The following is a 65,766-nucleotide window of genomic DNA, read 5'->3' as shown; positions in this document are numbered from 1 at the left end:
TTGCCATCGTCAGTTGATACTGGGTCAATGATTGATTTAAAATCTGAGATTGTTAACTAGAGAATATGGGGGAAAGGTAGGTACATGGAGTTAGATCATGATCAGCCAGGGCCTTATTGAATGGCAGAACAGGCACAAGGGGTTAAATGGCCAAATCCTTTTCTATGTACAACACAATATTTGAGCAATGAGACACACAATCAGGATATACTTTGAGCAAATCAGACAAGCCAAAGGAAAGTTAAAACAGTGTTCCTTAAATCAGTATGTTTGATGGTAGAGGCATGTACAGTGAATTAAAGCCTAATGTTTGGATTCTATCCAATCCAGAACTTTAAACATTCAATCCCTCCACCACCAACGCACAGTGGCAGCCATGTGTACCATCTACAGGATTCATTGCCTCCCCAAGCCTCCCCATTTAGCATCTGCCAACCTGGGACCTCCGCCACCTAGAAGGACAAGGGCAGCAGATACCTGGACACCACCATCCTGGCTTGGAAATATATCGCCATTCCTTCACTGTCACTGGGTCAAAATCCTGGAACTCTCTCCCTAGCAGCACTGTGGGTGTATCTACACAGTAAGAAGTCTCACAACACCTGGTTAAAGTCCAACAGGTTTATTTGGTAGTAAACACCAATAGCTTTCAGGGTGTGCCCCTTCGTCAGGTGAATGGGGAGTTCTGATCATAAACAGGGCATATAAAGGCTCACACAGTTTACAGAATACTGATTAGAATGCGAGTCTTTACAGCTAATCAAGTCTTAAAGGTGCAGAGAATATGAGTGGAGATAGCATTAAGCGTAGGTTAAAGAGATGTGTGTTGCCTCCAGGCAGTAAGTGAGATGTTGCAAGCCCAGGCAAGGGTTACAGATAGTGTGACATGAACCCAAGATCCCTGTTGAGGCCATCCTCATGTGTGTGGAACTTGGCTATCAGCTTCTGTTCAAGTGTACCTACACCACATGGTGCAGCGGTTCAAGAGGGCCACTCACCACCACCTTCTCAAGGCTAATTAGGCATGGACAACAAATACCAGAAATGCCCACATCCACAGAATGAATATGAAGGATGTATGCATTCTCTGATTGGACTCTACAATTGCAGGGACATACAAGCTGCGATTATCTAGAAAATAGTTTTAAATGTGGAATGAATTGAAAGGGCCCAGATGAGATTGGATCATTTTAAAATTATGAAGTCGTTCAATAGTGAAGATATGGAGAAGATGTTCCTGTTTGTGGGGAACCCTAAACTAGGGGTGATAAATATAAAATGCCCACTAATAAATCGAATCGGGAATGCAGGAGAAAAATACCTAACCAGAGAGTGATGAAAAGGTGGGACTCATTACCAGAAGGGGGAATAGTATTGATGTGTTTAAAAGGAAGATGGGGAAAATTGAAGGAGAAAGGGATAGAAGATCGTGAAGTGAAGTGGGGTTAGTGATAGCTGGTGTAGTGTGGAAATAATGGAATAGAATGGGACTAATGGTCTGGCTCTGCACTGTTAATTCTATGATTAATGGTTACAATGGTCCGTATATTGTGATACCCCGGTGAGAGCAGGAAGTTGGCAACAGATGTGCGGATGCCTGAGGTGCTGGGAGGAAAGAGACACCGACAACGTCCCAGGGTCAGAGGCTTGAGTGTCAGTGAAAGGCCTCACAGCTAATGCCATGGCAGCAGCTCTGAGCCTCCCCCCACCGGCTGCATTACAATGCTAATGAACCCAGCTGGCCTGACAGTCTGTCCTGCTGTCTCGGGAGCTCAGGGAACGGTGGGGGGAGCGGGAGAGCGTGAGGGTGGGTGGGTGGGTGTTGCCTGGGCCCCAGCTGCTGACTGTCGATCTCGCCCGGGGGGTGATTAAAGGGTCCTGATTTCTTTCACAAATCCACTGTCACCTGCTGTCAGAGGAACGTGCATTTCAGGCATTGTTATCATTGGCAGACGCCACGGTTACTTGCTTCATAGTTAACCCTTTGCATGCTGCACAGTAAGTGAGGTTTTGCAAACCCAGGCAAGTCATGGGGGTTACAGATAGTGCGACATGAACCAGAACTATTACATGGCCAGAACTCTCCATTCACCTGACAAAGGGGGTAACCCCGAAAGCTAGTGAGTATATTATCAAATAAATAGGTTGGACTAAAACCTGGTGTTGTCAGACTTTTTACTGTGTTTACGCCAGTCCAACGCCGGCATACCCACAACATCGCAACCAGTTGGAACAGCTCTGCAAATGTTGAGACATTATCCCTGGTCAAATTCATTTGAACTCTCCATTAAATTGTGTACACAACCACTATTCATAGTTCCTCCAAGTTAATAAAACATCCCGGTGTCTGCACCTTCTCCCCATGTCTACGTGGGTTTCCTCCGGGTGCTCTGGTTTCCTCCCACAGTCCAAAGATGTGCAGGTTAGGTGGATTGGCTGTGCTAAATTGCCTTTTAGTGTCCAAAGATGTGCAGGTTTGGGGGATCAGCCGTGGGGTAAATGCACAGGGTTACAGGCAACGGATGGACGGGAGGGCCTAGGTGGAATGGTCTTTGGAGAATTGATGCAAACATGATGGGCTGAATGGCCTCCTTCTTTGCTGTAGGGATTCTGTGCTCCCAAAGGCCCTTCATAGATATTAATCAGAGAATATTTGATGCTGATTGGGACATTAGGACAGATGACCAAGAGATCTAAAGGTACAGTGCTTATAGGAGGAGAGCAGACAGACATTGTGTGCTCCACACCACATTGGTTGGGTCTAGCAGTGGCTGTCTCGCTCAGCAATCCTCTGGTTGCGTCCAGGCTGTGTCCACACAGCAGAATCTGGAAGCTTCAACCTGTGATGGTGATAAGGTTCCATCCAGGAGCATCACTGGTCACTGTGTGAGGAAGCCACCCCCCAATAAGTGTTCAGTGTTGATTGAGGGAGGGGCTGGTTGTCAAGTGCTGTCCCCCTCCCTTGCTCAGCTCTCCTGAATTCACCAACTTGTACATCATTCCGTTGCCCATGTCCTAACGCACACCGAGTCCTGTTCCCTCTCACTTCTGTGCGCACTGGCTTACATTAGGAACAGGTCAGAAGGTCAAATGCGTTTGAAGGTGACACAGGTTATGATTTTGAGGCCTAATCATGCCAGATAGAGACTGATGGCAGCTGAGTGAAGGGAATATATGGAATTAGGCAGATTTTGAGGTGTGTAGTTTACTTGTTAGGTTACAACATTTGAAGATAAAGTCCCTCACCTCGACCACTAGCATGAAATGATTAGGTTCTTGCGGCATTGCATCAGAGTCCTCAGTTTACACTTGCTGCCGTTGACTGCAATAGTTACCTTCCCCCACTGCCTGCTCAGGGTCTCCCTGGAAGGACTTCTGGCCCTTTACGGATAGTGGATCTCCCCTCTCCTCCTAAAACCACAGAATTACAGTCAAGAGGCAATTTGACCTGCATTACATCATTATAGCTCATTACACTGCCTCTTTCATAAATCCATGTTAACTCTGCCAATCACATTAGGATTTTCTAAGTGCATTTTTACCACAGGCTAGATTTAACAAGTACACCCATCCCTTTTGACAGGTTTGAAGGCTCATTAAATCCAGTGGACAGCTTGCCCACTGTCTATCCACCTCTCCCTGTCCCTACAGCAAATCTACCTGTGGCGGGGGTCCATGTGGGTAACCCATTGAGACGCTTAAATGGCTATTTAATGTCCACTTAAGTACCTCATCCCACTACTGCCAAGACTTAAATGGGAGGGGGTGGGGCAGGGGTTGGGGTGAGGGAGAAAGGCCAATACCAAGCAGCCAGCCCAGCAGTTTTCTCTGAATAGACTGGTGATGGGTGGGGGAGTTCCTCCCTTGATGGGCTCCCTGGGGTCATTGAAGGGCTCATCTAAGATTTTACCCTCCCCAGTTTCACTTCCCCACACCTCCGTCATCACCTCTCCCTTGTCCCTCGCTGGAGTCTGCCAGCTTTGCATCAGCAAGACCTCCATATGTTAACCCAGGACCTGGTCCATCACATGCCTCTGACCTGAATTGTTGGAGAACTGCTGGCCTCTGATTGTTCAGAGGGTTAGGTTGATTGGCCATGCTAAGAAATTGCCCCTTATTGTCCAGGGATGCGTAGGTTGGAGGGATTAGTGGGTATAATATGTAAGGAAATGGGGTTGGGCCTGGGTGGGATTGTGCTCGGTGCAGACTCAATGGGCCGAAGGGCCTCTTTCTGCACTTTAGGGTTCTATGGTTCTATGGTTTGTAAGGTGGCGCTTCTGCAAGGACAGCGGTCCCTCCTCCAGCTTATTAATGGCAAACAAACTGTTAAATACCCAGGGAGCAGCTGTTCCCCTTGGCCTTCTACCGCTACTTGCCGTCCCCCCACAAACACTGTTCCTGCACCCTGCCAACATTTTAACTGTGGCAAAGATGGGGAATCTGCCTTAGTCCCTGATGACAGATTCTGGCATTTTCACTACAAATGGTATCAGGCTAACTGGCCTTTAGCTCCCATTGGAATTTAATGTTGGCAAGTGCGAGGTGGTCCACTTTGGTAGGAATAATGGTAGGAAGGACTATTAGCTACATGGCGAAAAACTGCAGCAGGCGACGGTGCAGAGGGACCTCGGGGTCCTTGTGCATGAGTCGCAAAAACCCAGCTTGCAGGTGCAGCAGGTGGTCAGGAAGGCGAATGGGATGCTGGCCTTCATAGCAAGGGGGATTGAATATAAAAGTACGGAGGTCTTGCTGCGGCTGTATAGGGCATTGGTGAGGCCGCAGCTGGAGTACTGTGTGCAGTTTTGGTCGCCGCACTTACGCAAGGATATTTTGGCCTTGGAGGGAGTGCAGAGGAGGTTTACTAGGCTGATACCGGAGTTGAGGGGGTTGAGCTATGAGGAGAGGCTGAATAAACTAGGCTTGTACTCGTTAGAGTTTAGAAGAATGAGGGGAGATCTCATTGAGACGTATAAGATGATGAATGGGATGGATAGGATAGAGGTGGAGAGACTCTTCCCGCTCAGAAAGGACAGTAGGACTAGAGGCCACAGCCTCAAGGTAAAGGGGGGGCGGTTTAGAACGGAGTTGAGGAGGAACTTCTTCACTCAAAGGATGGTGAATCTCTGGAATTCTCTGCCCGTTGAAGTGGTGGAGGCTGCCTCGCTAAATATATTTAAGACGCGGGTTGATGGGTTTTTGATAAGCGAGGGGATTAAGGGTTATGGGGAGAGGGCGGGAATGTGGAACTGAGCCACGACAGATCAGCCACGATCTTATTGAATGGCGGGGCAGGCTCGAAGGGCTAGATGGCCTAATCCTGCTCCTACTTCTTATGTTCTTATGTTCTATTTCCTCTCTCCTTCCTTTGTTGAATTGTAGAGTGACGTTTGTTCCCTTCCACTCCTCAGGGATGGTTCTGAAATCTAGTGAACTCTGGAAGATCAAAACCCATAGTCTCAATACCCCTAGCTACCACTTCTAAAACACTGGGGCATAAGCCATCGGGTCCAGGGGATGTGCCGATTTTTAGTTCTATTAATTTCTCCTGCTCGGTATCACAGTGGTTAGCATTGCAACCTCAGTTCCAGGGACCCAGGTTCAGTACTGGCCCTGGGTGAGTGTCTGTGGAGGTGTGCTGTAACATATAAAGGGTTGGGAACCACCGCTCTAGACAGCAAATGTAGGAGAGAAACATTCTGTAATTGGAGCAGCAGCAAACACCCACGGAAGTTAATTCGGGGCCTGAAGAGCTGAGTTTGGTGGTGTAAGGACCATGAACCAAAGGAGAAAGGTCTGGGCAGCTGACAATGTGGAGCAAGGCCCAGGGAGTGGAAATGCTAGGATGCAGATGCCAAGGAGCGTAGGTGCCAGAAACTGGGATCCAGACATCCAGAGCAGTTCCCACATGGGCCAGAGCATGATATGAGGCAGCCAGGGGTGGGGCCCACTGGCATCTGATAAAGCAAGTGACTAGTGGCTGTGTGGGGGTAGGGGGGGTGGGGGCGGTGTGTTGGAGGCAGGAGTATCATAGAAACATAAAAATCTTACAGTGCAGAAGGAGGCCATTTGGCCCATTAAGTCTGCACCAACCACAATCCCATCCAGGCCCTTATCCCTACATATTTTCCCACTAATCCCTCTAATCTACACATCTCAGGACATTAAGGGCAATTTTAGCGTGGCCAATCAACCTAACCCGCACATCTTTGGTATGTGGGGGAGTTTGGAGAGTGTGAAGTGGGTAAGGGGGGAATGTGAGTGGGAGAGGGAGTGTGTGTCAGGGGAGCGTGTCTGTAAATCTAGCTCACTCACAGTATCAGGATTCTTACTCACCCTCACCATGATGCTGTGTCATCCACTCTCTCTCTGGCTGAAGGTGAGTGTGAGCACCCTGAGACTGGGAGTGAGCCGGACACATCTTATAGTACTCAAATACTCACTTTTATTGCTCACTGTGTTTTTTGCTCAGCAACCTGTTTCTTTTCAGACTTGAGGTTTTTTTTTTAAATACATTTTTAACACTGTGCCAAACTTTATCTTTCTGAAATCTACTCATTAGCCCCTTGAGTGAAAAATGATTTGAAGTATGTGCAAAAAGGTAGTATAAGCCTGATGTAGTGGATATCTGCTGGACTAGTGGTCAACGTATTAATTACTCCAGTAGAACGAGTTCAAATCCAACCACAGGAGAGTCTATTTTAAAGGAGCAAAGGGTGATTTGAATGGAGTTATGTCAGGCATAATCTAGTTAAATGGTGAAACAGGCCTGAGGAACTAAATGGCCTCCTAAATCTATACTCCTAATCATGCTTCACAAATGCAACTTTCAGAGTAGATAAGGGAGAAAGTCAATGTTACATATTTGCATTTTCGAAAAGCGTTTGATAAGGTGGTGCACAAAATGTGGTTACACAAGGTTAAGGCTCAGGGGATTTGGGATAATATTGAGCAACAATATTGATTACTTATTGAGACTGGGAAATGTTGGTGTTTGTATGACCTGCGTGTCCTTGTACACAAATCAGAGGAAGTTACCATCCAGTAGTCAATTAGGAAATCCTTTAATATATTACAAAAGGGATTGGAAAATGAGTGATGAAGTGATGGGACCATACCTAGAGTACAGTATACAGTTTGGGCTTCCTCACCTAAGGAAGCATAAAATGACCCTTGAACGAATACAATGATAGTTCACTCTGATTCCTGTGATCATGGGATTGTCCTTTGATGAGAGATTGAGTGGGGCATTATTCCCTGGGATTTAGAATGAGATGTGATCACATTGAAACGTGTAAAATTCTTAACGGGTAGAGATAGTGGGAGAGTATTTCTTGTAGCTGGGAAATCTGATATATGGGATCTCTGTCTGAGAATAAAGGTTGGCCATTTAGGAATGGGTCGTGGATCAATTTCTTCACTGGAATGTTGTAACTATTTTTCAATCCTCCACAACAGTATCTGGGATGACAAACTGGACTGAGGTAGATCAGCCATGATCTTACTGAATAACATCATGCAATAGGCTCAAAAGACTGAATGCTGGCTTCTGCTCCTATCTATTTTTTATGTTCTTATTCTCCTGGTCCAGCAATGTCTCAACTTTAAATTCTGACGCTGGTCTTCAAATCCCTCCAATCTCTGTAACGTACAATACCATCACAGATCTTGGCACTCACGGGCAATTAGTGATGGGCAAAAGTTCCTTCAATGCTGGTCTCTGGTACAATAATTGTGAATTATTGTGAATACCATGCACAATAATTGTCAATGAGGGGTCCTGCCACCTGCAGTAGTCTAGTTAGATAAAGAGTAAAGGTCCTTTTAGAAAGAGCTATATTCACAGTGGGGTGCTGTACCAGTGAGGCCTATTCCCATTTCCCACATTATCCATGTCTTTTTTAATTCATTCATGGGATGTGAGCATCGCTGGCTAGGCAGGATTTATTGCCCATCCATGATGACATTTTGCTGTGTATCTGGAGTCACATCTAGGCCAGACCAGGTGGCGGATTTCCTTCCCTACTGAACGAGATGGGTTTTTATGACTATCAACAATGGTTTCATGGTCATCATTAGACTTTTAATTACAGATTTTTGTTAATTCAAATTTTACCATCTGCCATGGTGGGATTCAAACCCGAGTCTACAGAACATTACCTGGGTCTCTGGATTACTAGTCCAGTGGCAAATACCACTCCGCCACTGCCTCCCCTGTGGTCTATCATAGAAACCCCACAGTACAGAAAGAGGCCATTCAGCCCCATCCAGTCTGCACCGACCACAATCCCACCCAGGCCCTACCCCCATACCCCTACATATTTTACCCACTAATCCTTCTAACCTACACATCTCAGGACACTAAGGGGCAATTTAAGCATGGCCGATTAACCTAACCTACACATCTTTGGACTGTGGGAGGAAACCGGAGCAAACCAACGCAGACGTGAGGACAATGTGCAAACTCTACACAGACAGTGACCTGAGCCGGGAATCGAACCCAGGTCCCTGGAGCTGTGAAGCAGCAGTGCTAACCATTGTGCTACCGTGCCACCCATCATCAAGTTTGTCATCTTGTGCCCACTTCATCTTTCTGTCCCTTCTCTTCACTCCCCAGAAATTTCTTTCCAAGTTTATTGATAAACAGTCAGAATAAAAAGCAGAGTATAATTGTACATTATTTATTTACACACCAGACTGTGACCATGGGAATCAGAAGACGCAAAGTAACCTTGTAATTGTGCATTTATATCAAGCCTTTCACAATTTCAAGAACACCCAAAGCATTTTAACAGCCAATTAAGTATTTTTAAGTAGTCATTTTATAATGTAATTGTACACAGCAAGCTCCCACTTATTGCAAATGTGTTAACAACATTAGAACCTGTTTTCTTTTGAGGAATGAATATTGTTCAGTTCACCTCCTGCTCCTCAAGATTATGCAGTGGATGCTCCTCAGAGACTAGTGAGGAGCTCAGCCAAAAGGCAGCACTTTGACAGCGCAGCATTCCCTCAGTACTGCACTGAGAGAGTCTTTCTAAATTATGTTCGAGTTCCCAGAGTGGGACTTGAACCAATGACTCTGGCTCAGAGGAAACCTCTAACCGCTGTATCATACTCAGTGCCGATGTCACATTAAAAAGCCAGCAAGTGGGAATTAGTCAAGGCTGGATGGAGGACAGTTGCTTGAGAACAGTTAACAGAAGGATCATCCCAAAAAGAGCAATTGATTGACAGATATGTTTTGATCATGGTTACAAACCACAAATATTCACAACAGCGGTGTTCTCGAATCCGTGACCCTACACCAATCCCCTAGTCCAACATCTGAAATGTGGCTTGCAGAGTGTGTTAGAATCTGCTGATTTTCCCTCACTCCAGCCATCAAAACTCCAACAGGTTGCAGGAATTACAAGGCAGCAGGTATCACTTATCAGTGCTTAGTCCCATCAGCAAGCTCACAACAGCTTCTAACCCCATCTCCAGTCCTACCAAAAACTGATGGGATCATCACATCTGTCATGGGTTTTGGACCATATTAAAATACCTTTGAATGATTTAAATTTTCTACTTACTGCAAAAGTTCCTAATTCCATTTTTTTAAAAATTAAACAGCTCAATATATCTCCTTCTAATACTGTTTGGGAAAAGTTAAAACATTTCTTCTGATAAAAAGAATAAGAATAATAATCTTCCAGCTCCTTCAAGTCGGTTCTACCATTAGATTAGATCATCTATCTTTCCAACAGGGTTCTGTAACCAAGCGGCACAGTGTTACACCAGTTATCACTGCTGCCTCACAGGGGCCTGGATTCAATTCCAGTCTTGAGAGAATGCGTGTGGAGTTTTTAAGCTCTCCCCGTGTCTGTAGGGTTTCCCTCTGGTGTTCCAGTTTCCTCCCATAGTCCAAATTGTGCAGATTAGGTTGATTGATCATGCTAAATTGCCCCTTAGTGGTCCAAGATGTGCAGAGGGATTAGTAGGGTAAGTATCTGGTGCTATGGGGAGATGGCCTAGGTAAGATGATCTGTTGGGAGATTTGGTGCAGTCTCTATGGGCTGAATGGTCTCCTTCTGCACTCTAAGAATTCTTCATAGAATCCCTACCTTCGAGTCTGCACCAACCACAATCCACTCAGGCCCTATTCCCGTAACCTCACGTACTTACCCTGCAAGTCCCCGACACTTGGGTTAATTTAGCATGGCCAAACAACCCAACCCTCACATCTTTGGACTGTAGGAGGAAACCAGAGAACCCGGAGGAAACCCATGCAGAGATGGGGAGAATGTGCAAACTCCATACAGACAATGACCCGTGGCTGAAATTGAACTGGGGTCCCTGGTGCTATGAGATAGCAGTGCTAACCACTGTGTCACCGTGCTTTTCTATAACCCTTAATATCCTGATCTAACAAAGAGATTGATCAATTTTCAATTGAATCCCAAAACATTGCTGAGGCTGTATGAGTGTTTCAGATTTCCACCACGATGTGTATGTGAAGCAAATGCTTCATAACTGCATAGCTAATTAAAGGGGCTCTGTTTTTAACAGGTCATGACCTCACCCCACACCCTATTCTAGACTCTTCTTCCAAGAGAAAGATTTTCTTGATCCACTCTATCGACTTTAGATCAGATCTTAATTACTTTCAAATTAATTATTACCCCCTACAAGTCCATGTCCCTACCCCCTTCCCCAACACTTCCATTACTATCATTCTTCCCTGGAGACAGTTCTGGATGTCTAGCCTGGGCTTACTTTCCCCGGAGTGTCAGAAAGCATTCATCTGAGGGGCATTTTACAGCCTAGCCTGGTCCCAAAGTCCAGACGCACTGTGCACCAGGTACCATTGGCTGGTGATTAGCAGTGGGCAACCTGGTTGACTTCATGTGTCCCCTACCTGGCTCTTCACCCAAAGTCAAGGTAAACAAAGTAAATCTTGACACCTTAACTGCCACACCAAGTATAAAGCAGAGATTGAACCTGGGAACAATCTTAGTCGCGCATTGGAGACCACTGGGGTTTGGGGGTGGGGGTGAAGAGTTTTAGTTCAGACTGCAAGTGGCAAAAGAAGAAAACCATATGGTGTACAGTTACAAACCAGCCCTGATAAGGAAAGTTCTTCAAGTGGCATTCGCTGGCAGTAGAATTACTTTGGCTGTTATTTCCCCACAGAGAGGTACAAAGATAACAAAAAAAATACAATGCTGCATTACTGTCAGTGCAAAACAAAGGTACAAAGTGCAAGCGACACACATACACGCACACACCTGACTAAAGTCTAATCACAAGGACATCTTAATTTTGACAACTGTAGTTTGGAGTTTTGTGTACATAGTAAGGGTTTACTCTAGGAGATATTCTGCAATACCCTTTGAAATTTGAAGGGCTACAGGGAAGCTGATTTTTAAAGGCAAACACCACAGCAGAAAGACTTGTGGCTGAATTTTAATCGGGTGGAAGAGGAGATTTGTTGGGGGCAGAGGAGGGAGAACAATGATAAAGAAAGGTGGTTGAGACTGGGGATAAGTCAGTAGTTGAAGGTTACAGTTCTGCTCAAGTGGTTACTTGAAATGCAATAACCACAGATTAATCCACCTACATTCCCCCTGCATCACCGCCTCCCTCCAGTAATATTACTCACTCTCACACCTCTGCTTTTTAAAGGGTTGTGTTTCAATATGAACCTAGTTGATTTTTAACTGGGGTGGGTGGGTGGGTGGGTGGGTGGGTGGGGTGAAAGGTGAGGTGATCGGAGGGAGGTATACATTTGACTAAGATCAGCTGATGCCAATGCAGATGAAGACAGGCTTTCAGAATGCATAGTGACCCCGTGGTCAGAACGTGCTTCTGGTGGACACCTAGATGTCAGTCACATCAGGAAGCCCTGGGGTGGTTGCACAGTTTTCTGCTGCTCATTGTCCACTCAGCCTGTGCCTCGCAAGAATGATGTAGAGATGCCGGCGTTGGACTGGGGTAAACACAGTATGAAGTCTGACAACACCAGGTTTAAGTCCAACCAGTTTATTTGAATCCCTCAAGCTTTTGGAAACAGTGTTCCTTCATCAGGTGTGTGGAAGGTTCTGATCAGAGAAGGGCATATAAAGACACACACAGTTTACAGAATACTGATTAGAATACTGATTAGTCCTGTCTTAAAGGTGCAGACAATGTGAGTGGAGATAGCATTAGCACAGGTTAAAGAGATGTGTATTGTCTCCAGTCAAGACTAAGTGAGATTTTACAAGCCCAGGCAAGTCATGGGGGTTACAGATAGTGCGACATGAACACAAGTTCCCAGTTGAGGCCGTACTCACGTGTGCGGAACTTGGCTATCAGTCTCTGCTCTGCGACTATGCGCTGCCGTGTGTCGCGAAGGCCACTCACATTGTCTGCATCTTTAAGATTTGAATAGCAGGTTCGCTGCAAAGACTTGATTCTAATCAGTATTCTGTAAACTGTGTGTGACTTTATAGGCCCCTCTCTGATCAGAACCTTCCACACACCTGACGAAGGGACACCATTTCCGAAAGCTTGTGGGATTACTGTCAAATAAACTGGTTGGACTTTAATCTCGCAAGAACAACAGGTTAAGCCAAGGTTGAACGCATGAAAATTGTTGCTAGCTTATCAGCCATGCAGCCAGAAACATTCACTGCTGTTTGCATGAATTCAAAATGTTAATAGACTGTACAATACAGGTCATACACACAGCCCAGTGAGCTACACAATAGGGAATCAAATACTTTAATGCCTCAAGACACTCAAAAGGCACTAAAAAAGGTTGGTCTGAAATGTACATTTATTTTCAACATGTAATAATTTGGATAATAGTAATTGGGGGATATTTTGCAATGAGGAATAGTTGATGTCAGGAGTTTGAGAGAAATGGATGTTCTTCACTGAATTCACACTCTCTCTCATTAAACTGGACATTGCCATGTACTGCCTCACTCGTGAGCCTGTCAGAATGGAGACCAGTTCAAACCCAATTATAGCTTCTCTTCCGCCCCTCCAATACAATGTTGAAGGTATTTAATGGAGGAGAGTTAATGTTCTAGGAATAGCAGCCCAAGTACCTTGTCAGGTGTGAATGTTAACAGGTTGGTTAACTATGGAAGGCCTCATAGCCTAGCCCAATTCAGTGTGCAGCTCACACCCACACAGACACTCCTGTAAGATAGAGGGCCTACTCGATTTTTCATCTTGTTCAGCCCTAGCTGAGATCAGCTGACTCGGGGTTGATCAGGATCAAAGCTGGGAAGCTTACAGGTCTGGCAGCTGACCAGGCAGCTTCCTTTCTCCAGCAAGAGCGACGTAATTAAGAGAATATGAGCTGTTAACAAGATAGAAATCCTCTGCTTCAAGTTCTAGAAAAGCAGTATGATCCCCGATCTTGGGTGGGTGTAAGACCACGTTTTAGCCGTTCCCCGTTTCTGCAAATGAACAATTTGAAATAATACAAAAGGAATTCCATGATAATTCTGCAGTTGGAAAATCCAATGGATAGAGCTAGGAGGACACACTTGCTGGAGAAACACTCAGTGAGAGAAGACCCACTGCCTGGCCTGGCTGGCTGACCCATGGAAAGCAGGCACCACACAACGAAAGGCTGTTCTTTTGTTTTTCTTCTTTCTGCCCCCTCCTCCATTCTTCCTCTCTCTGGTAAACAGCTCCTGTCCAACTGTGCTGATCTAGAGGGTGAAGAGTAATATCAGCACCACAAGCAGGATGATAAGTAGAACGATGATTCCACACCACTGGCGGCGATCTGAGGGAAGGAAAGAAAATGCCATTGAAATTAAAAAAAAATTGCATTATTAATTTCCTTCACAACTCCTTTGAAAGGGAGCTGGACCGGTTTCTGACTGCACCAGAGTTCACATCATACATCAGCCAACACTATGTTTATGTTATCTCTTGAACATTTTTCATCAACTTAAAGGTGATTTTCCAGGCAATTTTTTCCTTTCTCAGACGAGGGGATTTTCTTTTTGTTCACTTCTAACAGCAGATTGCATGGCTTTGGGAGGGTAGGGGACTACCCAGTACCCCCCGGCCAATATTTATCCCTCAACCAACACCTTCAAAGAAAAAAATCTGGTCATCACATTTTTGTTTGTGGAATCTTGCTGTGCACAAAATAGCTGCCAAAAGTGACTGCAGTTCACAAAAGCGGTTAACTGGCTGGGAAGTGCTTTCGACTGTCCCGAGATAGTAAAAGGAGCTACAAAAATGCAAGCTCTTTCTTTATAATCTGCACTGGTCTCAATTTTGTGGAAGGACCATGGAATGAACTCTTGTCTACATTGGTGCAGAAGTGACTGCCCTTTAGCCTGGATGTCACAAGATGATAAAACATGTCAGCAATAAAAATAAATTAAAAAGAACAAAAAGAGGCAAATGAGGGAAACACTATACATGTTAGGCAATAATGAGAAACTGTACCACCATGTTGACTAAATCAGTGAGAGAAAACTGCTCCCCTCAAAAGGTATTGCTCCATTCAGATGTCTGCTCTTTACTGAGATTATAGCTATTATTCTGCTCATACAATTCCTATATTGGTGCATTCTTTGGTCCAATTAACTAATCAGTAGTAGAAAAGATAATGGTACACTTTCTCAAAGATGTAACAGAAAAGAAACTAGAAACTGAAAATATGATAAAGCAAGGATTCTCAACAAGAAATCTAAAGATGATTGAGGCCTCTGCTGCTAACTCATTCCCAACATCATTAAAATTGCACCTCCCTCCCCCACAAACAATTGGTTCAGCTCTGACTGATCGCTCATCAGCAGCCATCACAATAGTTATATGACCCATCTGATCTCTTACCTCACATGAGCTGAATATTCATCTCAATGAGATAGATATGAAAGCTAAACAGCTGACATTTTATAATACATTCCTCTGATTCACGGAAACATATATGACCATTCTCTTCAATAATCCACAAAGTGCAAATTGTCCAAACAGCAAAGCTATCAGCCAACAAAATACAAGTCACCAAGAAGGCTCCAATACTGAATACAAACATAAGCTCGATTGTCACAACAGAGTTTATACTGGAACTACAAATATGGGCTCGATTCTCACTATACCAATTATACTGAGAATACAAAGGACAGAATTTCACTGTCCCAACAGCCACAGGAATTTGAGCGGGCGAGGTGTGGACTACAGAAAGGTCTGTTGATGTTTGACAGGATTTTACGGTTTCAGGATGAGGGAGGCCGTAAAATCTTGCCCAAATAGTCTGGATTATCACAATAGTATTTACACTGGGAATACAATCACAGACTAGATCCTCACTCTAGTGATTATAGTGAGAATACAAACACAGTCTGAATCCTCACTATAGTGTTTATAAACAGAATACAGTCTGGATTCTCACTATAGTGTTTATGCTGAGAATAAAAACAGTCTGGATCCTCGCTGTAGTGTTTAAACTGAGAACATAAACACAGACTGGAGTCTCACTATAGTGTTTGTAAAGAGAATACAAACAGTTTGGATCCTCGCTGTAGTTTTTATATGAAAATACAAACAGCCTGGATTCTCACTATATAGCGTTTATAGTGAGAATAAAAACCAGTCTGGATTCTCACTATTCTCACTGAGAATAGAAACACAGACCGGGTCCTCACTGTAGTGTTCATACTGAGAATACAAACACAAACGAGATTCTCACTTTGGTGTTTGTATTGAGAATACAAACAGCCTGGATTCTCACTATAGTGCTTATACTGAGAATACAAACAGCATGGATTCTCACTATAATGTTTACACTGAGAATACAATCAGACTCAATTCTCACTATAGTGTTTGTACTGAGGATACATAGTCTGGGTTCTCACTGTAGTATTTATACTGAGAATACAAATACAAACTAGATTCTCACTATGGTGTTTATACTGAGAATACAAACACAGACTGGATCCTCACTATAGTGTTTATACGGAGAACAAACACAGACTGGATTCTCACTATAGTGTTAATGCTGAGAATACAAACACAGACTCGAATCTCACTATAGTGTTTATACTGAGAACACAAACACAGACTGGATTTTCACTATAGTGTTTATGTTGAGAATACAAACATGGGCTTAGTGATACTTGACACTGTTGTGTTCCTATTTTTCCCCTAATTTTATTTGCTTTCCCTCGGTTTTTTACATTCCTCTCCGGGGAACAATTCCAGTGGTACAAGTGGATCTTTGCTGTCCCAATTTTAATTCCCTCACTAATTCCCCCATGAAATGTGATCTTCTGCTGGGGTAACAGTTCCAGATTACCAGCGGTCCAATACTGCTTTGCAGAAATCACTGTTCCTCACACTATAACCTCACAGTTAGCTGACCGCAGTAGCGCCTTTTCTCATACGAAGCAAAGTTGCATTTCTCCTGCAGGAGTTTGATATGGAATAGAATCCCAGCTGGCTATTCCCAATGACCACTCAACCGTGAAATATTACCATATCACATGCTGCCTCTTAGGTCCACTGTTTTAGAAAAGGACCAGAAAATAAGAGTAACCCAGTCCTGAATCTTGATCAATCTTTTTTTCAATTTAATATAAACACAGGCTCTGCGCTGTCAGTTGGTATGTTTTGCAGTTACACCATGATTTGCTGTAAGTTTCTCAGACAGAGATAAAACTATGAGTCAACGACTAAGCTGAAAACAAACCACACACGCCCCGGTGTCACTTCCTGGAAAACTCCCCCTTCACATTTCCTGTTCCATTCCACAACTTCCTGCCGGCTGTGGCCCAGTTCTCTGAATCAAAACCAGTACCATATTAGGGGATTTCCAAGCAGCAGCCTACACATTCCTGGTGGCTGAGCAGACACTGTGAAGCAACTCCCCACTATCAGAAGTTTGAGCCAGACACGATGAACACAAAAACCACACTAATGTGAAACATTTGACAGTCAATTTTATAGACATCAATTTTTCACAACAAACAAGTTCCTTGTCTTTCCCCCAGTGAGTTTAAATACAACAGTTTGTTGGCATAACTGACAACAAACACAGCTTATTTTACTAGTTGAAGTAGTTCTAATTAGAGAGCACTACTGCTTCTTCCTCAGCACTGGATTTTATTTCTCCACTTCAATCTGCTTCCTTCCTTTCCTAATGGCAACAAGACCAGAGAGACCAGCAATCCTTTATTACCTTAGGAATTGGATAGAGAACTATAATAACACTTGTACACCTCACACAGCCCTCGGCCTGGTGCACTGTCCCAACAAACTTCAAAGAAGCTTAAGAAAACAGGGCTTCATTTTTCGATTAGGCACTAATTCGACACTGATTTCAAATACTTAGATCACAACCACTATTCCCAGATTTTTTTTTAGATAGCTGATATTTCTGCTACTGTCAATTACACTTTGTTAGACCCTTCTCTTGTTTCTTTATTTGTCCCATCGCCAGCTCCTCTTGCACAGCATCATCCTTCTGTCATTTAAATACTCCTGCCCCATCACAGACTTTCCATTCTGCTCTTTGTTCTCCTTCTCCTCCTCCACCCGGGCTCTGACTTATAAGCTGTCAAATCTCCAACTTCTGACAGGAGGTCATCCACCTGAAATGTTAACCCTGTAACTTTCTTCACAGATGTTGCCTGACCTGTTCAGATTTTTCTGTTCTTATTCTAATATTTATTTCTAGTCTATTTTAACCATTTAATCACTTTCATAGAGCTGACCTTAAAAACCCTTGCATTCTGCAACTCAGCACTAACATGTTTTTTGTTGCATGTGTGAACAGCAAGCTTAGATAGATTTCTCTGTGACTTTGTCCAAGACATTTATATTATAAATAGCTGAAACCTCAGCATTGTCCCTTGAGCAACTTCACTTTTAAAAGTCTGCTGACTTGTTTCTCCCTTTTATTTCCTTACTGTCCATTAACAAATCTTTAATCCATGCTAATTTCCACCCACACCTCTATGAGTCCTTACTTTGCATATTTATCTTTTGTGTGGCCTTTTAGAAATTCAGGTATACCACATTTACAAGTTCTCCTTTATCTACCCTATTGGTTACATCCTCAAAAAACCCTAGCAAATTTGTCAAACATGATCTTGTTTTAGCAAAACTATGCCTAATCATACTAATCCAAGTACATTGTTATGACTTACTTAATAATAGATTTTGGCATTTTTCCAATGACTAATGTCAGAATAATTGGTCTGTAGTTCTTCTTTCTTTCTTCCTTGTTTGTTAAATGGGGATGTTAAACTTGCTAACTTCCAAACTCTCCAAATTGTTAGAATCTTGGGAATTTTGGAAATCATTACTAGTGCATCCACTATCTATTTTGGAACCCTTGGATATAAGCCATTGGGTCCTGGGGATTTGTTGAATTTTAGATCCCTAAGTTTCTCCAACATTTTTTCCTCTACTAATCAAGTGGACAGCACAGTGGCAAACTAGTTAGAACTACTACCTCAGTGCTAGAGGCTTGAGTTCAAATTCAAAGTTGAGGGATTGGGTGGAGTCTGCAAGTTCTCCCCATGTCTGCATCAGTTTCTTCTGGGTGCTCCAGTTTCCTCCCACAGTCCAATGTAGGTTAGGTGGATCAGCCATGGTAAATGGTGGGGTTACGGGGATAGGCCAGGAGGTGGGCCTAGAGTAAGATGCTCTTTTGAAGAGCTAGTGCAGATTTGATGGGCTAAATTGCTTCCTTCTGCATTGTAGGGATTCTGTGGTTCTATTAATTAAGTTCTTCACGAATATTCTTCGATGTTAGTTATAGTTCAGTTGGTAGCGCTCACCCCCTAAGTTATAAGATTCCACTCCAGGACTTGTGTAAAAAAATTAAAACTGTTACTCCAGTAAGTGGCAATGATGTGCTGCACAGCTGGAGGCATCACCTTTCAGTTGATATGTTAAACTGAGTCCACAATTGCCTGCTCAGATGAATGCAAAAGGTCTCGTGGCACTGTTTCGAAGGACAGGTGAGTTATCCAAAATGTCCCAACCAACATGTGCCCTTCCATCAACATCACAAAAACAGATAATCTGGTCATAATCATATGTTTGTGGAAGGTTGCTGAGTGCACTTGAGCTGCCACAGTTCCTACATTGTAACAGGGATCACACTTTTAAATTGTACTTTGTCAACTGTAAAGCGCTTTTGAGACTTTTGTGAAAAGTGTTACATAAATGCAAGTCTTCCTTTTCATTCTTATCAGCTCCCAAGTTATCCTCTATTTCTGGTTGTAATTTGCACTGTAAAGACAGACAAAATATTTGTCCAGCATCTCTGCCGTTTTGAGGTTGCGATAGGCGAACATGTGGCTAATAGTGACCACAATTCTGTCTACTTTAGGATACGAATGGAAAAAGATGAGAGCTGTCCTAAGGGGAGGGTGCTAAATTGGGGGAAGACTAGATACAGCCGGATTAGGCAGGAGCTTAGGGATACAGACTGGGATAGGCTGTTGGAAGGCAAGACCACGTTAGGCATGTGGGAGTCTTTCAAGGGAAAACTGCAATGGGTGCAGGAAAGGCATGTGCCGGTTAGGAGAAAGGATGGGAAAGGTAGGATTAGAGAGCCGTGGATTTCTAGAGATACAGAAGACCTGGTTAGGAAGAAACGAGAGGCGTATGTCAGGTCTAAGCAACTGGGAAAGGAGAGAGCGTTGGAGGAATACAGAGAGAGTAGGAGGGATCTCAAAAGGGGAGTTAGGAGAGCAAAGAGGGGGCATGAGATGGCTTTGGCAGGTAGGGTTAAGGAGAATCCAAAGGCGTTTTACTCCTATCTTAAGAGCAAAAGGGTGGCTAGGGGTAAAATCGGTCCTCTCAGGGACAGACGTGGGGAATTGTGCTTAGGGGCAGAGGGAATGGGGGAGATCATGAATGAATACTTTGCGTCGGTATTCACGAAGGAGAGGGGCTTGATGTCTGGTACGGTTATCGAGGGAGTGGTAGACCAATTGAAAGATCTATCGATTACGAGGGAAGTGGTGTTAGGGCTTTTAGGTAGCATTAAAACCGATAAATCTCCAGGGCCCAATGGCATTTATCCGAGGCTGCTTAGGGAGGCGAGGGATGAGATTGCTGGGCCTCTGACGCGAATCTTTGTCTCTTCTTCGGACACAGGTGAGGTCCCAGAGGACTCGAGGATAGCGAACGTCGTACCGTTGTTTAAAAAGGGTAGGAGGGATAGCCCAGGTAACTACAGGCCGGTGAGTTTAACGTCAGTGGTAGGCAAGTTGATGGAGAGGATTCTTAGGGATAGGATGTATGAGCACTTAGAGCATTGTGATCTGATTAAGGATACGCAGCATGGCTTTGTAAAGGGGAAGTCTTGCCTTACAAATCTGGCAGAATTCTTTGAGGAGGTGACAAAAACGGTCGACGAAGGACGAGCCGTTGATGTCGTCTATATGGATTTCAGTAAGGCGTTTGACAAAGTCCCTCATGGTAGGTTGGTACAGAAGATTAAAGCTCATGGGATACGTGGCCAGGTATCTAGATGGGTAGAGAACTGGCTTGCAAAGAGGAGACAAAGTAGTAGTGGAGGGGTCCTTTTCTAGCTGGAGGTCTGTCACTAGTGGGGTGCCACAGGGCTCAGTGCTGGGACCTCTTCTCTTTGTAGTATATATAAATGATTTGGAAGAGGGAGTAGGTGGTGTGATCAGCAAATTTGCTGATGACACCAAGATGGCTGGATTGGCGGGCAGTGAGGAGCAGTGTCTGGCAATACAGCAGGATATTGATAGGCTGGTTGATTGGGCAGATACGTGGCAAATGGAGTTTAATCCGGATAAATGTGAGGTGATGCATTTTGGCTGGAATAACGTAGGGGGGAGTTATATGATAAAGGGTAAGCCCGTAAGGAGTATAGAATCGCAGCGAGACCTGGGGGTCCAAGTGCACAAGTCTTTGAAGGTGGCAGTGCAAGTGGAGAGTGTGGTGAAGAAAGCCTATGGTATGTTAGCCTTTATAGGAAAGGGTATAGAATATAAGAGCTGGAGTCTAATGTTGCAGTTGTATAGAACGTTGGTTAGGCTGCATTTAGAGTACTGCGTCCAGTTCTGGTCGCCTTACAACCGGAAGGACGTGGAGACTCTGGAGAGAGTGCAGAGGAGGTTTACCAGGATGTTGCCTGGTATGGAAGGACTGGGGTATGAGGAAAGGTTGAAGAAATTGGGGCTCTTTTCCCTTGAAGGACAGCGACTGAGGGGGGATCTAATTGAGGTGTATAAGATTATGAAGAGTATAGATAGAGTAAACAGAGGTAAGCTATTTCCTATGGTAGAGACACATAGGACAAGGGGCCATGGACTTAAGGTGAGGGGGGAGAGGTATAACACTGATATTAGAGGGAGGTTTTTCCACACAGAGGGTAGTGGGGGTATGGATGCTCTGCCAAGTAAGGTGGTGGAGGCAAACACGCTAGAGTCATTTAAGAATAACTTAGACAGGCACATGAGTGGGTTGGAGATGGGTGGATATAGGAGATTGTTTTAAATGAGGGTCATTAGCATTGGGGCGTCTCTGGTAAGGTAAATGGATATGGTACAATAATAATGTTTTTTTTTCTTTTTCATTCACAGGTTTTAAGTCGGTCCGCCTTGTGTCCAACGAGGGGCATACACGCGATGGGTCGTACTGGGGCTGCTCTTGGTTGTTCAAGATTGGCCTAGTGCTTCATGTCGTTAGTGTGTGCCTAAACTGGACCAGATACTGGGCAAGACGACAGCTCAGTGACTATCGCTGATTGCTGTGCAGACACATGGATTTGGGCCGGTGTCTGTGGGAGTTTGCGCATTCTCCCCGTGCTTACGTGGGTTTTCTCTGGGTGCTCCGGTTTCCTCCCACACTCCAAAGATGTGCTGTTAGGCTGATTGGCAGGAATAAATTGTCCCTAAATCAGTTTCCCTCAATCTGGATGGCCATAAAACATTAGACAGGGGTCGTGGGGGGAGAGGGGGACTGGTGGTGTTGAGATGGCGGTGCAGGCTCGTTGGGCCGAAGGGCCTGTTTCCCGGGCTGTTTTTGTTCTTTGTTTGTTCTTTTTTCTCTTTCCCTATAATTTCTCCCGTCTCTCAAGGACCAAAATTTAACTTTAGCTACTCTCCATCTTTTTTGCAATTGGTTTTTACACTCCTGGCTGGTTCATTCTCGTACTCGATTTTAATCAGCTTTTTGGTTTTCTTTTGCTGGTTCTGGAAGACTCTCAATCCTAAAACTTACCACTATTTCTTGCAATATTATAAATCTCTATTTTAAAATCTGTTACAATCCTTAACTTCCTAAAGATGGATCTTTCTTGCTGAGTTTTTGTTTTTAAAAACATATTTTTATTGAACATTTCTAAGTGTTTTCCACTATCTATCAGCATACAAAATCAACCTTAGCCAATCTCCCTTCATACCTAGGCAACTGACTCACAAATGTCACTATCAAACTTAATAGGGAATGTAATTAATTCATTTTAGCATGATCACCTTTTCCTCAGATTATTTTTTACTGTACTATAAGGTTGCAAATCAATCCTGTCTCATTGTATAATATAGTTGTGGATAGGACTTCAGACTAAAAGTAGCCATGAGTTGGGGGCAGTGAGGTGAAGGATGATTTAGAAATGTAAAGAATAAAGTTGAGGCAGTGTAATGATTGTGGTGAAAATGAGTGGAGTGGGATAGGAAGGGACAAAGTGTTTTATCTGATATATTTTGTCACTAAGCAAAGGTCCTTGCAAAAAATGCTGGTTATCAAATAAAATTAAAAGCTCTTATGACAAATGCATCATGCATTCAATTAAAAAGATAGAGGAACTATCAACACAAATAAAGATAAATAAATATATAAAATAAATAAATAACACCAGGGGTGGGCCGCAACACTGGGGCAACAGGGGTGCACACATGCAAGCTGTGGGCCTTGCGGCGAATGAAGGAAGAGGGTTGGTGACGGGATGTAGAGTGTAGTGCTGTTTTGAGGGGTGGTTGAGTGAGGTGTTGAATGGGTGGATGGGGGTTGATGTGAGGGGGTGGATGGGGGTTGATGTGAGGGGGTGGATGGGGGTTGGTAGGTTTGGGTGTCACTTTTAAGATTTAGCACCTCAAAAGTAAATGCAGGTACAGGTACCACATTGTACAGAACATCTTGATGAGAACCAAAGTCCACATTCTTGCTTCATTTTATCCTTGCCCCCATCCACCCACCTCCTACACACTCCACTTGGTCATCTCTTTCTGCCATATTCTTCAAGCGGGAAAGGCCTGACAACAACAACAACTTTCCAGCGTTGTTTCTTTAATTTCTGGGATTAGCACATTAATTAATTGCGTGCCTGCGATGGCGAAAGCTCAGTCCCCTCTAACTTACCGCTGGTCATGTGGGAGACCTTGGCCAGCTTCTTCATGACATTATCCAGCCGTGACTGGGCACTATCCAACTCATAGGAGAACTCATCAAGCATGCTGTGGGAGAACAGAAGATATACAAGCTGAAACATGAAACTGAGTGGCCGGCTCCAATTTCACCCTTCTGATGCACTGCATTATTTATAGAACTCATCCTCAGCTCCACATTGCATTTCGTTTTCCTTACTGTGCTCGGATAACATTAACACACACACAGACACACTAACACACACGGACACACACAGTATGCTTTACCCCCTCAAGCCAATATAGCCTCCCCAAGGTGTAGTAACCAGAACCTCTCGCAGTACTCCAAGTGTGGCCTAACCAGGGCCAGCTGAAGCATGACTTCTACCCCCTTGTATTCAGCATTCCATTAGTCTGTTTGATTATTTTCAGTGCCTGTTCATGATACTTTAATGATCAATGCAAGGATGCCAAGTCTCAGTAGACCTGCACTCTTTCTAGCTTTCCACATTTTTGTATCATGTTCCATCTTCTGTGTAAAAGTCCAAAATGGATGATCTCACATTTGTCTATGCTGAAATCCATTTATTTAATATTGGTACGTAACTATTTCCCCCCATCTTCCAGTTGCTGATAAATACAGTGAATAGTTGGCGTTTCAACATAACCCTTGCAGAACATTACTAGTTACACTGCAAGATCAGGACAGAGTGCGAGAGATTGGGACTATCTGAATGACTGGTATAGTGTGAGAGATTGGGAATGTGAAGTGTTGAGGAAACATCCTTGATGCAGATGTGTGTGTCCAAGAATGCAACTGATTCTAGAGAGTAGTCCATGGTGAGATGGAACTTGTTGATGTCACCAAATACTTGTTTCAGTGATTGTTTGTCGTGAGTACAAAAGAAAGAAAATGTCATTTCTGTATCTAGTGTATAGCGTCAGTTGAAGATCCTGTGCGGTGGAGAGGTCTTGTTCGAACTTGTGCATGATGATGTTGGCATATTGAGGTGCGAATTTGGTCCTCATGATGTTCCATGTGTTTGGGTGAAGAACTGGTTGTTGAATGTGAAGATGTTGTGGTCCAGGATGAAGCAGATAAGTTGTAGAATTGCGTCAGGAGATTGATAGTTGTCAGCATTGAGCACCGAGGTAGTTGCAGCAATGCCGTCATCATGGAGGATGCTGGTGTAGAGTGCCATTGTGACGAGGAGTACTCCTGGTTCAACTCTTCCGTGAGCGCTAAGTTTCTGTAGGAAGTCCATAGAGTCGCGACAGAAGCTGGGGGTTCTTTGTATGATGTGTTTCAGAATGCCCTCGATGTAGCCGGAGAGGTTCTCACACAGGGTCCCATTGCCTGATACGATGGGATGGCTGGGTGTGTTGGCCTCATGTACCTCCGGGAGGCAGTAGAGATCTCCAATGCGGGGAGTACATGGGACGAGAGCACGGAGGGTGCTCTGAAGGTCCAGATCAAAGGTCTTGATTAGTCTGTTGAGTTGTTGGGTGTCCTTTGGTCAGATCCGTGTGTTCCTCGTTATTCAGTTGTCGGTACACTTCTTTGTAGTGATCCGTTCTGTTCAGTATGACAGTGGCCCCTCCTTTGCTGGTTTGATGACAATGTTGCGGTTGGTCTGGAGAATGCAGATGGTGTTGCATTGTGCTTGGATATGGCGCTCAGCTCACTGATCGACAGTTCCGATGCATCACAGTGAAATCTCCTAAGATGACAAACAGGACACGCCGGTCAGAGTACCCTTCGTCATCCAGTACTTCCCTGAAGTGGAGAAGCTATGACATCTTCTCCGGAGCTTTCAACATGTCATTGATGAAGACGAACATCTTGCCAAGGCCATCCTACATCCCTACTATGTGTCTTCAAACAACCACTGTACACAGCAAACTCTCCAACCTTCAGGAGAACAGTGACCACAACACCATACAACCCTGCCACAGCAACCTCTGCATGATGGGCCGGATCATCGACACGCGAGAACACCATCCACCAGATACATGGTACATACTCTTGCAACTCGGTCAACGTTGTCTACCTGGTGTGCTGCGGACAGGATGTCCCGTGGCATGGTACATTGGTGAGACCATGCAGACACTACGACAATGAATGAATGGAATCGCTTGACAATCACCAGGCAGGAGTGTACCCTTCCTGTCGGAGAGCACTTCAGCAGTCAAGGGCATTTAGCCTCTGGTCTTCGGGTAAGCGTTCTCCAAGACGGCCTTCAAGCCATACGACAAGAATTGCCGAGCAGAAACTAATAGCTAAGTTCTGCACAAGGATGGCCTCAACCGGGATCTTGGGTTCATGTCACGCTATCTGTAATCCCCACGACTTGCCTGGGCTTGCAAAGTCTTGGCTTGAGACAATTCACACCTCTTTAACTTGTGATTAAACCTCTCTCCATTCACACTGTCTGTACCTGTAAAGGCTTGATTACTTGTTAAGACTTGCATTCCATCCATTATCTTGTAATATATAGCTTGTGAGTCTATATGCCCCGTTTATGAACCCAACCCCCATTCACCTGGTGAAGGAGCAGTGCTCCAAAAGCTCGTGCTACCAAATAAACCTGTTGGACTTTAACCTGGTGTTATAAGACTTATTACTGTTTATCTCCACATCAATTCTCCAAACTAAAGAAACAGTTTTTGAATCAACAGTCCTTTGGGCATCTACAGTGTTCTCACCTCGATTCTAGTGCGTATATCATGGCCAAACCACCTAGCCCACACATCTTTGACTGTGGGAGTAAACCAGAGCATCAATAGGAAACCCACGCAGACATGGGGAAATGTGTAAACTCCACACAGATAGTCACTCAAGGCTGAAATTTCAATACTAAGATTGAAAGATTTTTTAATATTAGGCAAAAGCATTGAGAGTTAATTAACACATGCCCTCAGCCCAATACATAAAAATGTTGTCTCCTCTCCCCTACACTTCCTACTCTCAAACACACATTATATGGAACACCTTTCTTTTCATACACAAGATAAAATATTTACCATTATGGTCTGTCCTATGCACCATTATGATGGCATGAAGTTTCTGTTTTAAATGATACTGATACAAAAGACCCCCTCCATCAATCCCCAGTGTTTAAACTTGCTTCCATTTTGATAAGGTGAAAGCCTGTGGCCCATGTCCCAGAGGTTTTCAGCTCTGATATCAGTTCTACTCGTCATGTTACCTAATAGCTGAACATAGGAGCACTGGGAGGGGAATCATATATTCAATAAGCATTAGCAATCAATGTGTTTGTTTTGATGCAAGCTAAACGGATAAGTAGGGTAAAGTACACGACTCAACTGAGAAGGCTGAGACTGAACACAGTGTCATACACTTGCAATGGCTCAAGTAAAAGCACTGCCAGCTGGCAGGACAGACTGACCCAGGTTCAATTTACAACCTTGGCTCAATTAGCTTATCTCAACCATGGGACTTCAACGAGCTGCGGGCCACAATGGCAAGATCTAACTCAGTTGAAGCTTCTTCTATGATTCCATTCATATCTATCCAAGCCCGGAGAACTCTTCCCTTACCTGCATCTATCACCTTGAGAGTTCAGCAAGGACCTGTCCTTGGCACCTCATTTCTCCTGTACATGAGCTGTTCTTTTGTGACATCACTCACAAGATGTAGCTTGGTTTTCTCACACGCACCAATACCCAATTCTACCGACCATAACATTGCTTCTGGGCATCAAGATTTCCTCTGGGTTGCGCCACAACTTCCCCTAACAAATGACTTCCGCCCCTGACATAATCCCCATTCCACAACTCCAACACCCACCAACACACCCACAACCTCCACACAAAATATATCTCCCCTGCAAAGCATCCACTATAAATTTCCCACACTCCCTTTCACAAGCATTTGCAAACTTAGTGTTTTGTTCAGCATGAGCTAGACATTAAACCCAACATCCTCTGTGAAACCAACAATGCTTACTTCCACCTTCGGATGGTCACGGGGACAGGCGGAGGCCTCTTAAGCCTCTTCCTCCTTTCAATTACACCAAGGCAGGTCTGTATCTTAATTCCATTGACTCACCATGGTTCTGTAACTCTTGATGTTTTTAACCGAACATTTTAAAAATTTATCAGTGCTGAAAGTTTCCATTAACTCCTCCAGGGAGGGTTCCAGATTGCCTTTACATAAAGTATTCACGTGCTTCCTACCTGAAACCCTCATCATACCTCCATTGCTTCACACTTGACATTAATGCTATCCCTACTGGCCTTACAGCTTCCACCTTCATAAAAATATCAACTTTTGCAAAAGCTCTTGTCACCTGCGTTCATGTTACAGTCCCTCCCAAATGCATCGCGTTTAGTGTTCTTCCTGTCCCTTCAGGTCTTCACTGGAGGCAGAATCGATAACCCACTTGGGCCTACTCACTGGAAATTGAGCACTAAACCTCCATGTTCCAAAAACAAAACCCAGACAAAGCCTTTCAGTCACCTGGCTTCAACTCTCATTTTGTATCTCACCATCCCTTTCCTCGGGCATATCTGTAAGGCACCTCAGGACGTCTCTACATTAAAGACACTATTCACAACCTTCATTGAAAAGCATGCGCGTGCGTGTGTGTGTGTGTGTTGGGAAATGCAATGAATGTCAAATAGGATGGAACTGGGCTTTGCTGGTCAAATAACCTGCCAACACTTGCTATTTAGAGTGGTGTATGATCAGTGGGCAGCCAGGAATTGTGAAGCTAAACTCCAATCCGCGTCAGTCAGTCACTTCAGGCAAAGAGGGCAAAATATTAGGGGCAAGGGAGGAACAAATTTCACTCTGAGCAAAACCCATTTCTCAAGAATAAAACACAGGTGTTGAGGGAAAAAGAATGAAATTTAAATGTACTGTTGAAATGACACTCACACTGCTTGCTCATCTAGCTCATTACCAATCTTCTGTGACATGTTCTTCAACACTCCAATACTACCCGATACCAGCTCTAACTGATCATCTTGCTGCTCCGTGATCAGCTGTAAGAGGACAGGAGACAAAGGTCATGACAGAGAACTATAGAAAATTTAGTGCACAAAAAGGCCATTCAGCCCATCGTATCTACACTGCCAACAAAGAGAAAGAAGAAACTAGTGTTCTCTTTAACCCCATTTTTCAGCACTTGCCTCATTAGCTTTGCAGGTTACAGCATTTCAGATACAAATCCCAACTACCTTTTAAATGAGCTGAACATTTCAGTCTCAATCGCTAACTTAGACAGTGAATTCCAAACATCCATCACCTTCTGGGTGAAAGGAGTTTTCCCTCATGTCCCCTCTAATTCTTCCAATCACCTCAAATCCATGCCCCCTGGAACTAACCCTTCAGTTATGGTCCTATCTAGAGAAGTGTTCCAACACTAAGAGAGAAATGGATAGTGAAGGAGGATGGGGGAGGAAGAGGGGAGACATACGGAATTCCTGTCAGAGAGAAGAGCAGTACTTCCAACTCAGAAAGAAATGGAATGCAATAAAAGGTTGGTAAAGGGTCATCTGGTCTCAAAATGTCTGCTCTGTCCTCTCCTTACAGATGCTGCCAGACCTGCTGAGATTTTCCAGCATTTTCTCTTTCTTTCCTGCCTATCCTGTCTATGCCCTTTATAATTCTGTCACCCCTTGGCCTCCTCTGTTCTAAGGAAAACTACCCTAGCCTATCCAATCTCTCCTCATAGCCACATTTTTCAAGCGCTGGCAGCATTCCACTAAATCTCTTCTGCAATCTTTCCAGATTACGTGATGTAATGGGGTGACCAGAACTGTACACAAAACTCCAGCTGTGGCCTAACCAGTGTTTTATGCAGTTCCAATATTATATCCCTGCTTTTGTATTCAATACCTTATTCAATAAAGGGAAGCACACCATTTGCTTTTTTGACCACCTGTCCTATCACCTTCAAAGGACCTGTGGATATGCACCCCCCTCACTTCCTCTACCCCTCTCAATATCTTCCTGTTTATTGAGTATTTGCCCACTTTATTTGCCCTCCCCAAATCTCACTTTTCAATATTGAATTCCATCTGCCACTTCTCTGCCCACTCACCCAAACCATTGATATATTTCTGGAGTCGACAGCTATCCTCCTCACTGTCAACTGCATGGGCAATTTTTGTGTCATCTGCAAATTTCCCAATCATACTACCTATATTAAGTCTAAGTCATTAATGTATAAAACAAACAGCAAGGGCCCCGACACTGAGCCCCCTGGAACATCACTGAAACCTGTTTTCCATATGTAAAACCATCAATTATTATGCTTGGATTGCTATCACTTGAGTTGGATCAAACTGCCACCTTCCTCTTATTTCCCTTAAAATCTCTCACTTTTCTGACCAGCCCGCCACGTGGGACCTTGTCAAATGCCTTATTGAAATCCGTGTAGACAATATTCATTCCACTACCCTCACCAATCCTCCTTGTTATTTCCTCAAGAAATTCTATTGAGTTAGTAAGACTATCCCTAGGTCCCCAGTATAAAATATGTTCCTTTACCCAGCACTAATTATCCTTATTTTGATCTGCTTAAAATCCAGCATTTTGTTTTTTAAAAAAAAAGCAAATCAATGGGAGGTTGAAGGAAGGAAAACTCATTTCTAGTGTTGAGCTGAACCTGTTCCCCTCCTAGTATGCACTGGCCTCACGCAGGCAATTAGTTCATGTCAACAGACTAGCCGTTCCCCACTGCCAGATTCTCATCTCTTATTAGCAGCACTGCTTCCCATGGTCTAAAGTTGCTTATCAGAGATACTGATCAAACATTAAACCAGTGGCTTTTCCATTTTGTTTCTTTTTCAATTGAAACTGATCATCTGTTGCTAGCTCCAGTTCCATAAACCTTTGTTCCAGTAGCTCATGCAACTGGCCACAGAGTGTGGCAGCAGGCTATTCAACCATGCGAGGAATTATATTCTGGTTTTGCACTCAGCCAGTATCCACACACATACTCACTGCAGCATTCCTTGCTGGACATCAGCAGTTGGAACCTGGCTGATTTCATTGCTAGCTCTCTCCCCTATCTTGTGGAGGCCACTTTAATGGTCCTGATGTTGTGATCAGCAAGACCAGCAGAGCTCTGGAAAGCCCCCAGTCAGCAGGAATGCCGACAATCAAAGTCAGATAGTATCTTTATCTACTTGTTACACCTGTACACTTTTATCTTTCCTTCACCACGTAAACATTCTGAGCAGCCGAGTGCACTGCCTGCAACCCACAATCCAAAGTCTAACCATCCCGCTGCTCCAACCCCAATCAGATACCCTGACAGAGCCACCACACCGCTCCTGTTTCCTGCCTAGTTCCCAGTCTGCAGACACATGGTTCACTCCTTGTCCACGTACCTGTTGCTGGATGTGCTGGTTCTCAATGAATTGTGAATTCACAACCTGCAGCTCTTGGTCTAACCGGCTATATTTATCTGCAGTGGAGTTCAATCCCTGGCTTCCTTTGTTGCTCAGCAGAGTCTGCACACAGAAAAAAATTAAAACAATGCACCATTCGGATTAACAAAGGCTTGTACTTATGAAATCACAGTGGGTCTCCCAGAAACATCTCAAGGCATTTCAGACTGTAAATCTCTATCAGATAACTATTTTCCATTGAAAGCAATGAGAAGAACTTGCATTTATATAGTGCTATTCACAGAGTCATTGTGTAATGCAAGGAAAAGTGGCAACCAATTTACACACGGCAAGGTTCTCAAATAGCTACTCTTCATTGAAATAATGCCTTAGAACCTTTTAGATCCTGTTATTTATGTGAGGGAAGATAATTTGAACAGCACTAATTTCTCCTTTCGCCATCTATTCATAAGCAGAAAGATTTTTTGATTTGTTTCCCCAATTTTTTATTCACGACCCCACAGCAAACTTGAGAGATAGGTAGGATGAACTCAGAGGGCTCGTTTATTTGCTCAAAATGTGAGAGGAGGGTCACAGAGTTGCCTCCACACACAGAGAGCAAGGGAATAAAGAAAAGACTTAACAGTGCAGAGACCACAGAAAAAAGAAACGTTGATTGAGATGGATTCCAAAGTGCAGAATCAAAGTACAATGAGGTATTCCTTCACGGAGAGCTATTTACCATTTATATAGATGATCTGGAGGAGGGAACGAGTGTATGGTGTCGAAATTTGCTGATGACACCAAGATTGGTGGAACGGCAAATTGCGCGGAGGGTGTGGAGAGTCTACAGAAGGATCTAGATAGGCTGGGCGAATGGGCCAGGAACTAGCAAATGGAATTTAATGTTGGCAAGTGCGAGGTGGTCCACTTTGGTAGGAATAATGGCAGGAAGGATTATTACTTACGTGGCGAAAAACTGCAGCAGGCGACGGTGCAGGGGGACCTCGGGGTCCTTGTGCATGAGTCGCAAAAACCCAGCTTGCAGGTGCAGCAGGTGGTCAGGAAGGCGAATGGGATGCTGGCCGTCATAGCGAGGGGGATTGAATATAAAAGTAGGGAGGTCTTGCTGCAGCTGTATAGGGCATTGGTGAGGCCACAGCTGGAGTACTGGGTGCAGTTTTGGGCGCCGTACTTACGCAAGGATATTTTGGCCTTGGAGGGAGTGCAGAGGAGGTTTACTAGGCTGATACCGGAGTTGAGGGGGTTGAGCTATGAGGAGAGGCTGAATAAACTAGGCTTGTACTCGTTAGAGTTTAGAAGAATGAGGGGAGATCTCATTGAGACATATAAGATGATGAATGGGATGGATAGGATAGAGGTGGAGAGACTCTTCCCGCTCAGAAAGGACAGTAGGACTAGGGGGCACAGCCTCAAGATAAAGAGGGGGTGGTTTAGAACGGAGTTGAGGAGGAACGTCTTCACTCAAAGGGTGGTGAATCTCTGGAATTCTCTGCCCGTTGAAGTGGTGGAGGCTGCCTCGCTAAATATTTTTAAGAAGCGGGTTGATGGGTTTTTGATAAGCGAGGGGATTAAGGGTTATGGGGAGAGGGCGGGAATGTGGAACTGAGCCATGACAGATCAGCCATGATCTTATTGAATGGTGGGGCAGGCTCGAAGGGCTAGATGGCCTACTCCTGCTCCTATTTCTTATGTTCTTATGAGATCGATGGGCTGAAAACCAATGCTGTAGAGCCCACTTTTCCAGGGCTGTTGCCTTCACACGATGAGCTGGACACACAAAAGGAATCAGTCTTGTAGGTGATGGTACAGAATTTCCAACAGAAGTAATGTGGATGGAGCCTTGTGTTGAACCTGGGCAGAGCTCCTTCTCTGTGAGGCTGCTTGTCAGGCCAACAAGACAATGGGCGGAATTCTCCAATGCCCCCACTGGTGGGTTCAATGACAGGCTGGGGTGTGGATTTGGTGGGAGCGCAAAAATCATGCCAATGTGAATTTCCGCTGATGATGGATTGGGAAAGCACTGGAGGCCAGTATGAAACTGATCTGCATCCCATTAATTGGATGCAGTTGAAGGCACAACTTGAATCTTCCGCCCACACTCAATTCTCTACTACATCAACGGGCAAACACTAGGCCCAAAACACATGGAGGAGCTGGGCCGCACCTGAATAATGTTTAGGTCTGCCTCTGGAGTCCAGAATGGAGACCACCATTAACTCTAGACCCTGAAACACCACAGCAGTGGAGGGAGCATCCATAGGTGCAACCTCCAGATTCAAGGTCCATCTTCCAGCCTCAGAATATTCCTGGATATCCATTCTTCTTTCTGAGGAGACCCATTTTCCAGCTTCAAGAGCGTTCTGGAGTTCTATCTTCATTTTCAGAAGATCCATGTTCATTCTTCAATAGTGGGTCAGTGATGTTGTGCACCATTTCAATAAGGTGCCCAGATATAACAGCAGATGATGTGCCATCATACCTGCCCTGCCATGGGAAAAGGTGTAAAACACCTAGTTGCATCAGCAATGAGGTTGGGACCAGAAGATATGACGTGGCTTTGTTTAGGCGTCGCAGTGGGAAACGCATCACATTCTCATCCTTGCCACGTATGGAAGAATTCCACCAAATAGTACTGGTTTCACAAGCCAGAGGCCCATGTCACCTGACTCCGAATTCTCCACACTATCCTTCACAAAGGACTTGCATCCTTCCTCTGGGCCTCCAAGATAAACATCACAACCATTAAGAGTTGAAAGGAAAGTTGCGATGCCTTTTGTCTTAGCAGATGAGCAGACAGACTTCTGTTGGCCAGCCAGGATTAAAAATGCAGATGGCCTTTGTATATCTCTCTTCAAATTTGGCCTATGCATTCCACCGGGGGTCATTAGTGGCTCCTGAAAGATAATGTGCGAGTTTCCCCATTACTGCCAAGCAGCTCCTTTTGGTTGAAGGTCGCAGGCAGGCATACATTCAGCCATTTTGAGGATCTATGTTCAGGTTTTTTAAAAAAACAGATAGCCATAAGGATACCTATATATAATTTATGAAAATATATAGTTTCAGGAATTAATCCCTCACAATCTACTTGAGAGGACAGAAATCTAGTCTAACATCTCATGGAAAGATGGAACTTCTAACAGTACAGCACTGTCTCGGTGATGTGCTAGAGTGTTTTAGCCTTGGATTAAGAACATAAGAACATAAGAAATAGGAGCAGGAGTAGGCCATCTAGCCCTTCGAGCCTGCCCCGCCATTCAATAAGATCATGGCTGATCTGTCGTGGCTCAGTTCCACTTTCCCGCCCTCTCCCCATAACCCTTAATCCCCTCTCTTATCAAGAACCCATCAACCCGCTTCTTAAAAACATTTAGCAAGGCAGCCTCCAACACTTCAACGGGCAGAGAATTCCAGAGATTCACCACCCTTTGAGTGAAGAAGTTCCTCCTCAACTCCGTTCTAAACCGCCTCCCCTTTATCTTGAGGCTGTGCCCCCTAGTCCTACTGTCTTTTTTGAGCGGGAAGAGTCTCTCCACCTCTATTCTATCCATCCCATTCATCATCTTATACGTCTCAATGAGATCTCCCCTCATTCTCCTAAACTCTAACGAGTACAAGCCTAGTTTATTCAGCCTCTCCTCATAGCTCAATCCCCTCAACTCCGGTATCAGCCTAGTAAACTTCCTCTGCACTCCCTCCAGGGCCAAAATATCCTTGCGCAGGTGCGGCGCCCAAAACTGCACACAGTACTCCCGCTGTGGCCTCACCAATGCCCTATACAGCCGCAGCAAGACCTCCCTACTTTTATATTCAATCCCCCTCGCTATGAAGGCCAGCATCCCATTCGCCTTCCTGACCACCTGCTGCACCTGCAAGCTGGGTTTTTGCGACTCATGCAGAGTTCTTAGAGTAGGGACTTGAACTTTCTGGACCTTTTGGACAAGGGTATCAGTGCTGCCCACTGAGCCACAACCAACACCTTAATGACAAATGATCTGGTTTTAGTGGCATTGGCTTGAGGAACACGACAGGAAGTTGACAGTTGCAGCTCACCAGATTTCTGTGGCATACAATTTCAAGCTGGAGTCATTCAGCTGGCAGACAGCAACAGGAAAACCCACCACATTTTCCCCACTCAAGCACCTGACAGCTGCCCTGTTGAAATCTGTCAACTCAGCCTGAGGGATCGAGCCTGCAACATTCTGAACCTGGCGTCTTGGTACCTCGTCAGCCTGTGCTGGGCCATCAAGGGAGTTCCTCAATTCTGAGTGCCTTCCGAAGAAAAACACAGCAGAATTAGGAATGTCACGTTGATTAAATTTTAGGTCTGGTTAAGGCGGGTAAGCGATCTGCACAGTAAGTGCTAGTCTATTTGGATTTCAACATGAGGTTGGGAGGGAAGGAATACCCTTTCTTCAACTCTCTGACATTTGGCAAAATGCCTTTTATTTTGCAAACAAGTGATTCCAAACTCAGGGAATGGAGCTCTGAGTTAATTTGCATAATACTGAAGGTAATGTTGACAACATCCACGAATATTCAATCTGGAAAGCTGACTAGAAGGTTGCAGCCTGTACTTTTCCCACTGAGCTATCTTATTGTTATCCAAATGACCATGAGACATCCACCTTTGCTGACCAGTACTTACGAATTTTCATAGTGTGCGCATGTTGTAATACAGCACTGTTAGTAATAAGTAAGAGTAAAAAGCAAGTTACTCACCTGTCTGTTCTTCTGTTCTGCTAATGCCTGCACTGAGGTATTGGACATATGATCCTTCATTTCCTGTAGTATTGAAATGTAATGACGGTAATTTGTATAAATCTGTAAAAATGTTTTGATTCTGCACTGTTTGCAATTCAAAGCCCTGTACATTTGCAATAGTTTGTTTATTTGAGATTTTTATGAATAAAGTATATTTTTGGAAAAAAAAATACAGGAAATTTGTTAGTCATTCTAGCAGATAATGGAAACATTCATCAGAAACGAATATGAACAACTGTAGTGGGCCAGCCTCTCTTTCTCTCTACGCGTCTAGAGCTTACCGCTACACGTGTTGAGTTAAGACAGGATCTACAGGCGTTTAGAGATGCAAGGACTGATTAGAGACAGCATGGCTTTGTGAGTGGAAAATCATGTCTCACAATTTTAATTAATTTTTTGAAGGGGTAACCAAGAAGTTAGATGAAGGCAGTGCAGTTGATGTTGTCTACGTGGACTTTGACAAGGTACTGCATGGTGGGTTGTTAAATCTCACGGATCCAGGGTGAGGTAGCTCAATGAATACAAAATTGACTCGATGATAGATGTTGTAGAGGGTTGTTTTTCAAACCAGAGGTCTGTGACCAGCAGTGTGCCTCAGGGCTTAGTACTGGGTCTACTATTATTTATCATTTGTATTAATGATTTTGGTGAGAAAAGAGGAGGCATGGTTATTAAGTTTATAGATGGCACCAAGATTAGTGGCATAGTGGACAGTGAATAAGATTGTCTCGATTGCAATGGGATCTTGATCAATTGGGCCAGTGAGCTGACGAATGGCAGATGGAGTTTAATTTAGATAAATGCAAGGTGGTGCATTTTGGTAGATTGAACCAGGGCAGGACTTACTCAGAAACTCTGAATCAGACACTTAGTGGTGTGCCTTCCGATTTTCATACCCTCTCTATCTCTGTTGCCTGAAAGCTCAACCTCGCATTGTAAGAATAAATCATTATTACAAACACATACTTGAGCAATCTGGTTGTCAAAAGAAAGATATAAAATCCATGAAAACCCAATTGCATCAGATATGGCATCTGCTCCAAGGCTTTCCCAGCTATGTCTGTCTCCTGTAAGTACCATAGATAAAGATGAAGACACCCATACAACATCTGTAACTGGATCTTCCAAGTTCACACCAAATTCATTCTTGGTTACGTCTTGCATTTATTTACCACCCCTAATTGCCCTTATGACTGACTGAAGTGGACAGCAAGCTCAAGGCAGTTAAGAGTCAACCACATCCAAGTGGGACTGGAGTCACAACAAAGCTAGATGGGTAAACATGGCACATTCCCTTCACTAAAGGACATTAGTGAACCAGTTGGGAGTTTTTAACAACTACTCAGCAACTTTGTATCTTATCTGCTAAAATGGAATTTGAACTCCCATAGATTATTAGTTCTGAAATGCTAGTCCAGTAACATAACCACTACACTAACATTCTCCATACAATCGTACAGTGCAGAAGGAGCCCATTTGACCCATCGAGTCTGCACCGACAACAATCTCACCCAGATTCTAGCCCCATGACCCTCTGCATTTACTTCTGTTTCACTGACACTAAGGAGCATTTTAGAATGGCAAATCCACCTAACCTGCACATCCTTGGACTGTGGGAGGAAACCAGAGCACCCGAGGACACCCACACAGACACGGGGAGAATGCGCAAACCCCACACAGAACAGTGACCCAAGCTGAGAATCGAACCCAGGTCCCTGGCGCTGTGAGGCAGCAGTGCTAACCACTTTACCACTTTATTGCCCTCCAAAGAAACTCTAGATACAAACACATATAAAAAAAGAAGCTGCCATACAAGTGACAGCACAAAATCACTTTGCTTTCTGCATTTCCACCAAAGCTTGTGGCATGGTAGCACAGTGGTTAGCATCGCTGCCTCTCAGCATCAGGGACCCGGGTTTGATTCCCGGTTCGGGTCACCATCTGTGTGGAGTTTGCATGTTCTCCCAGTGTCTGCGTGGGTTTCCTCCGGTTGCTCCAATTTCCTCCCACATCCTGAAAGATGTGCTGGTTTAGATGCATTGACTTGAACAGGCGCTGGACTGTGGCAACTGAGGGAATTTTATGGTAACTTCATTGAAGTGTTAATGTAAGCCTTACATGTGACTAATAAATAAACATTAAAGCTTCAAGTCCAAGCTTTGCATCTCACAGTCCAGTCCCTCTGGATCACTGCTTCCAGTTATCATCACTTCTTCATTTGCCTGCAACGCATCAACAGGACTTACCTTTACAATTTGTTTTGTACTGGTGATGAATGCTTTCCTTTTGCTCAGTTCTGCTGGATCAAGGTTAAACTTCCGAGGATTCGTCTCCACAATACGTACACTGCAGTTAAGGTAAATTATGTGTTTACAGTGGAATGATGTATTTTGACTGGATAGAAATTTTTATCCTCAACAATCTGCACTAATAAAGCACCTTTATGTAGTCAAATGCCTCAAGGAGCTTAACCACACCCAACAAAAAAATTACTTGGGCAACTGCAGTGCTGTTTACAGCTGTAAAACCCAAAACAAGTTTTGTAATTTGACACATCATGCCTTCTACACAATCTCTCAATGCTGCATTTCCCCCTTCCTGTTTCCACACCACAAATCTTCCCAGTCAAGGATGAAAGAGTTAACTTCTCTCAAGGCCTGTCCTTAGTTGGTATATAAGACTCATAGATGACTCCCGCCTCATAACTTCCTTGATTCTACATCATCACAAACCACATACTGTAAAGATGGCAAATCCAGTTTCAACTCTACCTATAGCCACTATTACAGGAAATGAATTTGCTCTAACAAACCGATGAGTCCATGTGATAACCATGGTAAGAACTCCATTCTGTTCCCAAATTCTACTGAAGTAATTTGCTTATTGAGCACTAGCAAGGTGCTTAATTAGCTTCATGAAGCACAGTATTCTTGCAAGACCACATTTAATGGGAAGGTTCACTAGTTTGAGAGTCTATTCTGTCAAACATTAGCCATTAAAATCACTGATATCTGAGACATATTCAGTTCCTTTGCTGTATTTGCCTTCTGCCACTTTCAATGTGTGCTGAACCTCACCTGCAGCTGGGTACATGGGGGAAAGCACACGGCCTGACTTGCACTAACTGGCATGGCGGACACACTTATCTCTATAAGCTTCTGCACAAAGTTAAATCTCAAAAATCTGGAGGCTTTGACAGGCCAACGTTCTGGCTTTATGGACAACGTGAGCTCTTAAGACATCTGCTAAACTGGACACACGCATGTGTGGACCAGACATTAGAAAACTCCAAATGGTTATTAGCAATTGCAGTCTCGATGAGATAAAACTGTCACATTACTGTCAGAGATAGCTTTGAAGGAGGAACTGTCACTCCAAACACCTGCAATTAAAAGATATTAATCGTCTCATCGAGGTCCTCCAGGTCCCACTCAATACTACGGAGGCTATTCCGAAGCTCATTGGTTGTCCAGTCACACTCTTCTTTGGTGGCCAAAGAGGGTTCTGCCAGGAGCTCGGTCCATCGCTGGTACAGTCCTTGAGAAGTATTCACTGCTTTCTGCACTTCACTGGAAGAAAGTAGACAGCATGAAACAGATATGTATTGGCTCCTATTTCAGATCTGAAAACAACTTTCATATCCTCATAACTCACTTATGTATTTTCAAGTAGTTTCTTAGAATTAGCTGTGGTGTTTCTCAAGCAATGCGCTGTGAAGAGCCCCCCGCCCCCCAAAACTGTGCTGCAAAGAAAGATTCAAAATTGGTGTAATTAAACAACCCTAATGTTCACCACCAACTCTGATTCAGCATCTCCAAGAGCTGATGAATCTTGGTCCTCCCATGTGTATACTGGTCAGGTCCAATCCCTGGAACTGTTCCCGTAAATTTTTTCTGCACCCCCTCTAATGTATTCACATCCTTTCTAAAATCTGGTGACCAGGATTGGACACAATACTCCAGTTGGAATTTGGAACTAAAGACAAAGACCCCACAAAAAGCGAAAACTCAAAAAAGGGGCAAAAATCTTGGGAGAAGCAAGAGAAATCAGAAAAAGTTAAGAAAAACAGGAGAGAGGACATGGAAAAGTTAAAAATTAAGTTTCCAGTAAGGGAAGAAGTCAAGAGAAAAATAAGAGGTGTGCCTCAAAATGTTTTTATGGTATGGACTTGTGCTACGACATAAAAGGTTGGGAACCACTGGCTTAGTGGATAGTGTTCTGCCTCAGAATCAGAATGTTATATTTTCATGTTTTTCCTCCAGAGGCCCGAGTTTAACCAGGTGGACACTTCAATGCAGCTTTGATAGACTGCTGCAGTATCAAGCGGTCTTTCAGAGGAAATGTTAATCTGAGATCCCATCTTTCCTCTCAATTGGATGTAAAGCAGTCATTTAGAACCACAGAAATACCTTCTGGCTCCACATATACAGAATCATAAAATACTTAAGAGCACAGAAGGAAGCCATTTGGCCCTTTGTGTCTACACCAGCACTCTGGAAAACGCAATGCAAGCTAGCTCCACTCCCCATTCTTTCACTAATTCTTTTTCTTTGGGTAATTATTCAATTCCCTTCAAAAAACCATGACTGACCCTGTTTCCACCAAACTCTCAGGCAGTCCAGTCCAGATCGCAACCACTCATTGCATAACAACGTTTTGCTTCATGACACCTTTGGATCTTTTACCACTCATCTTTTTTCTCTTTATTCTGTGGGAAACGAGTGTCACTGACAAGGCCAGCATTTGTTGCCCATCACAAATTACCCTCAAGACCGACCGGCTTGCTTGGCTATTTGAGGGCAATTTAGAGTCAACAACATTGTTATGGGTCTGGAGTCACATATAGGTCAGACCAGATAAGGATGGCAGATTTCCTTCCCTAAAGGGACATTAATGGGTTTTGGCGATAATCCTTGATAGTTTGATGGTTACCATTTTGGAGATTAGGTTTTTAATTCTAAATTTATTAATTGAATTTAAATTCCATCAGCTGCCGTGGTGTGATTTGAAGCATTAGTCTCTGGATTACTAATCAAATTATATTATCAGTACAGCACCATCTCATTTTAAATCAGTGTCCTCTAATTTTCCAACACCTTTACTGAAATTCCTCGCAACCTTTTCTTCTCTAAAGAAAATTACCTCAGTTTCTCCAATATGTCCATGTAACTAAAGTCCTTCATCCCTGGAACTGTTCCCGTAATTTTTTTCTGCACCCTCTCTAATGTATTCACATCCTTTCTAAAGTCTGGTGACCAGAATTGCACACAATACTCCAGTTGGGCCCAGTGTTTTATAGAGGTCCTTCAGAACTTTTTTTGCTTTGGGGCTCAATATCTATTTATAAAGCCCAGTACAGTGGCACAGTGGTTAGCCCTGCTGCCTCACAACACCAGGGACCTGGGTCACTTTCTGTGTGTTGTTTGCATGTTCTCCCCGTGTCTGCATGGATTTCCTCCTGGTGCTCTGGTTTCCTCCCAAAGATGTGTGGGTTAGTTAACGGGACATGGTAAATTGCCTCTTTAAAGGCAGCCCATTAGTTTTGTTATAGGATTTCATTCCAATTTAACTGGGCAAGATCTGTTCTCACCTGCTGAAACTGGAACCGTACCCCCATTTCCTCCACCAGTAACCCCCCCCCCAACTCAACTTAATTACTTTTACTCTTGCATTGATTCATTGACTCACCCCCTTGCCCAGTGCCAGATTCAGAACTGTCTCCTCCCTCACAGGTCTGGTAACATACTGGTTTAGAAAATAATCCTGAATACACTTCAGAGACTCTTCCCCCTCATTACACTATTACTATTCCAGTCTATATTAGCGTAATTAAGCAAAGCTCCATTTTGGTCACTACAATGGCCCCTTTCTTTGTAATTATGTTTAAAAATGATTTTATCTTTATGTACTAATTTTTTGTTTTAATCTTGGTTCACTTCTATGAACCAGGCATTTATTCTAAACCTTTTTTCTGTTTTATTACAGTCGTTATATAAGCATTAGATCCCTTTCCTTCTCCTTGATTCATTTTGATTATCACACATATTAGTATACAGTGAATAGTACTTTTTTTTGTGCGTTATACAGATAAAGTATATTGTTCATAGATCAGAAAAGGAGAGGGTGCAGAATACCTAGGGTGTAGAGATAGATCAACTTAATGTGTGAAAGGTCCATTCAAAAGTCTAATGGCAACAGGGAAGAAGCTGTTCTTGAGTTGGCTGGTACATGACCTCAGTCTTTGGTATCTTTTTCCTGATGAAGAAGGTGGAAGAGAAGATGTCTAGGGTGCACGGGTCCTTGATTATGCTGGCTGCTTTTCCAAGGCAGCAGGAAGCGTAGATAGTTTCAATGGATGGGAGGCTGGTTTGAGTGATGGATTGGACTTTGTTCATGACCCATTGTAATTTCTTGCTGTCTTGGATAGTGCAGGAGCCATACCAAGCTGTGATACAACGAGAAAAATGCTTTCTATAGTGCATCTGTAAAACTTGGCCAGTGTTGTAGCAAACATGCTAAATTTCCTTAGTCTTCTGAGAAAGTAGAGGCACTGGTGGGCTTTCTTAACTATAGTATCGGCATGAGGGACCAGGACAGGATGTTGGTGATCTGGATACATAAAAGCTCGAGCATTTCTACTTCATCCCCATTGATGTAGGCAGGGGCATGTTGCCACTACCCTTCCTGAAGTCAATGACTATCTCCTGAATTTTATTGACATTGAGGGAGAGATTATTGTTGTCACACCAGTTCACCGGATTACCTCTTTCCTGTACTCTTGTCTCGTCATTGTTTGAGATCTGACCCACTATGGTGGTGTCATCAGCAAACTTGAAAATCGTGTTGGAGGGGAATTTGGCTATATGGCCATAGGAGTATAAGGAGTATTGGAAGGGGTTGAGGACACAGTCTTGTGGGGCATCGGTGTTGAGGATGATCGTGGAGGAGGCGTTGTTGCCTATCCTTATTGATTGCGGTCTGTGGGTTAGGAAGTTCAGGATCCAGTCGCAGATGGAGGAACTGATCCCCAGGCCACAGAGTTTGAAGGTAAGTTTCAAGGAATAATGGTCTTGAAGGCTGAGCTGTAGTCAATAAATAGGTGTCTTTGTTATCTAGGTGTTCCAGGGTTGAGTGCAACACCAGGGAGATGCGTCTCCGATGGACCTGTTGCAGCAGTAGGCAAACTGTAGTGGATCCAGGCAATCTGGATAGTCAGAACTGATTCATGCCATGACTAATCTTTTGAAGCACTTCATAATGATGGATATCAGAGCCAACAGACAATAAAGATTAAGGCATGCTACCTGGCTTTTCTTTGGTTCCAGGATGATGGTCATCTTCTTGCAGTAGATAGGGACCTCAGATTGGTGTAAAAAGAGATTGAAAATATCTGCAAATACCCCTGCCAGCTCTTCCACGCAGGATCCGAGTGCTTGTCCGGATACCCCATCCAGTCAGTTGCTTTCCATGAGTTGACTTTCAAAAAGGTTGTTCTGACATCAGATACAGGTTTGTCTAAGACTTCTGGGCTGGGGGGCACGCTCTCGCTAACCTCTAGCTCAAAACAGTGTAGAATGCATTGAGCTCATTGGGGAGGAGTGCATTAGTCCCAGCGATTTTACATGCTTTCATCTTGTAGCCTGTTATGTCTTGCAGACCTTACCATAATTGGTGGGAGTCTGTGTGGCGAGCCTGGGACTCCAGCTTAATCCGGTAGTGTTTTGGCATTTTTAATGGTTCTCCTTAGACCATATCTGGCTTTCTTATATAGGTCAGTGTCACCTGACATGAATGCCTCCTAGCCCCTCGATAGCAATCTGTCTAGTCTGTAACTAAACCATCTCTTCTTTCATCTTTAAATCACTGTTTTACCGACCAATTTTGGATTCCAATCCACCTGGGCCAGTTCCTGTTTGAACTTGGCTCTCATTCAATTGTTTGACTCTTATCTTCAATTCAGAAAGTTGTGGGCTCAGTTCCCCCTCCAGAACCTGTGCACAACAATCTAAGCTGACACTTTAGTGAAAGAATTGAGGGACTGCACCACCATCAGAGGCACTAGCTTCCAGGTGAAACATCAAACTGAGGCTCCCATTTTCCCTCTCAGGTGGATGTAAAAGATACCATTATACTATTTCAAAGATCAGGGCAGTTCTTCCCATTGCCCTGGCTAATATTTATCCCTCATTCAATATCACAAAGACTGGTCATTATCACACTGCTGTTTGTGGGAGCTTGCTTAGCACAAATTGGCTGCTGCGCTTCCTACACAAGTTAACTACATCATTGGCCATAAAATGCTTTGGGACATCCTGTGGTCATGAAAGGGGCGAAAGAAATGCAAATCTTCATTCTTCACTGAAAATATCTTCTCCAGTAGAGCATTTTTAAGTTAGATTATTTCTGGACCTTTTATTATTTATTAACCACAATTAAGCTTACATTAACACTGCAATGAAGTTACTGTGAAAATTCCCTGTCCCTAGTCACCACATTCTGGAGCCTGTTTGGATACATGGATGGAGAATTTAGAATGGTCAATGCACCTAACCAGCACATCTTTCAGATTGTGGGAGGAAACCAGGGTACCTGAAGGAGACCCACACAGACACAGGGAGAATGTGGAGGCTCCATAGACAGTGACTCAAGGTGGGAATCAAACCTGGGTCCTTGGTGCTGCGAGGCAGTAGTGCGAATCACAGTGACACCACCATTCTATACCTGGTTTCAGATTATTATTGCCCAAGCGCTCCCCATTTTATTCCCCAGCAAGATAACCTGAATGTTTATCTTATTTCAATGCATCAGGTTAGACCAATTCCGCTATCACATTTTCTAGTGTATCGGGTAAAAGTGAACGCAGGGCCAAACAGGTCAATCTTCAAATAATACCCTAAAAAGTACACATAGGATGTGCGTACGTAGAACCCACTACTATCCTGGGCTAGCCTTAACAGGGCATCTACCAGTGGATAACAATCTGAACAGGGTCTCTGCTCTATATCAACATGCAGGCACTGAGGGCAATCGCAGCACCCAGATAACTCCATCAGGGCTGGGGCAACATCCTTGGTACAGACGTTTGTGAGACAATCCGAGAAAGAAAATTTAGTTCTGCTTCTCATTGGCATGTTAACATTTGCTCCAGATGAGAAGACAGTAAAACATCCATGTAGACTGGGGGAGGGGAGGGGGGAGCTGGGGGGAGGGGGGAGCTGGAGTGGGGGGGGGGCAGGGGAAGGGGGGGAGGAGAGGCGGGGGAGGTGGAGGATTGGGGGGGAGGGTGAGGGGGGAGGAGGGGAGCGGGAGGTGGAGGAGGAGGGGAGCGGGGGGGGTGGCTGGGCTCTGGTGGTGGGTCTGGGACGGGGCTGTGTCTGTTTATATCCACCTTTACCCCCCCGCTCCTCTCCCCCCCCTCCGGCGGGGGGGTCGGTTCTCTCCATTTCTTACCCTTTCACCACGAAGAACGGGTCCTCCATCCTCCCAGAGTCCGGGCCGCCCGCCTCTCCTTCACCGCCCGCCCGCCGCTCTAACAAACCCCTCAGCATCGCCGGCATCCGGCAGCGGGAGGAGCCCGGCCCTCCCTCACTCCTCCATCCCTCCCTCCTTCCCTCAATCTCTCCCTCGCTCTTTCCTCCGTTCCTCCCTCTCTCCGCCCCTCCCTCTCTTTATCCTCCCTCAATCTCTCCCTCCCTCCTCCGTCTGTCCGTCCGTCCTTCCTCCTCATCCCTCCTTTCGCTCACTCCTCCATCCCTCCCTCCTTTGTCCCTCCCTCTGTCCTCCGTCCCTTCCACCCCCCCACACTCCTCCATCCCTCCTCACTCCTCCGTCTGTTCCTCCGTCCCCTCTCCTCTCTCCTCCGTCCCTCCCTCCCTCCTCTCCCTCCTCTGTCCCTCCCTCTCCCCTCCCTCCTCCGTCCCTCCCTCCCTCCCTCCTCCGTCCCTCCGTCCCTCCCTCCCTCTCTCCTCCGTCCCTCCCTCTCTCCTCCGTCCCCCCTCCCTCCCCTCCCTCTCCCCCTCCTCCTCCCTCCTCCCTCCCTCTCTCCCTCCGTCCCTCCCTCCCTCTCCCTCTCCCTCTCTCTCCTCTCTCCTCCGTCCCTCCCTCCCTCCCTCTCTCCTCCGGCCCTCCGTCCTCCCTCTCTCCTCCGGCCCTCCGTCCCTCCCTCCCTCCCTCTCTCCTCCGGCCCTCCGTCCCTCCCTCCCTCCTCTCTCCTCCGGCCCTCCGTCTCTCCCCCGGCCCTCCGTCCCTCCCTCTCTCTCTCCTCCGGCCCTCCGTCCCTCCCTCTCTCCTCCGGCCCTCCGTCCCTCCCTCTCTCCTCCGTCCCTCCCACTCTCCTCCGTCCCTCCGTCCCTCCCTCTCTCCTCCGTCCCTCCCTCCCTCCCTCTCTCCTCCGTCCCTCCCCTCCCTCCCTCTCTCTCCTCCGTTCCTCCCTCCCTCCCTCTCTCCCTCTCTCCTCCGTCCCTCCCTCTCTCCCTCTCCCCTCCGTCCCTCCCTCTCTCCTCCGTCCCTCCCTCTCTCCCTCTCTCCTCCGTCTCTCCCTCTCTCCTCCGTCCCTCCCTCTCTTCATCTCTCCCTTTGTCCCTCCCTCCCTCAATCTCTCCCTCCCTCACTCCTCCATCCCTCCCTCATTCCTCTGTCCCTCCCTCACTCCTCCATCACTTCTCCGTCCCTCCCTCCCTCCAGTCCTCCATCCGTCCATCCCTCCCTCCCTCCACTCCTCCATCCGTTCCCTTGCTCCTCCGTCCCTCACTCCTCCCCCATCCCTGCCTCGCTCCTCATCCCTCCATCCCCCCTCCTCCCGTCCAGGCTGGGCGAATGGGCCAGGAACTGGCAAATGGAATTTAATGTTGGTAAGTGCGAGGTGGTCCACTTTGGTAGGAATAATGGTAGGAAGGATTATTACTTACGTGGCGAAAAACTGCAGCAGGCGACGGTGCAGAGGGACCTCGGGGTCCTTGTGCATGAGTCGCAAAAACCCAGCCTGCAGGTGCAGCAAGTGGTCAGGAAGGCGAATGGGATGCTGGCCTTCATCGCGAGGGGGATTGAATATAAAAGTAGGGAGGTCTTGCTGCAGCTGTATAGGGCATTGGTGAGGCCGCAGCTGGAGTACTGTGTGCAGTTTTGGTCGCCGCACTTACGCAAGGATATTTTGGCCTTGGAGGGAGTGCAGAGGAGGTTTACTAGGCTGATGCCGGAGTTGAGGGGGTTGAGCTATGAGGAGAGGCTGAATAAACTAGGCTTATACTCGTTGGAGTTTAGAAGAATGAGGGGAGATCTCATTGAGACGTATAAGATGATGAATGGGATGGATAGGATAGAGGTGGAGAGACTCTTCCCGCTCAGAAAGGACAGTAGGACTAGAGGGCACAGCCTCAAGATAAAGGGGGGGGAGCGGTTTAGAACGGAGTTGAGGAGGAACTTCTTCACTCAAAGGGTGGTGAATCTCTGGAATTCTCTGCCCGTTGAAGTGGTGGAGGCTGCCTCGCTAAATATTTTTAAGACGCGGGTTGATGGGTTTTTGATACGCAAGGGGATTAAGGGTTATGGGGAGAGGGCGGGAAAGTGGAACTGAGCCACGACAGATCAGCCATGATCTTATTGAATGGCGGGGCAGGCTCAAGGGGCTAGATGGCCTACTCCTGCTCCTATTTCTTATGTTCTTATGTTCTTATCCCCCCTCCCCCCCTCCGCCCTCCCCATCCGTCCCTCCCTTCCTCCCTCCCTACCCCCCTCCCCGTCCCTCCCTCCCCCTTCCCCTTCCCCCGTCCCTCCCCGTCCGTCCCTCCCTCCCCGACCTCCCCGTACCTCCCTCCACCACCCCATACATCCCTCCCTCCCTCCTTCCTCCTCCTCCCCTGTCACTCCCTCCCTCCTTCCTCCTCCTCCCCTGTCACTCCCTCCCTCCTCCCTCCCCCTCCCCCTGTCACTCCCTCCCTCCACCCACCCCATCCCACCCTCCCTCCCTCCCCTGTCTCTCCCTCCCTCCCCCGTCTCTCCCTCCCCCGTCTCTCCCTCCCCGTCTCTCCCTCCCTCGCCCCTCCCTGTCTCTCCCTCCCTCCCTCCCTCCTCCGTCTCTCCCCTCCGCCCTCCACAACCTCTCCCTCCCCCCTCCCTCCTGTCCTCCCTCCCCCTCCCTCCCGTCCCTCCCTCCCCCCTCCCCCCGTCCCTCCCTCCCCCTCCCCCCGTCCCTCCCTCCCCCTCCCCCCCGTCCCTCCCTCCCCCTCCCCCCGTCCCTCCCTCCCCCCGTCCCTCCTCCCCGTCCCTCCTTCTCCCGTCCCTCCTTCCCCGTCCTCCCTCCCCCCTCCCCCATCCCTCCCTCCCCCCGTCCCTTCCTCCCCCCTCCCCCGTCCCTTCCTCCCCCCTCCCCCCGTCCCTCCCTCCCCCGTCCCTACCCCGTCCCTTCCTCCCCCCTCCCCCGTCCCTTCCTCCCCCCTCCCCCCGTCCCTCCCTCCCCCGTCCCTACCCCGTCCCTCCCTCCCCCCTTCCCCCTCCCTCCCCTCTCCCCACTCCTCCATCCCTCCCCCCTCCTCCATCCCTCCCTCCCTCTTCCGTCCCTCCCTCCTCCCCCTCCCTCCCCATCCCTCCTTCCCTCCCCGTCCCTCCCTTCCTCCCTTCCTCCCTCGTCCCTCCCTCCCCCCCTCCCCCGTCCCCCCTCCCCGTTCCCCCTCCCCCCTCCCTCCCCCGTCCCTCCCTCCCCCCTCCCCCGTCCCCCCTCCCCATCCCCCCTCCCCCGTCCCCCCCTCCCTCCCCCTGTCCCTCCCTCCTTCCCTCCCTCTTCCCTCCCCTGTCCCTCCCTCCCCCACTCCCTCCCTCACTCCGTTACTCCCTCGTCCCTCCCTCACTCCTCCATCCCTCACTCCTCCATCTCTCCCTCACTCCTCCATCCCTCCCTCATTCCCTCCCTCACTCCTCCTCCCTCTCGCCACCACCTGGTTCCTATGGGTTACGGGCCCAGTCCCGCTCTCTCTTGATCAAACTCCTCTCCAGCAAAAACAATTCCTTATCCTCCATCTCCCTTCCCGTATTTTCCCGAAAAGGTTCCGAAGTGCACAGAGTGTTTTGGTGAGATGGGGGATTGGGAGGTTGCTGTCCATCCCTGGGGGGCCTGGGCTGGGCTCAGCTCCAGGAGCAGCGCTCTGACCTGAGACGTGTCCAGGCGGACACTCTAACACAACAGCCTGGTAACACTGTTTTCTGATAAAGGATATCAATCTTGGGTGTTATCAGCATCATCACGGGGTACAAACGTAAGGATGCTACTCTAAATCTTCATTAATCACTGTCTGGGCCTCAGCTTGAGTCCAATCCTAGACACCACAAGATGCCAAGGGCTTGAAAAGGGTGCACATTTATTGGGATTACATCCAGGATGAGGTACTTCAGTTGTGTAGAGAGAAATGGGAAGTATTCTCCTTAGGGAAGAAGAAGTTAAAGAGAAGAAAAGGTTTTAATGAAGAAAATGAGAAACTATCCAAAAATTCCTACAATGCTGAAGGAAGCCATTCAGCCCATCAAGTCTACACCGACAATAATCTCACCCAGGCCCTATCTCTGTAACCCCACATACTTACTTTGTGAATCCCCTGACACTAAGGATTTACTTTAGTCAATCCACCTAACTCGCACATTTTTGGAGTGTGGGAGGAACCAAACCACCCAGAAGAAACCCTCAAATACATGGGGAGAACGGGCAAACTCCAGACAGTGACCCAAGACTGGAATTGAACCTGGGGCCCTGACACTGTGAGGTAGTAGTCATAACCACTGTGCCACCATGCCTTCCATAACTATTGCCTGTGGGAGAGGCGTCAATAACCAGAGGATGCAGATATCAAAGATTTGGTAACAGGACATAGCAAGTTTTTCAGAATGCAAGGCCATTGATGATCACTTCCACGTCACTTTCACCCCTGTACATCCCCGTTGCCCCAATCCTCTCTCCTCATCATCTTCCAACTAAACCAGCCAGTTCTTTCACTTACATGCTCTCTAACTTCCAACTCAGTCTCCTTTGAACAAAACGTATGAGTCAGGAGCAGGATGTGACCATTCGGCCCCTCAGGTCCATTCTGCTACTCAATAAGATCATGGCTGACCTGATCATGGCAGCAAACTCCCGCCTACTCCAATATCCTTTGACTCCCTTGTTAGTCAAGAATTTATCTATCTTTCTGCCTATTTGGCCACCACCACAACATTGCTAACCCATTGAGTGTATGTCGCTTCTCATCTCTAGTAGGTCCCTTCTAGTATCCCAAACCCCTGATTCTTCCAGTACATCACTCACAAGTACATCATCTTCACAACTTCAAATTCATAGTCTGGAGCTTGTGTTGTACTGGCTGTGTGACTACCTTGTTGTCCACAATTAAATCTAGCATCTCAATCATTTCTTTCTCCCCTTATCCACCACTTCTGGCAGCCTCTTTTTCTTCCCCTTTATTCTAATCTACAGTTCTATGTATAGGGATTTCTGTCCCTAGAATTAAAGCGAGTCCTTCTTTGACCTGAGCTACCCTCTTTGACTCCACCACACATTCCCCTATCATCCCCAATGTACCTATTATACAAATCTCTTTTTGAAATTTGCCTATTTCAGCACCCTGCATTGCTAATGTTATTTCCAGCACCTTCTTAAAATTTCTGCCAGCAACTTCCTCTGTAAAGCTTCATCATTTACTCCACAGATCGGTCAATCCCTCAGCTTGTCATTTAGTGCTGGGCCAAAGTCACAATGCTCCACAATTTTTCTAAGCCTTGCTATGCAATTTGCAATGGTTTCCCCTGGGGCTCTCCACATGGAATTGAATTTAAACTATTGCAAAATATGGAGGTTCCTGTGTGTTCATGCTCCTTTACCAAATCCACGATCTTTGCAAATGATCTTGCACTGGGCATGTTTGGGGGCATTAGACTATGGACAAACTTCTGTCTTCTTTCAAGAAATATTCTAATCGCTCAACATACTGTACTAATCTTCAGCACAGGAGTTGAAGGGACTCAGTATTCCACCAAATACAGGCATCTTTGCAGCTCTGTTCCATTTTGCACATTTGACTTCTACTGAACCAAGTTCTGTGCTGATGATCTTGTAATCACACTTGCTGCTTTTTACCTCATCGCCAAATACAACTTGGCTCCACCAGAGAAGAACAAACTATAAACAATTATTAATGAACAACAACTATTTACAGAGTGATGCAGATTCAATGCTTCTAGACATGACTCTAGGCTCTAACTGCTGGGACAAGCCCAACAAGTTGGAGTGAAACCCCAACTCGATTCCTGATTGGTCAGCCTGGGTCATGTGTCCATGAGACTCACAATTTCTTCCATCTCAGTTCCTCAAACACATCTCCTGAAACTAACCTCTGCCAACATAATGAGCTGTTCCCTTCTCCCACTTTTTACTCTGCTGTTGTCAATCCCTTATTAAAAGACCCACACTTCCCCTTCTAACATCCCCTGCTGCAGACCTGTCTCTCAACATTCAGCTTTGATTCACTACCATTACCCTTGTCTCCACTGCTGCTGCCTGACTTGCTGTGGCTAAGTTCCAACCTTCTCCAAACGGCAGTTAGTGGTACTACAGCAACCACCAGGGCTGCCAATAGAAAGAAATAAAGGATTTGCGTCTCAATCATGACCTCGGGACATCACAAAACGCTTTGCAATTAATGGAGAAATGTTGAAGTGTAGTTCTGTTGTAGGAGCCGTGGCAGTCATTTTGCACACAACACAGCAAGATCCCACAAATATCAATGAGACAACAATCAAATGATGTGCTGAAGTTAGTTGTGGGAAATAAATTAGTGAGCACCCCAGGGAGGACTTAGAAACTAGAAGCAGATCATTCGGCCCTTCAAGTCTGCTCCACTATTCATCTTGATCATGGCTGATCATTGAATTCAATATTCGGATTCCCCCTTCCCCCCATATCCCTTGATCCCTTCAGCCCCAGGCACTATATCTAATTTCTTCTTGAAATCAGACAATCTTTTGCCCTCAACTATGTTCTGTGGTAGTGAATTCTACAGATTCAGCACCCTCTGGGTGAAAAGATTTCTCCTCACCTCAATCCTAGAAGTCCCTTATCCTGAAACTATGGCCCTTAGTTCTGGACTCCCCCGCCATTGGAAACATTCTTTCTATAAGTTCACTCTCTGTGGTGTAGCATCTGTTCTGAAAGATGGCATCTCTGACAGTACAGCCCCCTCTCAATACTCCGCTTGAGTGTCAGCTTAGGTTATGTGGTCAAGGATCTGCAGTCGAGTTTGAACCCACTTCCACATTGAGTTCTCCCCAGTGTCCTGGCCAGTATTTATCCCTCAGGCAATGCTGTTAAATATAAACAATGATCAGTTCATTATCACATTGTTGTTTTTGGAACCTTGCTGTCTGCAAATTGACTGTTGTACTTCCATTTCAAAGTTGCAACTTTGAAAATATATTTAATCGGATGTGAAGCACTTTGGGATGTCCTGAGATTGAAAGAAATGCTTCATAAATGCAAGTTCTTTATTTCAAAGTACTTGAGATTCCCATGAACCAGATCCTGTTTAAACCTCTTAAAACTGACAGCAAACTCAAACCCAGTGCTCCTTCAATTTGACTAGGGCGGCAGATTTAGCACACTAAAGGTCGGCAGCGTGCTCCCAGACACCAGTCTCCTGGGGTGTGAATTCAAGCTCTGCAAACATAAAAGCAGCTAAGAAATGCCTGTGGTATGAATAAGGTAATTGGCCTAGATAAGTAGGCAATGGGTTCTCATTTGATTTGGTTGTAATGAGGCCAATCAATTAAAAGGTGTAAAAAGTTGTTCAGGGTTGGGGAGGAGATGGCTAACTGGGCTATCCACCCTTCCTTAAACAAATAAACAAACGCCAATTAGTTCCAATATGCTGTGTTCTGAGAAGTAAGCTGATACAGAGGGCCCTTTTGTTGTCCTGAAGGCATGCTGCCCAAGCTTGTGTGAAAGGGCTGCCACGGAGCATGCAGAACACAGCAAGCTGCTTCTAGGCTCTGATAAGCTCTTGCATCAGTGCCAACCCCTGACTCTCTCCCTTTGGGCAGGGCTACAAGCTGATGTGTGATTGACATTAAACACTCAGCATATTCGACATGGACGATTCTACACTGTGCTTCCATTTGCTTTGCCAACTATACCAATCTTTTACTAGTTCACGTGCCCTGGAGCTCATGGGCCAGAGACTGCCATTTTTCAATGGGCAAATTGAGCTCTGTGCAACAGATAGTCTGTTTTTCTTAGGTGGGGTGAAGAGAGGTGGGGTGAAGAGAGGTAGTGTGAAGGGAAGGGAACAATCACCGGCCAAACTGCAGGATGATGACGTATATGTACGTAATAAGTCTATTTTTGGGAGGTCCCTACACATTTACAAGAATACAATCTGCACATTTACCAGAATTGAGAGTTACAATCATCAGCAAAGATCCTGTGAGATAGAGCACTTTTCTACGGAGCAAGGGAGACCTGTTTGAAGTCTTGCTTGTGCCCAGTAAGGACACTATAGTAATTATCTTGCCTTTTAAACCAGAGGCCATGAGTTCAAGTTCCCCTCCACCATCCCCATCAACTCCCCCCCACCCCACCTCCTCTGGGATATGAGGCTGACAGTCTAGGGTAATGCTAAGGAAGTGCTGCATTGTTGGACACAGCACTGTTGCCTTTGAAATGAGATGTTAAATTGAGGTCTGCCTTCTCATTCAAACGGACATGTGACATCTGATAATATTTCTTCAAAAACAGTGTGAGGGAATTCTCCCACACAGTATCCCTGAATCGCCATCAATAAAATTTCATCGTTATTTATCTCTGTGAGGAAATGAAAAGTGAAGAATTGGTTAGAAAAAGAAACTGATAGGGATTTGGCTGCACCGAAGACTTGTGAGATACAGATTAGCCAAGTAGATACTTTTTGTTAAGCAAAGTGGAGACCAGTAGTCTAGGAACTAGATCATAGCCTGCCCATTGCAAAGCAGAACTCTCTCAGAGAATCAAGCTGTTGTGAAGGAAAAGAAAGCCTGTCCATGTAAGACCCCATAAGTTCTACACTAAACTAGGAGAAAGATTCCCAAAAGAAAACCACAAATCCTGTGTCGTAATTATTTCCTGTATTTGGTTCATAGTGTTAAAACCTATGGGTTGTTGTTTTGGGCATGGTGTATCTTGGAATTTAGGAAAGTAGATAGATTTAGATTCGGGAAGGTAATTTAAGCATGCTGTCTGGGTGACTGTTTGTATAGTTAATTATAAATGTTGTTCTTTACTATTGCCTTCCTTGTTGTGTTGTAAAGTGAGGCCTTGTGAACAGTGATAACACTCCCTACCGCTGGACCACTCTGAGTCCAACACCAGGACTTGTTGGTCATAGAAGGAACGTTCAATGCTTCTCAACAGGCTGATATTCAGCTCGGAAATCCTTCCACCACTTCCCCCCACAGGGTACAAAAATAGTATGGGTACGTAGATATGCAAGAGAGAGAGAGAGAGTTTTAAAGTTGCATAAACGTTTTATCATTTTTATCAGACTGAAATTTGACACTAAACCGAAGTGGCCAAAAGCTTGATTTGAACTAGTGTCTGAAAGGAGGATAAAGAGATTTGAGAGAGATTACTCCTTTGCTAAACAGGTTTCATCTCTGTCTTCATATTTTCTTCCAAATCACAAAAATAAATAGTTAAGAGCTGCCATTCCAAATTTTCCTTCTGGGACTTGGGGATGCCCTCGCATTGAAAATCATCAGGGTTCATAGCACCTCATTGCTGTTCTTTGGGTGTTTGCTCTATGCAATTTGGGTTGCTGTGTTTCTAACTTTACTATTCTTCAAAAAGTAATTCTCGCTCTGCAATAACTATGCAAGATACAAACCTAAAGCATCTTTACAGATCTTGACTGATACTTTTTTTTTAATATTTCTCTGCTTTCCTTTGGAACCTGAAGACATGTAAAGCACTTATTGCTGTGCAGTTCCTCTTTTTTTGTTCTTTGGTTCAAAAAAAATACTTTTGATTAACCCAGTCACTGAAGAAGTGCCAGTCGCTAGCCCAGATAGATGGGGAGGGTTACAACATGGAGGGCAATAGCTATAAAGGCACCCACCAAATCCACTTATTGTACCATCTCAGTAGCTGTGTACCATCTCAGTAGCTATAGTGAAATTACTTACAAATGACACCAATCTATCAGTCTCAGCTTAGAATTTTACAACTGCCTCACCAGCTTCTTAGAATCATGCAGTGTAGAAAGAGGCTATTTGGCCCATCAAGTTTGCACTAACTCTCCGAAACAGCATCCCACCCAAGCCCTCCCCTCTGCCTAATTCCCATAACCCCACACATTTACCACGGCAAATCCACCGAACCTACACATCTTGGGACACTAAAGGGCAATTTAACATGGCCAATCCACCTAAGCTGCAATCTTTGGACTACAGGACAAAACTCGAGCACCCTGAGGAAACCCCACACAGACACGGGAAGAACATGCAAACTCCACACAGACAGTCACCCAAGGCTGAAATCACATGTGAGTCCGTGGCACTGTGAGGCAGCAGTGCTAACCCCCATATCACCTGCTTGGGGGAGTGAATTCCAGATTTCCTTTGTGCAAAAAGTGCTTCCAGGCATAATGTTTTTCATTTAATTACATTTCAAATTTCTATGCCCGTATTTATAATGGAAGCAGCGATGGAAATTTGTCAAGCTGTGATTACACCTTCCTACCAGTGGATGTGCTGCAGGTAGCATGTGTGGCACGTTTACATTGGCAGTTAAGTGCCCATAGGAATTTGTATCGTGGAAAAGGTTAATGGAATATGGAGATGCTCAATATTTTTTCAACTGTTCCCACTTCACTAAAACTGCATCAGGAGTGCAATGGAAACACCCTTGCCACATTCTGTACAAACCCAAGGAGACAGAGGAAATATGAGGCCAAGATTTTTAATGCATCTTGCATAGAACTGTGTATCTCCCTCTTTATGGCTTTCTTTTCAGTAGCTGAAGTTTATCTATTATACAGCAATCCTGTGATGTTGGACATTAACTTCATGGCTCTTAGCTGCCTCTAAGACTTAAATATCTCCCATGTTTGGTGACTGACGGTGTTTTCTTGCTTATCCTTAGCTGTTTCATCAACAATTTGCATTGATGCCCCATCTTTGATGCCCCATAGGTGTTGTGTAAGTCGACCTTTAGAGCCTTAACAGGTCCTTCCAGAAATGGAACATGGAATAACTATAAAAGGGAGCTGTTGGTGTGGATGGTTGCCACTTTGCTGTTCGCCACACAGGGTCTGTTGAGTGTGGAAGTGTCTCAAACTCCCATGCATCTTCACAGCACAGCCTGTATTGCCTGCACAATCTTCTGTACCCAGTTAAGAAGGTACCAGCGAGTAAAACGTCCACTTATGGTGAAAAAATTGAGATGGAAAATTGATGTGAGAATAGCACGCCATGGCAGAAAAGAGTACATGCAAAACCATTATTTTTAGGGCTGGAAAATGCATTGTGTTGACTTATACACTGTGATTTACTATAGTGTCCTAGGGGCATAATCAGGTTAAAATTTGACATTGAGCCGAAGTGACCACAAGCTTCATTTTAACTAGTGACTTAAAGGAGGGTAAAGAGACTGGGCAATCTGGGGAGAGAATTTCAGAGTGAAGGAATGGCTGCCTAAGGGCGACAGAGTGGATAGCACTGCTGCCTCATAGTGCCAGAGATCCGGATTCGATTCCGGCCTCCAGTGACTGTCTGTGTGAAGTTTGCACGTTCTCCCATGCCTGCATGGATTCCTCCAGGTGCTCCAGTTTCCTCTCACACTCCAAAGATGTGTAGGTTAGATGGATTGGCAATGCTAAATTGTCCCTTAGTGCCCAAAGATGTGTAGGTTACGTGGATTGGCCATGATCAATGCACAAGGTTATGAGGATAGGATGGGGCAAGTGGGCCTAGGTAGAGTGCTCTTTTGGAGGATCGGTGCAGACTCAGTGGGGTGAATGGCATCCTTCTGCGCTGAATTCTACGGTGAGGAATTGTAAGTGGCACAAGCAACCAGAGTTTGAGGGGGGCAGATTTCTTGGAGAGTTGTATGACTGCAGAATGTTATAAAGGTAGGGAGGGACAAGCTGAAATGTTAATAGATTGAGAGGCATTGTTGGTTAGTGGGTCTTGGTGTGGTAGGGTTTTAAGTCTGCACATTAACATTATGTCTAGTGGTGCCTTGAGGTGATTGTTCAGAAATACACTGCTTTTCAACCTCACCTGCAGTTTTACAGCCACCATGCATAGTTTTCAGTCAAAGCTGTCATAGGGTAGCCTTGCTTTGGTGAGCAAGGAAGCCAAACTATCAGCCATGGTGATATGTGCACTCAGTGCTGCCCTGTACTGTGAGGGGATACAGTGTCCCTTGTACTCAGTGAGGCCCTGTACTGTAAGAAAGAGCGTGTGTATCAGCTTTGGCTGGGACAGGAAGGGGTTTGGTGATGATGCCCTCCAGAAATGAATGGCCATTTTCACGAGCTACCATGGGAATTCCAGTACTTCATGTAGGTCTTTCAATTCTTTTTGTTTCAATCAGATAATGGAAAGAAACTAAGGGACTAGAGAAGCAAAGAATGTGTGAATAGTTGAAGCAATGCGTGGTAACTTGAGCAGGAGTTGAGAAATTGGAAGCTTGTAGATTGGGAATGAACTTGAAACTGCATCCCCTCACAATACAGGGCCTCACTGAACACCAGGGACACTGCATCCGATCACAGTACAGAGCAGTACTGAGTGCACATATCAACACCAGCACCATTTCCCAGCACAGGGCCTCATTGAGCATAATCAGATTAAAATTTGACATTAAGCCGAAGTGACCAAAAGCTTGATTTTAACTAGTGACTTAAAGGAGGGTAAAGAGACTGGGCAATCTGGGGAGAGAATTTCAGAGTGAAGGAATGACTGCCTAAGGGCGACAGAGTGGATAGCACTGCTGCCTCGTAGCGCCAGAGATCTGGATTCAATTCCGGCCTCCAGTGACTGTTTGGACACTGCATCCGATCATAGTGCAGGGCCTCACTAAGAGAACCAAGAACACTGCCCCTCAGTACAGGGACGCACTAAATCCCCGGTGTGTATTATGTTCTGACAAAGGGATTCCATCAACCATCAATCCTCCTTCATTCTCTTCGGATGCCAATGAACCTATCTCTACTCCAGATGATCAGAAACCACTTCTCACCTCTTTCCCCTGCGCCTCCCCCCCCCCCCCCCCAACCACCTTTCCTAACTTTAAAGGAAAAGAGAGATGATGGTTCAGATCTTAAGTTCGTAAAGTCAGGGTTGAGCAGAGGTAATAAAGGAACAGTTATGAGTTAAGATACCAAGGGCAGGGTGGGGAGGGGGGGCTGGAGTGTATAGAGGATAGGATGTACATGGAAGAGCTGCCAAGATGCATTGGAATAGTCTAGAATTAACAAATGTGTGAATGAGGGTTTCAGCAGCAGATGAGTGAGACACAGGGATGGAGTCAGGCAATCTTACAGAGGTGGTCTTAGTGATGGTGTGAATATGTGACCAGGAGCTCATCTCAGGGTCAAATCTAACAGCGAAGTTGCAAATAGATGAATTTAATACTCAGACAGTTCCCAGGTAGCTGGGGAGTGGAGTGTACAGTGGGGACTGAAATCAATAGCTTCACACAATTTGTCTTTGATCCCACTGTGATTTTTCTGTTGGGTTGTCCAGGAGATTAATCTTTTAATCCTGGAGGGTTTCCAACCCTAGGGAACCTTGGCATTATCGTAAGGGAGTGAAAGTAGAAGGTTAGGAAATAATTTTAAAACATCATTGCCTGGAGTAGCATAAATATTTTTATTAAAAACTGGCAGAAGTTCAAAGGTAATCAAAATGAGGAAAGGAGCCATAGACCGAAACTGTTGAGTGTGCAAATCTAAGTCTCCCTGTTCGTCAGTGTGTGTATATTTGTGTCTTTTTCTGCTCGCCTGTTTGTCAGTGTGTCTATGTGATTGTCTGCACGTGTTTATGTTTATGTCTGCCTGCCTGTTTGTGTGTGTATATACCTGTTTGTCTATGTCTGTCTGCCTGTTGTGTTTGTGTGTGTGTGTATATATCTGTTTGTATCTGTCTCTTGTGTTTATGTGTGTATCTGTTTGTCCTTGTCTTCCTACCTGTTTGTTTGCATGTATTTGTCTGTCCACTGTCTGTATTTGTCTACTGTTGTGTTCATGTATATCTGCTTGTCTGTCTGTCTACTTGTGTGTGTATACCTGCTTATCTATGTCTGTCTATCTGTTTGTGCCTGTACATACCTATTTGTCTGTGTCTGTCTTCCTGTTCGTGTGCATTTATATATATCTGTTTTGTCTGTCGGTGTGCGTGTGTGCATATCTATTTGTCTGTGTCTATTCAGCTGTGTCTGTCCACCTTGTCTGTGTGTCCTTTTCTGCGTATGTTTGTCTGTCAGCCTGTATGCATGTTTACCCATATTTGTGTGGCTGCTTGTCTGTGTGTGGGTGCGTGTTGTAGACTGTCAGTGACTTGTGCAGAGCTAGACTGCTCAACCAGTCCTGTATATTATATATATAAAACACATGCCCTTGCACACAAACAGTGACCTCAATTGACTGCAGTAAATGCAGTAATCTGCTGCAACATACTGCAGATGCTGGGAATCTGAAATAGTAACAGAAAATGCTGGAAAACACTTGACAGGTCCGGCAGCATCTGTGGAGAGAGAAAAATAGTTAGCATTTCAGATCTGTGACCTTTCGTCAAAACTGATCTTAACGTTGTTTTTCTCGGTAGATACTGCCGGACTACTGCGGTGTCTAATGTGATGCGGTGCATCACAGCTTAGAATTACTTATAGTCTGCAAAAAAAAGTTTTTGCTCTTGTGCGCGTTATTTTTCTAATATAATAAATGGAAAGTGTAATTGGCAGCGAATGAAAGGCCGTTTGTTGGTGCTGATTCCCTCCCCTCTCTTGCTTTCTGGCACTACAACACTGTAAACAGTGGAAAGTTCCGCCTTTCAGCGTGTTCAGCCTGACGTCAGGACGATGGAAACTATCCCCTGGCTTTGCAATGCGTTTGTCATTTATTTAAAAGCATCAGCTGATCTGGCGCCAGAGAGGATCCAGCCAGTTTCTCTCTGCCCGGGGTGTGTTGTTGTGCTGGCTTTAGTTTCAATGGGTTCACACACACACACACACACACACACACTGCTTCACCCCCCTCACCCAGAGGTACTGCTTCACCCCATCCCAAACATCCCCGTTCACCCACAAACGTGTAGACACACACTCACACACAAAGATAAATAAACAGCTTGAAAGAGGTCCGTCTCTGTAACCTCTTGTAATCAGCTCACTGAATATGCCAAGGGTGATCTGAAGCTGTGCAAGTTATCATATGGGTAGGCTGTAGCGCACAGTTTGTAGGTTCCAATTAGTGTGTACCAGCAAACCAGTTACTTAAGAAATAAGACCGACGAATGTTATTTAAGCCCAAAGATCTCTCACTTAAACCTTCACACTGACTTTACTGCAAGGGATTTTTGATCTCTGCTGTAAAGCTTTCACAGTGATTTATTGTGAAGGGTTTTTAATCTGTGTGGGTGTTACACTTTGATCAAAGCGTTTCTCAGACTGCAGTAAATAAAACCAATTTCTTTGACGGGGAGGGGAAGGGGGAGGGGAGGCTCCTCCTCCTCCTCCTTGCCAGCACGTGACTGTCTGAAACAAGCATTACATCAGCCGGAAATTCCTCACCAAAACATCCTACTCTTAAAGAGGCATTGCAAGGGGAGAGGGGCACAGGTTGGTCGGAGAAGTGATGTGCCAAGTCTAACGAAGGCTCTGATGAAGGGCCATTCAGAAATAATTTTAAAACATCATTGCCTGGAGTAGCATAAATATTTTTATTAAAATGTTGGCTCTATTCTCCACAGATGCTGTCAGACCTGCTGAGATTTTCCAGCATTTTCTATTTTTGCGCCAAGTCTAATGATGTGCAAATTAGCTTTCCTTAGTGACATCTTCACACAATTGGCAGTGCCCACCTCAGAAGGCACTCCTCCAACAGCTCTTCCTCCATAAGTTTACAGCTTAAGGACTTGTATTGATGTAGTATCTTTCACATGCTCAATATATCCCAGTGTGACTATCTCCAGCTCTTTCTGCTTTCATCACCATTCTTTAAGGACTAGTCAAAGGTTGGTAACAGGGCATTTTGTTCACAGGCCGTGGCTAAATGCATTGTGCCAACGTCCAACACATGCTGGGTTCTCTGAACAGCAATAGGGCCGGGTAGTTTTGATTTGCCCTGTTGCTAGTTCATAAGTTTACCTGTGTGTATGCTTGAATGTGTATTCTCCTCGCGCAATCCCCTCCATCCTCATTTACAATAACGGGGATGAGGAGTTCAAGGATTTTTCTGACACTGAGGTTGAGATTTCTGCAGCTGTCCTTTCTCTTGCTGGCCCAGCTTCTCCGATAGCTTTCCCCGGTCTTAGCTCTGAACTTGCCTCCTTCTCTCATTTCTCCACTATTTCCCCTACATGGCTTCTCCAAGCTCATCTTGTCCTGATTCCCTGACTCTATTCCCACCAAACAGTTGAACACTCAACTTTGGTTCCTGGTCCCAACCTTATTGTTAACGGTTCCTCCTCCTCAGATATCTGCACCCTTCTTTAAAATCTGCTATTGTAGCCCCCTTCTCAAAAATGCCAACCCTTGACTTTGTTCTTGCTAACCACCATCCCATTTTTAAACGGTTACTATCCTCCCTTTCGTCTGCGAAGTCCTTGAACGTGATATTGCCTTTCCTGCAAAGTCATGTTTGAACTCCTCCAATGAGGCTTCTGCAAACAATCTACCCTTGTTGCTCTCCTGTTTCCATCTACATATTGCCCCTTCTGAAACAAGTCAAGGTTCTACATGTGTGCTGACTTAACCCCTTTGCTGCCTTTAAATTTGTCATGCTGCTGGTCCATTTTCTAGCATTAGTGGAGCAATGATTTCTGCCTGTTAAAGACTGGGATGATCGCTGATCTTGATCACTGCCACCAACGTGAACAGGCGCTGGAGTATGACGAGTAGGGGAATTTCACAGTAATTTCATTGCAATGTTAATGTAAGCCTACTTATGACTAATAAATAAACTTTACTTTTATTTTACCTCCATTTCCTCATTCACTGCTCTCACTTGTCTCCCCAGAAACCACCTGAACCAGATTTTTTGAAATATTGGCTTCCTTTCTGACCCCAAGTTGAGCTTCCAATCCCATCATCTCTCCATTGACAAGGATGCCAAATTCAACTTCTCAAGTATCATCCATCACTGCCCTGCCTTAGTTTTTCTACTGCTGACCCTCTCACCTGTGTCTTCATTACCTCCACACTCAACTATTGCTGGCCAGTCTCCCGTCACCCATACACCCAAATCTCTGCCTCAAATATTTGCACCAACTCGTGGTCTCAGTCACTCAGTGGCTCCCAGCCTGGCAACAATTTAACTTTGTAATTCTCATCCTTGTTTTCAAATTCCTTTCGTGGAGTTGCTCCCTCCCTATCTCTGGACCCTGCAGTGTACAACTTCCTGAAAACACCTCTAATTCCAGTCATCGCTGATTTTCCATTGTTCCACCTTTGGCAGCTCAGGAATTCCTTTCCTAAACATTTCTGCCTCTCTACCTCTCCCTCCTGCTTTAAGATGTTCTTTAAACCTTATCTCTGTTGTGTATTTGGGAAATTACTGAAGGAGTTGATTGCCTGTTCTAATTCTCTTCATGTGGTTTGGTGATATATGTTGGCTGATGATCGCATGGCGAACTGCCTTGAGATGTTTGACTCTGTTCAAGGTGCTATATATATGCATGTTGTTGCCTATAATGCTTGATGGTTACTGACAACATTAGCTTTGCCCGTGGTAACTGTATTCTCCTCTTAAGCCTGTCTGGCATGGACTAGATCACAAAAGAGAGCCAAGCAACCAGACTTAACCTTGCTGCCGTTCACACTTATTTCTGTCCCAGCCAAGATCAGCCCAATTGCCACCAACTGGATATTATAGTTTGGAATCTCTGGCCTGCATATGACTATTCTGGGAACAAGTGCTTTGACCTGTTAAGTCATTAGGAGGTAAAACAATACAATTGGGGAGATGGTGATGTATTGGTGATGTCATTGAACTAAAAATCCAGAGGCCCAGGCTACTGCCATGGAGACATGGGTTCCACAGTAGCTGATGGAATTTAACTCCATTAATTTCCGAATCTGGAATTAAAAGCTAATCTCAGGAATGGTGACCAATTCACTAATGTCCTTTAGGGGAGGAAATCTGCCATCCTTTCCCGATCTGGCTCTCATGTGACTCCAGAGCAATCACAGCAATGTGATTGATTCTTACTCCGTTCCTAAGATTACAAAGCCAATGTGCAGAGTGGATAGAATAAGCCCTTAATCCATTGCCTTGCTTGCTCCAAAAATCAATTCAGTTTGAATCCAATTCATGATCCCCACAAGAGAGACATACAGCAAGGTCCACACTGACAAGATAAGGCACTGCACCCATCTTGGACTTGATCTGATTCTTGATCTTGACCTGAAAAGGCCGAGAAGCGATTTTGATTTGTAAATTAAGGGAGAGGATGAACACAGTCCCCCACTGCCTGCAAATTTTGCAATCAAGCATCTCGCATTTGGGCACATTGCAGGTGCCAGCACACCCAAAGTGTAACAGGGCAAGCCTCGTCCTGGGAGAATCGCCTTCACGATCTCTTTGATTGGATTTGGTTTGATTTATTGTTGTCACATGTATTAGTATACAGTGAAATGTATTGTTTTGTTGCACACTATACAGATAAGGCATACTGTACAAAGCGAAGGAAAGGAAATGGTGCTGAATGTAGTATCACAGTCATAGCTAGGGTGTAGAGAAAGATCAACTTAATATGAGGTACATCAATGTTTTCCACCCCACCCCCATCACTCCATCCCGCATCTGCTATGGCCAAAAAAAAGGACCAACCTGTTCGAGAGACAATTAGGAATGGGCAACAAATGCTAGCCTCCACATCCCAAACAAGAAATGATAATCGCACTTTCAAAATAGTATTTTGAGGTGTCCACCTGAAATTGCCGGGCGTTAAGATGAGCGCAGTACTGCTTTAAGAACGTCTAGGTGACGGCTTGTATTCAAATAAAGCTGCGGCCAGCTCGGGCTGCGATTGGCTGAGACCAGGCGGGGTGGGCGGGGTTGGAACGCCTGCGGCGGTGCTGATTGGCCAACGTCGCGTGGGCCGGGGGGTATAAATAGCGGGCTATTTTTAAACGGTTACTATTTCCCGGAGCGGCGGCGGTGGAGCAGGAGTATTGATACAGAGCAAAGGCAATAATTAATATTCCCCCCTTTGAAATATCACCCTTTCTTTCCCCCCACCCCCCCCGTCCCCGCCCCAGACATACAAAACCCACCCTCTCACTATAACAGGGATCGACTAATCGTTCAGGTGGGATCTGCAATCGCCCCGGTTAAGTTCCTCTTTCCCGCTGCCGGTCGGTGCTCTCCGGGAGGAGGAGGAAGCGTCTTGGGTTCCGGGCGCCGGATCATGGAGTTCAAAGTGGAGGCGCACCGCATCATGACCATCTCCCTGGGCAAGATCTACTCGTCCCGGGTGCAGAGGGGCGGCATCAAGCTGCACAAGAACCTGCTGGTGTCCCTGGTGCTGAGGAGCGCCCGTCAGGTCTACCTGAGCGAGCAGGAGGAGCTCTACCTACAGCAGCAACAACAGCAGCAGCAGCACCTACTGCTGGCCAAGCCCGCAGAGAGCTGGGCGGACAGGAGGGCGGGCGAGACGCCCACGGAGCAGCCTCCCAGCTGGGCAGAGGTGGAGAGCAGGAGGAGGACTGATTCCCAGCAGCAGACTGCCGGCTGGACTGAGTTGGAAGGCAGTGACTGTCGGGGGCAGGTTCCCAGCTGCACTGACACGGGCAGGACTGACACTAAGGAGCCTGCTTCCAGCTGGACTGAAATGGAAAGCAGCAACTCGGAGCAACAGGTTCCCAGCTGGACTGAGGGACAGAGGACTGACCCTGAGCAGCAGCAGCAGCCCCTCAGCCGGCTCGAGGCGGACAGGACTGACCCCCAGCCCCCCACACAGCAGGGGCTGGCGGAGGACAGGACCACCCGGGAGCCCCCCGCTCCCTGCCCGGCTGCAGCTGGCAGCCCGGGGCGGCCGGAGCGGAGAACGAGCCGGGAGCCGGAGGCGAGCTGCACCCGTAAGAGGAGGAGCCCCGAGCAGGGGGCGGAGCCCGCCAGCCCGCTCAAAAGGGCCAGGACTGAGCAAGGGGAGCTGGTGGTCCTCAAGGCCAGCAGCCAGCCAGAAGAGGAGGAGATGGAGACCTCCTCCAACGTCTCCAGTCTCATCAACATCTTCGGTTCCAGTTTCTCTGGGCTCTTGACTAAGGGAGAGAGTGAGGGGGAGAGTGGGCAGATCTGCTGTGACCAAGTACTGGGCAGTATGGGCTCCTGGAGCAGGGCGATTGTCGCCTTCTGAGATGCATTTCTTTATTTTGGTAGCGGGAGAGCCCAGTTGGGGTTTTTTCTCCGTCCTTTCGAGGGAGGAGAGGGTTGGGAGTATCTCACCCTCTTTCCCCCTAAAAGGCGCCTCTCAGACAACCACGTGGAGAGCAGCTTAATCCATCACTCACAATGAGGAAATGCTGCCTGTGGGGGAGAGACGGGTCCAGGCAGGTTTGGGGAGGAGTTCCTGTTTCTTTTTACTTTTGATTAGTGTTAATTTCGCAAGTCCTTTGGAAAGGCAGTGAGAGTTTCGAATTGTTTTATAAAACTATTTTACATATATCTGAAACACTTTTAAAACCAAACACCACTCTTGCTGAGTCAGTGGAAGTTACTTGCCATTCTCCACCCCCCCTCCTTTAATGTGCTCTTTTTGAGCCTTACATGGGACTCCCAGTCAGAGTGAACACGTTTCTGTATTTGAGGTTGTCTTTGTTCTATAAAGACGTAGGAAAAAAACTGTTCTCTTACACTCCGTTGTATTTTTGTAGTACTGTTTGTTCTTCCTGTTATATGAATGGTGTAATTTAAACGAATTAAAAAGGTTATTTAAATTAATTTTGCCGGTGGGTTCGTTTTCTTGCTGTCCTGGTCCACGATGGGGTTAACCCTCCTCGCAGTGTGGGGGGAGGGGAGTTTCCTTTGTG

The 65,766-nt window shown here is 45.6% G+C and overlaps 2 protein-coding genes across 2 annotated transcripts; one reads left to right on the top strand and one right to left on the bottom strand.

Annotated features, from left to right (window-relative positions):
* Window positions 1-12,481: 12,481 nt before the first annotated feature.
* stx6 (syntaxin 6) lies at window positions 12,482-45,035 on the bottom strand. The gene is made up of 8 exons (XM_080195989.1): window positions 44,958-45,035; window positions 38,907-39,076; window positions 37,754-37,848; window positions 35,466-35,528; window positions 30,723-30,845; window positions 28,261-28,367; window positions 23,353-23,447; window positions 12,482-13,768 (listed from the first exon to the last, which is right to left on the bottom strand). The coding sequence occupies exons 1-8, from the start codon at window positions 44,984-44,986 to the stop codon at window positions 13,692-13,694; spliced, it is 759 nt and encodes a 252-aa protein (XP_080052115.1). The 5' UTR covers window positions 44,987-45,035; the 3' UTR covers window positions 12,482-13,691.
* Window positions 45,036-63,957: 18,922 nt separating this feature from the next.
* ier5 (immediate early response 5) lies at window positions 63,958-65,677 on the top strand. The gene has a single exon (XM_080196643.1). It carries the CDS (start codon window positions 64,146-64,148, stop codon window positions 65,091-65,093), a length of 948 nt encoding a protein of 315 aa, XP_080052769.1. The 5' UTR covers window positions 63,958-64,145; the 3' UTR covers window positions 65,094-65,677.
* The last annotated feature ends 89 nt before the right edge of the window (window positions 65,678-65,766 follow it).

This window comes from Carcharhinus amblyrhynchos, chromosome 9 (assembly GCF_965287045.1).
Source record: "Carcharhinus amblyrhynchos chromosome 9, sCarAmb.v2.hapA, whole genome shotgun sequence".
NCBI classification, from domain to species: Eukaryota; Metazoa; Chordata; class Chondrichthyes; order Carcharhiniformes; family Carcharhinidae; genus Carcharhinus; species Carcharhinus amblyrhynchos.
Note: the sequence above shows the minus strand (reverse complement) of the source record. Positions and strands in the feature narration are given on the sequence as shown.

Bases quoted from the DNA above. Each gene is read 5' to 3' on its own strand.
- stx6 (XM_080195989.1), bottom strand. From the start codon at position 44,986: ATGGAGGACCCGTTCTTCGTGGTGAAAGG. The intron at 39,077-44,957 runs GTAAGAAATGGA...ACTTTCTTCCAG, and splicing joins CCGTTCTTCGTGGTGAAAGG to TGAAGTGCAGAAAGCAGTGA. The intron at 30,846-35,465 runs GTGAGTAACTTG...TTCTGTGTGCAG, and splicing joins CAGAACAGAAGAACAGACAG to ACTCTGCTGAGCAACAAAGG.
- ier5 (XM_080196643.1), top strand. From the start codon at position 64,146: ATGGAGTTCAAAGTGGAGGCGCACCGCATCATGACCATCTCCCTGGGC.